The sequence below is a fragment of the Aquarana catesbeiana genome, linkage group LG03, assembly GCF_042186555.1.
Source record: "Aquarana catesbeiana isolate 2022-GZ linkage group LG03, ASM4218655v1, whole genome shotgun sequence".
Classification (NCBI taxonomy): domain Eukaryota; kingdom Metazoa; phylum Chordata; class Amphibia; order Anura; family Ranidae; genus Aquarana; species Aquarana catesbeiana.
This window is the reverse complement of record NC_133326.1, coordinates 724453253-724525061: the sequence shown is the minus strand read 5'-3', so window position 1 is coordinate 724525061 and position 71809 is coordinate 724453253. Positions and strand designations below refer to the sequence as shown.

Sequence of the window (71809 nt, the reverse complement as noted above, 5' to 3'; positions counted from 1 at the left end):
GGAAGATTTTCCCTCTATTACTTTTCTGAGGACAACCCAAATATAGGTATTTTCTTTTACTTTCAATGATACTGGTAAAGAGGACGAATAGAGGGGGTGGATCTCCCTAACAGGGGCATAGACAGCAATAAAAACCTGACAGGTGTTCTCATCCACCTCAATTCCACCCAAAACTTAAGAAAAGTTTTGCCTTTAGTTATACTTATAAGTCAGCAGAGAATAGGGAATGGCCTTTAAACTGAACACATGACAGACATTTTCCCTGAAGTGTCAGAAGAACTTGACAGACAGGGGGAAAAAGATCACTTTTGACATTTACAAACACAAACAGTATAATAAAGCACAGGCACCCAATATAAATTGGTGCTTAATATATATCTCACATGTGAAGGCCACACTCTTCATCTTCTCCTGTACACAGCTGATGAAAAGAGTTCAAAAATCGAACAGCTCTACAATGTGACTGGATGGAGGTTTTCTCTGGCAAAAATTTCCATATTTTTTGTTGTATATGGCCAAAGATATGCGAGTTCCCTCTGAATTAGTTCAGCAGTCTCCAGTGAATGGTACTGTTAACATCATATAAACACATTGTAGACAATTGTGTTCTTCCGACCCAGTGGTAGCAGTTTCTTAAAGACCCTTTGCTGTTCCAGCATGACTGTGTCCCTGTGTACAAAGCCAGCTCCATAAAGATATTGTTTAACCAGTTTGGTGTGGAGGAACTCCAGTGTCCCGCACAAAGCCCTGACCTCAACCCTACTGAACACCTTTGGGATGAATTCTGTCTAAACCACATTCACAAATTAGTCTTTTACGTTATAGATATTTCTTTTTTAGACCAATCAGTGACTTGAAGATGTGTCTCCTTCTATTTGTAGTAATGGAACAAGAAATAAAGAAGCCAGTTCCAAAGTTGAGCTCCTTTCATTTAGTAAATGGCGTTCAGCCTGTGATGTTTCGCTTGTGCGCCGATAAAAAGGACCTGAACAAAACCAAGACATGGCTACAAGAGTATATAAAATCTGCACAAACAGAGAAGGTGATCACTGAAGAACGTGTGGCTGAAATAGAAGAAACTGAGATGCAGAAAATATCTGACCTCCAGAAAAAGTTCCAGGTCTCAGTCACTTACAAACCACCTGAACCCTCAATCCGGATTGTGGGCCTCACCCAAGATGTCATGTTTGTGTCTGGGGGAATTGAAATGATTTTAAACCGCATCAAAGAAAATAAAAATAAAGAGCGGGCAGCTGAGCTCATTGGTAAGGTGGTAGAATGGAGATACGAACATGGAGACAATATGGTTCCCTTCAATAAGATGACAAACTTGGAGCTGGAGGAGGCAAAAAACGGAAACCAAACCCAAATCACCATCCAGAGCCAAGGAAACCCAATCACACTCAGTTTAGAAAAGAAAACCGCCACAGACAAGCAGGGAAACCAAATCCGGATCCAACGTGTCATCAAACATGGTAATGGAGCGCTTACTCTCGAAGGGGCCACAGGAAATAAACCAGTTCTCCCTTACCTGTTCAGAGGCTGTCAGGCCCAGATACCAGTTACAGAGCACACTGACAAAATGCAAGTTCAGTCTAGGAGGGGGGGGGGGGTTAAAGATCAATAGCAGTACTTGAACACATGTAGGTAGAAGGATGAGGGTGCAGGATACTCCAAAACACACACAGGTATTAGAAGACAGCCAGCTAGTTTGAGATTCTGTAAGAGCAGTCACAGACCTTGTAACAATCTCTGGCATCGAACCCTCAAAGCATAGGCACACTTGAAGCTCTAGGCAAAAAGGTCCTACTCACAACAATATCCAGACATAGCTCCCCATCCAGCTTCCCTGTAACACTCTTCACTGAAAGGGGCCCTTCTCGAGCCAAGCATCCTCCAGCACATTCTCCTTAATCCAGGCTCATTAAGGCCTGCCATTCTTATTGGCAGGGAGAAGAGCGAGTTGCAGGAAGGACTCCACCAGGACTCTCAATTACTGAAAAAACAGACTGATTTCTCCCGTCCTTAGGACTGGAGAACCAGCCTGTAAATTCCAAGAGATGTCAGACCAGCGCTGTCAATAGCAGGAACAGGACAGCAAGAGGAGGCTGGGGAACCCCACAATGGCAGAACACCAGGGCCCGGTGGCAAGACATCCTTTGCAACCCTGATATTTCTCCCACTGCTTTGGACCCTAATATTTTCTTGGTATGCTGATGACATATATCTCTTGTTTTCTGCCACCTGGAGGGCCCCAATACAGTAGGAAGGGAGCTCACTGCAGAACATGCGAAAGGGCCCGTTGTGGGATCGTAGTAAAGGGCTTCAGGATACATATACAGTGGAACCTCGGATTACGAGCATAATCCATTCCAGGAGTATGCTCGTAATCCAAAGTACTCGCACATCAAAGCGAGTTTTCCCATTGAAGTCAATGGAAATGAAAATAATTTGTTCCGCATTGACTTCAATGGGATGCAATACCGCATGCGGCCAGAGGCAGGGGGGCGCCGGAGAGCCTCGGAAATGGCCGAAAAGGCCCGAGGACACTTCGGCTGACCTCGGCAAACCTCAGAAAGCCTTTCTACCCGAGATTTGCCAAGGTCAGCTGTGCTGTACTCGGGCCTTTCCGTGCATTTCCGAACGGGACATTCGGCTCTGCTCCGGTGCACCCCACCTCAGGCCAAAAGCGGTACTGCACACCGCTTCACCACTTTGGCCTGAATCATGCTCGTTTTGCAAGACAACACTCGCAAACCGAGTTACGATCTTTAAAAATACAGTGCTCGTATTGTGAAACGCTCGTTAACCGCGTTAGTTGCAATCCGAGGTTTCACTATATATATATATATATATATATATATATATATATATATATAATTGCATTTTATAGTTGCCCCCCTACTTTTGTCCCTGTCCCCCCATGTGCCCCCCCTAAATATGAAAGCTGGAGACGCCACTGCTCTCATGGACAGATACAGTAAATATCCATAGCCCAGTGGCTGATCCACCTACTGTATTTCTGAAAGCTTCTTCCAGAGGCAGGCAGGAGTAATCAACCACCAGGCTCAGGGAGACCTGGCCAGACCTAGAAAATAAATTGCTGCTCAGCTGAGTACGGCAGAGCCAAAAACTAAATTTATCCAGCCTAGGGCAAATTGCTACACCAATATCACATATTCTTGATTTAGTGTAACAACACCCCGTAATTCTGTGTGAAAATACTTACCAGATTTTAAAGTTTGAGGATAAGAGAAGAAAAATTAAAATAAATATTTATAGATAAACTTCCTAACAATGTAAAATCAACCTGGAACAGGAACAGTTTCACAATGCTATCTTTTAGACGTGTGCAATTCGTCTTGTTCCGAATTTGTTTTTTAACGAATTTCGACAAATTAACGAAAACCTGTTTAGCAAATTTTTCCAAATATTCGTAAATTCGAATATTTGTAAATTCGAAAATTCAGAAATTCAAAATTCGAAAACCTAAAATAATAACTAACTAACATTAACTTAACTATTAATAACTAATAAATTATAGGTATTGGAAGTTCCCTTCAAATTTGGCTGTTAGCGAACGTAACGAATACAAATTTATCCGAAGTTATGAATTATCTGAAATAATGAATGCCGTACCTAAACGAATGGAAAGTAACAAATTAATAATAATAAATAACAATAATAATAATAATAAAAACGTTTTATTATTATTATCTATTATTAATTAATTCCTTTCCATTTGTTTAGATGCGGCATTCATTTTTACGTAACTTTGGATAAATTAGTATTGGTTACATTCACTAACAGACAAATTTGAAAGGAAATTCCAATACCTATAATTTAATAGTTAGTTATTATTAGTTAGTTAGTTAGGTATTCTTTCGAATTTTCGGATTTTCTTTCTTACATTCGGATTTTCGAATTTACGAATTTACCAATGTTCGAATTTACGAATTTACCAATTTTCAAATTTACAAACATACGAATTTACCAATTTTCAAATTTTCGAATTTACCAATTGTGATCATAACTAATGAACCGAAAAACAAAAAAAAAAACCCAAAAAAAGAATGAAACGGAAACAAATTTTTCGAAAGTGCACAGTCTACTATCTTTGAATGCCCCTGGAGCTCTGACCTTTCTAGTTCTGTATTCCAGACAACCTATAAATAGGCCAATATGTTTTTCCAGCTTTACTGCAGTAGACATCTTTTGTTCCCGGCTGGTTCCAAATAGTTCAGAGACCCAGGAATTGGATGGGGCTTTAGGAAAATCTTTTCTATCTGGAGCCACCATTAATATCTACCATGTAGATGCTTCAGCTTATACTGGACAATGGCATCCACTTCTCTTTGATTTTCCATGGAGTTCTTATTGCACATTTTATTTTTTTAGAAGAGGATTTTCTCCGGGTACCATTGCATTGGAAACCAATGGATAGTACTCTAGTGGTGGAGGTGGATGTCCCATGTGGAAGTTCTGAATATTCAGAGGTTGAGCAGAAATTCCAGAAAAGCTGCAAGAGCAAAATTCTGAAGGTAACTTCTCCAATAAAAGATTATCTGCTATGTCAGTCATATTTTCCAAAGATATCGAAAAATGTCAGGTGATTATAGGTGAGGATGGTGCTAGTTTGGTCTTTAATTCAGATCTGGACATCAGAAAACAAGTGAAAGTGTCTGAGACTAGTGTAATGTATGGTGTTGAGGACAAGTGTAATGAATGGTCTTGAGAACAATTGTAAGGAATGGTGTCGGGGAAAAGTGTAAGGAGCATTCTTGAGGAAAAAAGTGTGGAATGGTGTTGAGGACAAATCTTAGGAATGATGTAGATGACTAGTGTAAGGAATGGTGTGGGGGACAAGTGTAAGGAACATTCTTGAGGACACATGTGTGGAATGGTGTTGAGGACAAATCTTAGGAATGGTGTGGATGACTAGTGTAAGGAATAGTGTTGAGGACAACAGAACAAGACTAAGGAATGGTGTGAGGACAAATGTATAAATGTATGGAATGTGAGTGAGGTCTCACTGTTGAGGTACTACAGGCATACGGTAAGCCAGTGTCTAACACAGCTCACCAACCTACAACTGGCACCAACAGGTTTCTACAAAATATGATGCTTAGACTGACCGGCCTGTTGAATAACGTGTGACGTACTGTATGTTACTGTATATTGGCTGAGCTCAATACTATTTGAGTGGGATTACATATTTTATGGCTTTGTGTGACCTGTCCTCCCAGATTCTACGTGTACAGAACAGGAATCTCTGGCTGAACTACCAGATAAAGAAGCATCAAGTGGACACCAAGAATGGCTCCACGAACAACGAGATGACACTTTTCCATGGAACTGACTCCAACTCCATCCAGCGAATTAACCATAACGGATTCAACCGGAACTATGCAGGGAGAAATGGTGAGAGATTTCAGAGTAATATGCCCATGTATCATGCTGAAACCTCCTTCAGTACTTCTAGATACAGTTCAGGATAAGGTGCATCATAAGGTTGTGAGCATTTCAGATACATCTGAATGAATAAACCCCTGATATGTCACACTATACAGCAGACAAATGTTCAGGCTTCGAGAAAAGGATCCGCAGACAAGTAAGAGCATCTGCAGACAGGTGGAAGCATTGCCTTAGTCTCCCCTCCTCCTGTATATAGTAATTTTGTAGCAAGTCCCAAGGTGGAAAGCTGCAGTGGGGGTAGATCTGTGCCAGGCATTTGTGAACACAGCCAAGAACTCAACAGACACCAGGATTTACATGATTGGGTCATCTCTGAGTTGGCTTTTCAGTCTAGGAAGTAGATGTTAACTCTGCATGATGTCAGAACAAAGATGGTGCCATCCGTCTTGAGAAAAAAGCAGATGAATGCATTAAATACTGAGGTTATTGATGCTTTGCCTTCAGGAATGCCTTCATTCTTCGTGGCATAGATTCAACAAGGTGTTGGAAACATTCCTCAAAGATTTTGGTCCATAGTGACATGATAGCATCACGCAGTTACTGCAGATTTGTCGGCTGCACATCCATGATGCCAATCTCCTGTTCTTCCACATCCCAAAGGTGTTCTATTGGATGAGATCTGGTAACTGGGGAGGTCATTGTAGTACAGCGACCTCATTGTCCAGTGGTGAGATGATTGGAGCTTTGTGACATGGTCCATTATCCTGCTGGAAGGAGCCATCAGAAGATGGGGACACTGTAGTCATAAAGGGATGGACATGGTCAGCAACAATACTCGGGTAGGCCGAGGTGTTTAAACCATGATCAATTGGTACTAAGGGGCCCAAAGTGTGCCAAGAAAATATCCCCCCCCACACCATTACACCATCACCACCAGCCTGAACCGGTGATACAAGTCAGGATGAATCCATCCATTCAACAATTCATGTTGTTTACACCAAACTCTGACCCCACCATCTGAATGTCACAGCTGAAATTCAAACTCATCAGACTAGGAATTGTTTTTTTGGGAAAGGGAAAAAAATATAGTAGTGTGTGTGTGTATATATGCATATATATATATATTTATTTATTTTAATAATGCAACTGTATCTGACATCCTAACTATTATATAGATGGAACGGCAGAGGAGCACTGTGTTCAGAAGGTGGCAGTGTTCGTGTTCAGGCTGAAAGCTTTTTATTCTTATTGGTTTTCAGCCTGTATGTGATCATTATGTCACAGCTGAAATAGTGATCAGGTGATCAGGGAACATTCTGATTGGTTACCGATTATCACTGGGAAACCTGGTTGTCAGTGACAGCTAAGTTTGAGAGCCAGCAGACACACAAGGTGTAAGCAATGTTAACAAACAGATTTCCTGCTGAAAGTGTCTAGGCAGTTAAAGCTGAACTCCAATCTTGTACAGTTGTACCGGCTCCTCTCCTGCGCTTACTCTTATTTCACTGCACACTGTGAGCTTCTTACAATGTGCATTAGAAGCTGCAGCAAGTCAGGTAGAGACTGCCGTATTTCCTGGCTGGCCTCATCATTAGCTGTAATGTTGTTCATACCTCTGGGACCTCTCACCTGTTGTATCTGTTTCCAGGAACTCCTCCTTTAGGTGACATTAATGTACATTGTGTCTTTCTCTTTGCACAGCTGCAGTTTATGGAAAGGGAACTTACTTTGCAGTAAATGCAAGTTACTCCGCAAGCAACACCTATTCCAAGCCTGATGCATGCAGACAGAAGCACATGTACCTGGCTCGTGTTCTCACCGGAGTCTACAGCACTGGGGCGTCAGAAATGATGGCTCCTCCGGTCAAAAATCCAGGCAATCCCACCGACCTGTATGACAGCGTCACTGATAATGTAGCAAATCCTGCCATGTTTGTGATATTTAATGACATCCAGGCCTACCCAGAGTACCACATCATCTTCCAGCAATGATCTTCTGTCTACAAATCTCCGATACTTCCTGCTTTACAGAGTCCTAACTCCTCTAGAGTACTAGCCCATGGTCTGCTGTATCTCGAGTAAGCCCCACCACATTCACAGAGAAGAAGAAGAAACTGAACTATGACTTGTGGGAATGTAGTATTCAAGGAGATAGAGCCTGTACTACAGATTAGTTATGGGACTACCTATTTCAGCAATAAAGAAAGCTCTGAAGGGAGGAAAAAGAAGGGCTGTTCCTGGGCGAGGGGCAGTCACTGAGGGGACATGGCGGAGGACAGACCTGATGTAAGAGGTTGCTGTTGGGTAATTTTTCAGCAGTGCTGGGGACACGGAGAAGCAGGGTAGAAGACATTTCCTGTTGTACGGGGATGCCACTGTCGAGCCTGGTGTCACTGCCTGGTTGTGGAGAGGACGTCACTGCGATTGACAATGCTGAGCCCCAAACGGAGAGCAGAAGATAGGTCATCACCCTAGGATTTGGTCAGAGGCTGCTGACCATACCCTACCACACTCTACTTAAAGGAACAGTATTGCATACTGGGGACACCTTTCTGGCACCTATCTCTGGGTTCAAAGGGGCTTAAAGTGACTGTAAACCCTCACCTTGTAAAATATACGTATATATATATATATATATATATATATATATATATATATATGTATATATATATATATATATATATATATATATATTTTTTTTTTTTTTTTAATAGGTGATCAAACTCTCTCTGTTCCCAGCTGCATAAGAGCTGGGGGGGGGGAGAAACCGTAGCACACTGAGCTTTCCAGTGAATGGCTGTGCAGGGGGGCAAGTCAGGACAAGTCCAATCATTAGAGAAGAGCAGGCCGAGTTGCCAGAATAGCTAGAGAACCGACCACGCTGTGTTCTCCTGCCTAGTGTGGTCAGTTTTTAATAGGAAAGCAAAGGGACTGGCAGGAACACAAAAGAAGCAATGCAAAGAGAACAGGAAACTTCTTTATGCAAGTACATGGTACAGCAGACACATATCAGGAACAGGAAATGTTGGGTTTACATATTCTTTAATTCTGAGTGCTCCAATGCCATATTTGGGCCCCAACGTACTGGCCAGTAGGAAAGGGTTTCATAAAGACTGTTGGACCATTTTCATAGCATCACCCCCTATGCAGGGCCTTCCCCAGTATAGGGATTAGGGGTCATTTATTGGTCCCTTGTTTATTACCAGCTGTATATGTAAATATTGTATATGTATAAATTGTATTAATTTACAACTGTTTTATATACTTCCAGTGTTTATTGCCTATTTTCTATTTCTTTGGATATTGTAGTATTGTATATATTGTTGCAACGCATATTCCCTCTTTAGCCTGGGTGCGGCTTGGATCAAATAGTCGGTGAAACCAGGAGATTCTGCCAACTTTTAAATGCCCCTTGACCATGCATCACAAGCTTAAAAAGCTGGGGGGGGGGTCGTACGGATGCTGCTACCATGGCAAATTTTATTTGATGGGCAGCAGATCCTGCCAGACCTAGCCATTGAAGTCAACGGGATTGTGTTGCAAACACTTGGCTTGTGGTTAGATTACATGACAAAAGGTACCCAGATGTCATCCTAACCCTTTGTATTACTAAATGCTGCACCACCATCCTTTTTACCTCAACTAAACTTACCAAAAATACCATGACACAAAGGTTGGCGTAAATTGGCTGTTTCGGCCCATTTATGAATACAATAACAAATTATGTAACCAAATACTACAAAAAAAACATAAAATTCAAGGTTGCCGATCCTTGGAGGCACCAAGTATCAAATTATCCCCTTTGTATCTGCGTAACTACTTCCACGGTCCCAGCCGCATTGCACCGCATTGCAACCACATTCTGCAGATACCACCATTGTAATTACCATAGCTGGCATTCCACTGGGGACTCCATACCTTAGATGGGTCCCTAATAATATAATCACAGCAGTTTGTTTTAAAATGCCTCCAAAGACCGCAACCACCACAGCGCAAATGTAAAACCTCACACCTTTGTGTCCCACCAAAAAACGCAATGCCCTCTGTACCCCATCTTGTAATCCTAGGGACCACAGATCTGTGCCCACCGCATTAATATGGACCCCGTCACTGCGTAGATACCGCCACGTATTCAGCTCCAGTTCCCGATGCAGAATGACGAAATCGCCATTTTGCGCTATGAACTACCCAACCTCCTTGTTAACCTTAAATCTGGCCCTGTTCAATTTGTCCACAGACCTGGAAAAATGCCAAGACGTGCGATCTATAATGTCAGACCAAACCACCACAGTAAAGGAAAAGCCAACTGCAACTTGATGTCCCGAATGGGGGGTGACGGCTGGACCGGACCCCCAGATCATTGCCTCCAGTGTGCAAGACCAAAACATCCGGAGCCCTGTCCCATCATGAAACTCTATGTACCTCTGTGACCACCCTGCTCCACATCAATCCCGGGAACACCTATCAACCTGATGCTAGCCTCAGAGCTAGAGAAGCCCAGCTGACGGCAATTAGGCCTAACATCAGCCTTCTTGGCCCCCCAGTGAACGAAGGAGTGTCCCAAAACCCAAACGAGGCAAGCATGATCTGAAAAGAAATACATAAAAATATAACACATAACATGGAACATAGCCAAAAATACAGCAGCACACGTAAAAGGAATAACATAAAAGACGCCCCAGGAACCCGGTGGAGGTTAAAACTAATGAGGACGCACATAAAGTTTAAACCTGTCTCCTGATGCGTTTCACCACTGCGTTGTCCAATCCCCACTGGGCAGCCTCAGTGACCACCCCGATGCGGAAAGAATGAGAAGAGTAGATGCGTGCCTCCAGACCAGCAGCTGTGAGACAGCACCGAAGAACTGACACAAACTGAAAAGTGGACAAGGCCGAACCATCCAAATGAATTGGAAAGGAACCAGTTACCACAGGGCGAAACTTTAAGTACTCCACCACCGCGGAAACTGGGCAGATGGGCGAACCATGAATCTGAAGCAACCTAACAGGCACCCCCTACCCATATGATCCGTCTTAGATCGGTGAATAAACAGTACTACTGAAGAGCCATCTCAGCGGACAAGCCCCCCTGAGCAGCCTTGGACGTACTAACCAACTCACCCACCCTGATGGCTCCATAAAAAGCCAAAGCAAAGTCCCTCCGGAATAACAGAACTTCGAAACGAGAGGAACAAACTGCATTCACCTGCATGAACAAGGATTGTAGTATGTCAAAAGTGAATGGCCGGTAGCCGGCCGGCCTCTGGGCGCCCTTTCGATAATCTATCAAAGCCTGTTTCACCAAAAATTCCTTGGTAAAATCTGGGACGCCAGATTTAAACAGGAAGGCCAAACCGGCCAACTTACAGTTCATGGTGGAAATGGTCACGCCATCAGCGAAACACAAACAAACAAAATAAATCATGAGATGTCTGACCTCAGAACTGACCATGTCCACCCCCGCCAACTGCAAATGCTCCCCCCACTCCCGCCAGACCTTAGTGTAGGAAGACCACATCGACTCACTCAAGGAGCTTCAAATCAAACAGGAGATGATTCCAACGCAATCCACCACAGCTGAAGAGGACAAGAGGATCCATGTTGCTCTGCGCCCGGTGCCAACTCCCGGAACCTGTCCAACTGAAAGCGAGAGAGAGCGTCAGCCAACGTATTCTCCACCCCCGGAAGATGCACACCGTACAGAAACACATTTTGCTGAAGACAACACAAAACAAGATATTGTATAGGACATATTACAGAGGGGGAGGACCCTGACAGAGAGTTGATAACCTGAACCACCCCTAGGTTGTCACCATGGAGACAAACCTTTTTGTTACGAAACGACTCCCCTCAAAGTGTTATGGCGACCAATACCGTAAAAAGTTCTAGAATCACCAAATTCTTTAAGAAGCCCGCATCCCGCCATTCGGCGGGCCGGGGCTCCTCACTCCACCGACCTCCTAAGAATGCTCCATAGCCAGTGGAGCCGGCGGCATCCGTAAAAAGCTCAAGATCATAGTTGCTGACAGGCCTCTCCATCCAGAGTAACCGATTATTGAAAATTTCCAAAAATTCGTGCCACACCCGCAGGTCTGCCCTATGCTCTCTGTTTAACTGAACAAAATGCCTAGGCGAACGGACCCCAGCAGTGGCGGCCAATAGCCATTGACAGAAAACTGCCCATCGGCATTATACGGCATGCAAAATTAAGCTTGCAGAGGAGCGACTGTAACTCTCGGAGCTGGATTTTGTGTTTGCCAAACACCAAACGGACCTCCTCCTTAAGAGCAAGCAACTTGTCATCAGGCAGACGACACTCCATCACCTGGGAATCAATAACTATCCACAGGAACTTGATTAATGGCGTGGGGCCCTCTGTTTTGTCTGCAGGAATACCAAAAGGCTCAGCGAGGTGCTGAACTGTAGCCAGCAGAATACCATATAAATTTAAAGAGGGAGGGCCAATGCACAGAAAGTCATCCAAGTAATGAATCACTGAACTGACCCCCGCCACGTCCCGAACCACCCATTCGAGGAAAGAGCTAAAAGTCTTAAAATAAAAGCAAGAGATGGAGCAGCCCATAGGCAGGCAGCTATCCACATAAAAGGCACCCAACCATCTACAACCCAAAAGATGAAAACTGCGCAGGTGGACTGGCAACAGCCAAAAGGCAGACTCAATGTCGGTCTTAGCCATAAGGGCACCCTGACCGTAGTGCCGTACCCAAAAAACTGCAGCATCAAACAAAGTATAAGACACCGCACACACCTCAGGGTGCATAGCATCCGTAACTGACCCACCTTTTGGAAATGCAAGATGGTGGATCAAGCAAAACTTATTGGGCTCCTTCTTTGGAATGACACCCAAAAACGAGACCACCAGTTATCCAAGGGGCCCATTAACACCTCCTTAGAGAGTTTTTCGGAAACCACTTCAGAGTGTAAAAGAGCCGACCGCAAATTGTCAGCCATGGGAGGGATCTGAGAAAGGGAGCAAGGGATCAAGAAACCCTTTGAGAAACCCGCCTGCAACAACCGGGCTGCAGGCCGATCCAGATATCTACTTAGGAAAGGGGGCATCCTGTCCAACCTCACTGGGGTCTTGCCTTTTTCCAGCAGTATCGTCAGGACGGGCCCTGCCGGCCTTGAAACAGCGAGACGGGGGGGAACCCCCCGCAGTGAGAGCATTTGTATTTGTATCGGCAGCCGGTGACGAATCTACAAGAACCCTCATTAAACTGCCAACACTGGCCCTGCGGTTTTGCGGCCGGTTGTCCAGGGGCAGTTGGACTCCCAGCCCTTGCTGGAAAAAACGAAGTAGGGGCACGTGCAGAGGACATAAGTTTCATCCATAAACTGATGTCCTTATGATCCCAGCTTAACAAGGGCCGAATAGCCTTCCGTTGACAAAACTGTTCGTCATACCGCAGCCAAGCCACGCCCCAATAAACCCTCTGGGCCTCGCTAATGGAATCTAGATAACAAAAGAGGGGGGAAAAATTCTCAGGGGATTTTTCCCCGATAACGCTCGCAAAGATGGCAAAGGCCTGGAGCCAATTGCTAAACTTCAGCGGAATCAGACGATAACAACGCTTTTCCTCATCCTCCTTTTTGGATTCTTCCATTTTAATCCTATTCAATTTAAACTTCTCAAAAGGCAACAATGTGAAAATCTCCACATAGTCCCCCCTCCCCCGCCAAATTTTGTCCCGCACCTCATACTTGAGATACGAATCCAAAGGACCCTCAAAACAGACATACACCTCGCATTTGGCCAAATCGGACAAGCGAACCGTATCCGTGCTTTTACAGTACTAGCGTCCCTCAGCGAGTCTGCTGAGGAAGTTGGAGCCATCCCTGGAGCAGCCGTATCCCCCGACGTCAGTCCAGACACCTGCCCCCGGCCCAGGCATACAAACCGCCGGAACCTGGGTCACCGCCCGACCGGCCCCCAGCAAGGTCGAAACCCAAGCTGACACAGGTGCAGAGCTAGAACCCGAACCCGCATCAAAACGTTGCAGTCTGGAAAGGTAGGGATGCCTGAACTGACCCCGGGGCCCTAACCAGCCCTGACCAGCCCTAACCCCTGACACAGAAGATACAAAAAGCTGTAAAGAAGAGACAACATTAGATATGGACTTACCAGGCTGACCAGATCCCACAGCCGCCACCGTTGTCGACCTCAGAGGAGCGATCCTCAGAACAGGACAGCTCCCCCTCAGGACGCGAGGAATCCTGTAGATCATGTGGAATCCGAAGGACTGGCATAGTTGTGCAGCCCGCAGAAGGCCCAGACAGTTCACTGTCCCTCCTGCGCCTCTGCCCTGGAGAACTTGCTTGCCTGGCCATTGCTGTGTGGCTCCTCTTCACCCCCCCCCCCCGCGCTGGGCCCTGCTGCTTTGATCTGCTCCCGTGCTCTGCTGACACTGCGATCTGGGGGTCTCTGGCCGCTCTGACCGACTGGCTGTAACCCGCATGGCTAATCCTCCCACGGTGAGCTGCTGCTCCCATTTCCGACCACCACGTGGGAGGCGGCCGCAGGCTCCTGAGTCCTCCGCCGCGCAGGGACAACACAGGGCTATGTCCCCGACCTGCAGAGCTCTGCCTGCGATGGGGATTCCTCCCAACACGCCCACCGGAGCTAACCAGAGGAGGCTAAGCCAGCTGGGCTGGAGGGTCCTGGTCCGGGCTCCCAGAATGGCGCTGAGCTCAGGGGAAAGGTGAAGGGGTTAAGTGCTGTGGGGAGGGGGGGTGCTTTAGCGTCATGCCGGTGTGTCGGCCGGAGCCGTGGCAGAGGTTTCCAGCATGGGTGCTACCTGATTCTGCAGCCAGTCTGTCGCCATCAATTCCGCCATGGACTTGTGGACACCCAACCATGATACCTGTATGAGCTTGATGGACATCCCATTCCAAAACAAAATGATGGAGTACAGGTGTATCCAGTGAAAGGTGCTGATAATACTATGCCATACAAAGACAGTTTAGACAACTGTGCTCCTCCAACCTTGTGGTAACAGTTTGGTTAAGACCCTTTTCTGCTCCACCATGACTGTGTCCCCCTGTGTACAAAGCCAGCTCCATAAAGACATGGTGTGACCAGTTTGGTGTGGAGGAACTCGAGTGTCCTGCACAGAACCCTGACCTCAACCCTACTGAACACTTTCAGAATGGATAGGAATTCTGGCGGTGAGCTGGGTCTTTTCACAAATATCAGTACCTGATCTCACAAATGTTATTTTGGCTGGTTGGACACAAATCCCACAGGCACGCTCCAGAATTTTGTGGGAAGCTAACCCCTAAGAGTGGAGCCAGCTCCATAAAGATATAGTCTGACCAGGTTTATGTGGAAGAACTCGAGTGTCCTGCACAGAGCTCTGACTTCAACCCTACAGTAAATAACACTGACACAAGATTAATAAAATTGGCAGATTAATTTGCATTTATTAAACTGGATGCACGGTGATATACAGAATATATTATATATGTTCTCATTCATAGGATATCATAGCAGATATACACATAGACATACACAGCAGATTAGTATACAAGCCGCTCAGCCCCGGTATATGCGGAGGAGATGCAGATATACATTATAGCCGACAAATGGCGAATGCAGCAAGACAGAGTTTGAGGCTTCCTGAGATGCAGAGTTCTCCAGTCCGTGAGGTATGAAGTGTCAGCTCTATGCACCAGCCCAAGAGGTACCAGGGGTCAGCTCTGTGTACCAGCCTGGAGATATGAAGTGTCAGCTCTGTGTACCAGTCTGGGAGATGTGAAGTGTCAGCTCTGTGTACCAGTCTGGGAGATGTGAAGTGTCAGCTCTGTGTACCAGTCTGGGAGATATGAAGTGTCAGCTCTATGTACCAGCCTGGGAGGTATGATGTGTCAGCTCTGTGTACCAACCTGGAGGAATGAAGTGTTAGCTCTGTGTAGCAGCCTGGAAGGTGTGAAGTGTCAGCTCTGTGTAGCAGCCTGGAAGGTGTGAAGTGTCAGCTCTATGTACCAACCTGGAGGAATGAAGTGTTAGCTCTGTGTAGCAGCCTGGAAGGTGTGAAGTGTCAGCTCTATGTACCAGCCTGGGAGGTATGAAGTGTCAGCTCTGTGTACCAGCCTGGGAGGTATCAAGTGTCAGCTCTGTGTATCAACCTGGGTGGTATGAAGTGTCCGCTCTGTGTACCAACCCGGAGGACTGAAGTGTCAGTTCTGTGTACCAGTCTTGAAGGTATAAAGTGTCAGCTCTATGCACCAGCCCAAGAGGTACCAAGTGTCAGCTCTGTGTACCAACCTGAAGGTATGAAGTGTCAGATGTGTGTACCATCCTTGGAGGTATGAAGTGTCAGCTCTGTGTACCAGTCTGGGAGGTATGAAGTGTCAGCTCTGTGTACCAGTCTGGGAGGTATGAAGTGTCAGCTCTGTGTACCAGTCTAGGTGCCTGGTATGAAGTGTCAGCTCTGTGTGCCAGCCTTGAGGGTATGAAATGTCAGCTCTGTGTACCAGTCTGGAGGGTATGAAATGTCAGCTCTGTGTACCAGCCTTGGAGGTATGAAGTGTCAGCTCTGTGTACCAGTCTGGGTGGTATGAAGTGTCAGCTCTGTGTACCAGTCTGGAGGGTATGAAGTGTCAGCTCTGTGTGCCAGCCTTGAGGGTATGAAATGTCAGCTCTGTGTACCAATCTGGAGGGTATGAAGTGTCAGATCTGTGTGCCAGCCTGGAAGGTATGAAGTGTCCACTCTGTGTGCCAACCGGAGGACTGAAGTGTCAATTCTGTGTACCAGTCTTGGAGGTATGAAGTTTCAGCTCTATGCACCAGCCCAAGAGGTACCAGGGGTCAGCTCTGTGTACCAGCCTGGAGATATGAAGTGTCAGCTCTGTGTACCAGCCTGGAGGGTATGAAGTGTCAGCTCTGTGTACCAGTCTGGGAAGTATGAAGTGTCAGCTCTGTGTACCAGCCTGGAGGGTATGAAGTGTCAGATCTGTGTACCAGTCTGGGAGGTATGAAGTGTCAGCTCTGTTTACCAGTCTGGGTGGTATGAAGTGTCAGCTCTGTGTACTAGCCTGGGGAGTATGAAATGTCAGCTCTGTGTACTGGCCTGGAGGGTATGAAATGTCAGCTCTGTGTACTAGCCTGGAGGGTATGAAGTGTCAGCTCTGTGTACCAGTCTGGGAGGTATGAAGTGTCAGCTCTGTGTACCAGCCTGGAGGGTATGAAGTGTCAGATCTGTGTACCAGTCTGGGAGGTATGAAGTGTCAGCTCTGTTTACCAGTCTGGGTGGTATGAAATGTCAGCTCTGTGTACTAGCCTGGAGAGCATGAAATGTCAGCTCTGTGTACTAGCCTGGAGGGTATGAAGTGTCAGCTCTGTGTACCAGTCTGGGAGGTATGAAGTGTCAGCTCTGTGTACCAGCCTGGAGGGTATGAAGTGTCAGCTCTGTGTACCAGCCTGGAGGGTATGAAGTGTCAGCTCTGTGTACCAGCCTGGAGGGTATGAAGTGTCAGCTCTGTGTACCAGCCTGGAGGGTATGAAATGTCAGCTCTGTGTACCAGACTGGGAAATCTGAGTTATTAGCTCTGTGTACCAGCCCAGTAGATATGGGATGTAAGCCCTGTGTACCAACCCAGGAGATATGAAGTGTGAGCTCTGTGTACTAGCCTAGTTGGTATGAAGTGTCAGCTCTGTGTACCAGCCTGGAAGGAATAAAGTGTCAGCTCTTTGTACCAGTCCGGGAGGTATTAGGATATTATTGCAGTTGAAGATGCAGCACGTTTCCCCTTCCTGATATTAAAGTTTGTTTTGTATAAATTCCCAGAAGTACTCATAGTTATATTATAGAGATAAATGAGCCCCTCCCCCGTCCCCACCCCATATTTATATTGCTGTTAGTCCCGGAATATTCCTATAAGTTCTGTCCGGTTGCTTGTCCTTCATCGCGCACCCCGGACCCGCGTGCTGGGCTTCGCGCTCAGACGTCTCTTTGGCGACATTGTGATGACATCATGAAGAGATGGCTCTTTATAGAGAGCGACTGAAAGGTGAGGAGATCAGAGAGAGAATCCGAAAGAGGGAAGGAGAAGAGGAGGAAGGGAAACAAGAGGAAAGGAAAGAAGGGGAAGGGAAAGAAGGGGGAAGGGAAAGAAGGAAAAGGGAAAGAAGGGAAAGGGAAAGAAGGGGAAGGGAAAGAAGGGGAAGGGAAAGAAGGGGAAGGGAAAAAAGGGGAAGGGAATGAAGGGGAAGGGAAAGGAGGGGAAGGGAAAGAAGGAGAAGGGAAAGAAGGGGACGGTAAAGAAGAGAAAGGGAAAGAAGGGGAAAGGGAAAGAAGGGGAAAGGGAAAGAAGGGGAAGAGAAAGAAGGAGGAAGGCAAATAAAGGGATGGAAAAGAAGGAGAAGGGAAAGAAGGGTAAAGGGAAAGAAGAGGAAGGGAAAGAGGGGGAAGGGAAAGAAGGAAAAGGGAAAGAAGGGAAAGGGAAAGAAGGGGAAGGGAAAGAAGGGGAAGGGAATGAAGTGGAAGGGAAAGAAGGGGAAGGGAAAGAATGAGAAGGGAAAAAAGGGGAAGGGAATGAAGGGGAAGGGAATGAAGTGGAAGGGAAAGAAGGGGACGGTAAAGAAGAGAAAGGGAAAGAAGGGGAAAGGGAAAGAAGGGGAAAGGGAAAGAAGGGGAAGAGAAAGAAGGGGAAGAGAAAGAAGGAGGAAGGGAAATAAAGGGACGGGAAAGAAGGAGAAGGGAAAGAAGGGTAAAGGGAAAGAAGAGGAAGGGAAAGAAGGGGAAGGGAAAGAAGGGAAAGGGAGTGAAGGGAAAGGGAGTGAAGGGGATGGAAAAGAAGGGGAAGGGAAAGAAGTTGAAGGGAAAGAAGGGGAAGGGAATGAAGGGGAATGAAAAGAAGGGGAAGGGAAAGAAGGGGAAGGGAATGAAGCGGAAAGAATAGAAGGGGAAGGAAAAGAGGGGGGAGGGAAAGAAGGGAAAGGGAAAGAAGGGAAAGGGAAAGAAGTTGAAGGAAAAGAAGTGGAAGGGAAAAAAGGGAAAGGGAAAGAAGGGGAAGAGAAAGAAGCAGAAAGAATAGAAGGGGAAGGAAAAGAGGGGGAAGGGAAAGGGAAAGAAGGGGAAGGGAAAGAAGGGGAAAGGAATGAAGTGGAAGGGAAAGAAGGGAAAGGGAAAGAATGAGAAGGGAAAAAAAGGGGAAGGGAAAGGAGGGGAAGGGAAGAAGGAGAAGGGAAAGAAGGGGACGGTAAAGAAGAGAAAGGGAAAGAAAGGGAAAGGGAAAGAAGGGGAAAGGGAAAGAAGGGGAAGAGAAAGAAGGGGAAGAGAAAGAAGGGGAAGAGAAAGAAGGGGAAGGGAATGAAGGGGAATGAAAAGAAGGGGAAGGGAAAAAAGGGGAAGGGAATGAAGCGGAAAGAATAGAAGGGGAAGGAAAAGAGGGGGAAGGGAAAGAAGGCAAAGGGAAAGAAGTTGAAGGGAAAGAAGGGGAAGGGAAAGAAAGGAAAGGGAGTGAAGGGAAAGGGAGTGAAGGGAAAGGGAGTGAAGGGGATGGAAAAGAAGGGGAAGGGAAAGAAGTTGAAGGGAAAGAAGGGGAAGGGAATGAAGGGGAATGAAAAGAAGGGGAAGGGAAAGAAGGGGAAGGGAATGAAGCGGAAAGAATAGAAGGGGAAGGAAAAGAGGGGGAAGGGAAAGAAGGGAAAGGGAAAGAAGTTGAAGGGAAAGAAGGGGAAGGGAAAGAAGGGGAAGGGAAAGAAGTGGAAGGGGAAGAAGTGGAAGGGAAAAAGGGGGAAGGGAAAGAATGGGAAGGGAAAAAAGAGGAAGGAAATGAAGGGGAAGGGAAAGAAGTAGAAGGGAAAGAAAAGGAAAGGAAAGAAGGGGAAGGGAAAGAAGGGGAAGGATAAGAAGGGGAAGGGAAAGAAGAGGAAGGGGAAAAAAAGGAAGAGGAAAAAGAGAAAGGGAAAAAGAGGAAGGGAAAAAGAGGAAGGTAAAGAAGAGGAAGGGAAAGAAAGGAGACAGAAAAGAAAGGTAGGAAAATGGAAGGAAAAAGAAAGGAGAGAAAGGAAAAAAAGAAGGGGAGAAAGACAAAGGGAATAGAAAGAAAGGAACAAGAAGAAAGGAAAATAAGGTAAAGAAAGGAAAAAGAAAGAAGGGTAGGGGAAGGAAGTGGAAAGGGAAGGTTAAGAATATAATAAGAAGGGAAGTAAGGAAGGGAAGGAAAACAAAAAGAAAGTAAATATAGAGAAAGTAAGTAAAGGAAGATGGGAATAGCAAGTAAGGGAAAGGGAGGAATATAAAGAGAAGGAAAGTAAGGAAGGGAGGGAAAGCAAAGGGAAAGAACGTAATAGAAGGGAAGGGATATATAGCAAAAAGTAAGGGAAGGTAAATAAAGAGAAATTAAGGGACGAATATGAAGAGAAAGTAAGTAAGGGAAGTTGAGGAATATAAATTGAAAAGGAATAAGGGAAGGGGAGGAATATAAACATAAAGGAAATAACAGAAGGGGAGAAATTAAAAAAGGAAAATAAGGTGAAGGAGAGAATATAAAGAAAAAGAAAGTTAAGAGAAGGGAAGGAATGTGAAAAGAAAGGACACAAGGGAAGGGGAAAATTAAAGAAAAAGGAAATAAGGGAAGGGAGGGGAGAGAAGGAACATAAAGACAAAACAAGGGAAGGAAAAAAAGAGAAAATAAGTAAAGAAAGGAAAAAGAAACAAGGGTAAGGGAAGGAAGTGAAATGGCAGGAAGGAAAGGATAAAAATTGAAATAAGGAAAAGAAGGAATACAAAGAGAGAGGAATAAACAGAAGGTGATAAAAAAAAGAAAAGAAATAACGAAAGAGCCCCAGAAAAAATAAGGGAATAGATATAATATAATAAGAATGGAAGTAAGGAAGGGAAGGAAAACAAAAAGTAAATAAAGAGAGAGTAAGTAAGGGAAGAGGGGAATAGACAGAAAAAAGAAGTAAGGAAGGGAATGAAAACAGAGGAAGAAAGTAAGAGAGGGGGGTGAATATAAAAGAAAAGTAAAGTAAGGGAAGGAAAATAAAGAGACAATAGGGGAAGGGAAGAATATGAAAAAAAAATAAGGGAAGGGGTAAATTGGAAAGGGAAGGAGAGGAATTTAAAGAAAAGGGAAGTTAAAAGAAGGGGAGGAATATGAAAAGAAAGGACGCAAGGGAAGGGGAAAATTTAAAGAAAAAGAAAATAAGGGAATAGGAGGAGGAACATAAAGACAAAATAATGGACGGACATAAGGGAAGTAAGTAAAGGGGGTGTGGGGGGGGAGTAGGTAAGGGAAGAATATAAAGAGAAAGGAAGTAAGGGAAGTGGAGGAATACAAATTGAAGGAAAATAAGGGAAGGGGAGGAATAAAAAGAGAAGGGGAATAAGGGAAGGGGAGGAATATAAGAATTAAAAAAATAAAGGAAGGTTGGGAATATTATGATAAAGGAAGTAAGGAAGGGAAAGAAAACAAAAAGAAAGAAAGTAAGGGAAGGGAAGGAATAGAAAAGGAAAAGTAAGGGCATAAAAATAAAGTAATTAAGGAAAGGAAGAAATATAAAGATAAAGAAAATAAGGGAAGGTGAAATATAAAGAAACATTTTTAGTAAGGAAGGGAAGGAAAACAAATAGTAATAAAGTAAGAGAAGGTGAAGAATATGAAAAGGAAATAAGGGAAGGAGAGAAATAAAAAAAGGGAGATAAGGGAAGATGAGGAATATAATGAGAAAGTAATGGGAGGAGGATAAAGAGAATGAAAATAAAGAAAAAAGAAGTAAGGGAAGTTGAGGGATACAAAGAGAAAGAAAAATAAGGGAAGGAATGAAATATTATGAGAAAGGAAATAAGGAAAAAAAAGAAAACAAAGAGAAAGAAAGTAAGGGAAGGAAAAGAATAGGAAGATAAAGAGAATAAGTGAAGGGGAGTAATAATATAATAAAGTAAGACAAAAGAAGGAATATAAAGATAAAGGAAGTAAGGGAAGGGGGGAATTATAAAGAGAAAGTAAAAAGAAAGGAAAGGGTATTGGAAGAAAGATAAGCGGAGGAGAAAGAGCAGAACCATAGAAACAGAGATAGAAGGAAAAAGGGAAAGTTACAAGAAAAAACCATGAGCAGAACTTCCATCTTAACCACTTCTCCATCCCCCCGTGTAGCATCCATTTCTTACCCTCACTGAGTTTGGGCAGGAAATGGGCAGCGGGTCTGTGCCGCTTCACCCGGTTGCCCTCCATGGCTCGTCCATCTTTTCTCAGGCCCAAGTACCATCCGCGACCAGAGCTGCGCTGGCGGTAAAGCGTGGACGAGTAGGTGACAAAGTAATTGTCGAAGACACTCTCTTTGAAGCGGCACTCGGCTGTAAAATGAAGCTGCAGGAAAGAATGGGGGAGGAGGAAAGATCATTTGTGGTCAGATGTTAGGAGATAGTTTGAGTATTTCCAGAGAGTAAGCATTCAGCATCAGTATTATATGTTTTACATTAAAGCTAAACTTCAAGTCATTAAAAAAAATTGTTAGGTTTATGTTATGTTATTTTTAATTTGTGTCTCTGCCCCACCCATAATGGTGATATTTCCTGCAGTAGTTTGTGTCTCTGCCCCTCCCACAATGGGGAGATTTCCCTCCAGTCGTGTGTGTCTCTGCTCCTCCCACAATGGGGAGATTTCCCTGTAATAGTTTGTGTCTCTGCCCCTCCCACAATGGTGATATCTCCACACAGTAGTTTGTGTCTTTGCCTCTTCTAGAAGGCCATCCTGTGGGACTCCACTGGGGAAGGGTGAAACTATTATTAAGCTCGTAATGGCCAAAAAAGTTGGGAAGAACTGAATATTCTGATTGGGAGCTCTCACTACTGGTGTCTCCACTATATAAATCTGAGATATCAATGCCATGTAGAACAGTAGGAAATGAGGCAGGCTCTCTGGTGGCTCATAGCATTCATTATGGGAAAATAGAATGGTTTGAGCAAATTGTAGGATACATGTTTGATGGGTCCTACTGAAGAAGTTCTGTCTTTCTTTGCAGTACCCAATAAGTGTTTAACTTATGTATTCCAACCTGCGCTAAGCACAAAAAGAAAGTAGCTGCTTGAATCAGACCCTTTGTACCCCAGACTCATGGTGCCTGCTTCATTTTCTGTCCAAGAGATGGTTTGACTCTGGCATCCTGGAGCTTCAGAGTCTACTCTTTAGGGTATTGCTGTTAGCTTGCAGAATACAATTTAGGGCATTGCTAATTAATAACAGCCTGTAGACAGGTGCAGTATGGACTCCCCTCTATAGGTGATGCTAGGTTTGAGCGAAAATAAAGAAGGGGAAGAAAGTTGTGAGGAACGTAGTTCCTCTATGACTTCCTGCAGTCATCGGGAAAGGAGTTGTCCCATTGGATGCTGATGCCCTGTGTGACCTCCATGGCCTTCTTGGGTGAGGGTAGTGCTAATTTAAGACACTAGCTCCCTGATTTATCATGAATTCTGTGAGTGGTTAGTGTAGGGACAGGTTACCCATCTGTTAGGGACAGCATATAGCATTGGGGAGTGGTTCCAGAGGAGAATGGACAGAGGAAGCCTCTCAATTGGGTTAGATCTGGCCAGGCCACATTCCCGGTCCTCATTGCAGAAGCCATCAGCATAATTTCAAGCCAAAGTACCACTGCTACATGTTCTGTAAGTGGCTCTGGACGGCTGTGCTCTCCCGCCGTTCCTAGTTGTACCTGGTTGGAACTTTCTGCAATATACAGTTCATGTAACTCAGCCTCTGTGTGGTTTCTGCTGCCGTCACACCACGATGCACTCTACTCACAAGCATCTTGGGAACCCCTAAGCAGTATCTCAAGAAACCTTGAAGGCTCTGAGATCTTGGTTCCCATGAGAATATGAAGGGCGGGGAAATCCATCAGAGGCTTCACACTCAGAAGATGCTCACCGATCCATAGAGGCAACCCTCAGAATTCATGGCGATGTACTGGCCACAGGCCGAGCTCTGGATGGCCACCACCCGAAGACCCACAGGGATAACATTGAATAGAGCTAAGAAAACAGAAGAAAAGGAAGGTTATGGAAAGAGTAATAGACACATGAAACAAACGTATTGAAAATTAACACAAAATTACAAATTCAGCATTTTTGCAGTGCTCCTGGTCACCTTCTTCCCTTAAAACTGACACCTTATTAAAAATAATTTGGTGTCCAGTGGCAGGGTATTCCCAGTCCTGCTCATAACAGGGTCTATTCTTCATTGGGGCCCAGGATACACCTTTACAAGGATAATCTGATCACTGGCATCCTCTGCTCTTCTCCACTATACTTACATTCTGATCTTGGCTTCCTTGCATTCCTTCATAATGTCATGTATTATTCTTATACAGGGTTTATATAGTGCCAACAGTTTACACAGCGCTTTACAACTTGTGTTGATGGAGAAAATAAAAGTACAGTTGTTAGGTGGGGGGCAGATAGGTTTCTCTGAAAAGATGAGTTTTCAGGGATCGTCTGAAAGTGGACGAAGTAGGAGAAAGTCAGACAGATTGGGGTAGAGTATTTCAGTGGATGGGAGAGGCTCTGGAGAAGTCCTGGAGGCGAGCATCGAATGAGGTGACAAGGGAGATCAGGAGGTCTTGGGAGGAGCGAAGAGAACAATTTGGTTGATATTTTGAGACCAGGTTAGTGATGTAGCTGGGGGCCAGGTTGTGGATGGCTTTGTAAGTCATTGTTAGTATCTTGAATTTAATTTGTTGGTTGAGTGGCAGCCAATGGAGGGATTGGCAGAGGGGTGTAGCAGACGCCGTGTGGTTTGTGAGGTGGATGAGTCTAGCAGCAGCATTCATTTTAGACTGAAGAGGGGATAGCCTATTTAGTGGTAAGCCAATGAGGAGGGAGTTGCAGTAGTCGAGGCGAGAGATGACCAGGGAGTGGATTGGAAGCTTTGTGGTGAAATTGGTTAGGATATAAATATCTACATACCTATATATCTATATACATATCTTAGAGATGTTGTGGAGGTTGAGGCGGTAAGCTTTGGATAGCGATTGGATGTGGGGCCAAAAGGATAGTTCAGAGACCAGGATTACACCTAGGACCTTGGCGTGGGGGGACGGGTTGTTAGTTGAGCCTTTGATTTTTTTTTTTAAAGTTATCTTTATTATAATTTTAAGGTGAGAACAAAACAATACAGAGCCTATTGGGCATACCCAGGCTCGTTCACTACAACTACAAAACTAGATATAAGATGAGAAAAAAAAAAAAAAAACACACATAAACTACCTAAACCACTGTACGCTCGACCACCTGTGTAGAATATTCAAAGCAATTCTCCAATTCCACATATATCCTACAAAGCTTACTTTAGATTCTTGTGAAATAAAGTGTACATTATAGATACATAATTGCATTCCCCCCTCCCCTGACTATTGATCGAGCATCCCAGGGGTGTTATGAGATCGGAGATGCCACTTGGGTCATTCACGGTACTTAGTAGAACGTTACTAATCGTCCATCCAGTCTGCATTAGTGGACAGGGAATCCGTCCAAATATCCCATATTTTGTGGAATTTTTTGGCACATCCACGTGACAGGTAGGTAGCCTTGTATAGTGGTAGAGCCGCATTCACTAACCTCTTCCAAAAATGTAATGAGGGTGCGGATGAGGCCTTCCATCTGAGTACTATCTGAGCCATTGATTTTGACAGAGAAGTGGCGTATGGGGGAGGAAATATCATGAGCTTGGTTTTTGGACAGGTTGAGTTTGAGGAAGTGATGTGACATCCAGGCTGATATGTCTGTTAGTAAGTTGGTGATGCGTGAGGAGACAGATGGAGAAAGCCGGGGGTGGGGGGGGGGTGGAGAGCTAGATTTGGGTATCATCAGCTTAGAGATGATATTGAAAGCCATGGGAGGCAATCAACATACCCAGGGAGGTGGTGTAGATTGAGAAAAGGAGAGGTCCAAGAACAGAACCTTGGGGGACCCCAATGGAGAAAGGAAGAGGAGAGGAGAAAGTAGAGTTGTAAGTGACACTGAAGGAGCGGTGGGATAGGTAGGATGAGAACCAGCGAAGAGTACAGTTATGGAGATCAAAGGAGTGGAGTTTTTTAAGGAGGAGGGGGTGGTCCACTGTGTCAAAGGCAGCAGAGGTCCAGGAGAAGTAGTACAGAATAGTGTCCATTGGTTTTAGCCGTTAGTAGGTCATTTGTGAGTTTAGGAAGAGCAGTTTCCATGGAGTGTTAAGGGCGAAATCCGGACTGAAGGGGATCAGTTAGTACAGTTAGTTTCCACCAATAAACCTCCACCCTGCCCCTGTTGTTCTATTCAGGAGGCTGTCAAATATTTTAAATGACAGGATGTTGCTTTAAGTGGGCACAGAAGCTGCCACATGGAACCTCAACCACCCTGCTAGATCTGGAACAAGAACAAACCTATAGACTTTAGCATACCTGATCATCACACCTGCTGTATATGACCTTGCTGAACATTATGTTTCAAAAGAGCATTAATATGAAGTTGCCCTCACCGTGCAGCTAGAACAGATACCACTCTTCTAAATCCCATTCCAAAATCCATGGCCATTTATTTGGAGTTGCTCTCTTTTGCAGCTATAAGAGCCTCTTCTCTTACGGAAAGACTTTCCACAATGCTTTGTAATGTGTCTGTGGGAATTTATGAGGTAAAGTATTAAAGATGGCTGAGAAGACCTGGCTCACAATTGGCGTTCCAATTCATCCCAAAGTTGTTCAGTAGGGTTGAGGTCAGGGCTCTGTGCAGGACACTCAAGTTCCTCCAAACTCATCAAACCATGTGGAGGTGGCTCCACTCATCTGGGAAGAATTTTTTACAAGATTTTGGATGTGTGGGAATTTTTGCCCATTTGTGAGGTCAGGTACTGATGATGTTGGACCCAGCTCACCATTGGAGTTCCAATTCATCCTAAAGGTGTTTAGTAGGGTTGAGGTCAGAGCTCTGTGCAGGACACTTGAGTTCCTCCACACCAAACTGGTTAAACCATTTCTTTATGGATCTAGCTCCACTCTTATGGGTTAGCTTCCCACAAAATTTTGGAGTGTGTCTGTGGGAATTTATGTCCAATCAGCCAAAAGAACATTTGTGAGGTCAGGTACTGATGTTGGGTGAGAAGACCTGGCTCACCATTGGGGGTTCCAATTCATCCTAAAGGTGATCAATATGGTTGAGGTCAGGGCTCTGTGAAGGACACTTAAGTTTCTCCACACAAAACCCATTAAAAGCATGTTTTTATGAAGCTGGCTCCACTTTTCTGGGAAGGCTTCCAACAAAATTATGGAGTGTGCCTGTAAGAATTTGTGTCCAATCAGCCAAATTAAAACTTGTGAGGTGATATGGGATGAGAAGACCTGGCTCACAATCGGCATTCCAATTCATCAGTGCTCAGTAGGGATGAGGTCAGGGCTCTGTGCAGGACAGTCGAGTTCATCCACACCAAACTGGTCAAACCATGTCTTTATGGAGCTGGCTTTGTACACAGGGGAACAGCATTGGTGGAACAGAAAAGGGTCTTCACCAAACTGTTACCACAAGGTTGGAAGAGCTCAATTGTCCACAATGTCTTTGTATGATGTACAAGTTGTAGAATCAGGGCCAATCCTAGGGTCACAGGTGCCTGGGTGCAGAAATATTGGGCGTGGTCATCTTCTAACCCCTCCCCTTTACACATGTTTCTATGACAACGAGTCCCGTTATAAGTCGATGATTGCCGCCACTACTAGTAAAAAAAAACATCCCATAGTTTGCAGACGCTATAACATTTGTGCAAACCAATCAATATTTGCTTATTGGGACTTGTTGTCCTCCACTTGCTGGGAGTGGGGGTAGGTGACAAATCCTCAGCTCTGAGGGGCTCATGTTGGGACTTGTTCTCCACTAGTTAGGGGGGTGGGGGTGTCATGTCCTCAGCTCTGAGGGGTTCATGCTGGGACCTGCAGTTCTTCACTTTTGGGAGGGTCACATCCCCCAAAAGTGACAGGCTACAAGTCCCAGCATGAACCCCTCAGAGCTGAGGACATGACAACCCACCCCCCTAACTAGTGGAGAACAAGTCCCAACATGAGCCCCTCAGAGCTGAGGACATGACAACCCACCCCCCTAACTAGTGGAGAACAAGTCCCAACATGAGCCTCTGATATTTAAGAATGTGATCCCCCCCAAAAGTGAGGACTACAAGTCCCAGCATGAACCCCTAAGATCTAAGGATGTGACCCCTTAGATCTCCCTGGTTCATGCTGTGACCTGTAGTCTTTCACTAGTTGGGGGGCTAGGGGGATCACCTCTTCAGCTCTGAGGGGTTCATGCTAGCACATTGGAACCTGTAGTTATTCACTAGTTGGGGGGGGGGGGGGGGCAGAGTGTGATACATCCTCATCTCTGAGGGGTTCATGTTGGGACCTGTAGTCGTTCACTTTTGGGGGGGTCCCAGCATGAACAGTGCCTCCTCATTAGTACCAGCTTCAGTACCACCTATCAGTGCCCATCAGTGTAGCCTATCAGTGCTCATCAGTGCCACCTATCAGTGCCTCAGCTTCAGTACCACCTATCAGTGCCCATCATTGCCGCCTATCAGTGCCTCAGCTTCAGTACCACCTATCAGTGCCCATCAGTGTAGCCTATCAGTGCTCATCAGTGCCACCTATCAGTGCCTCAGCTTCAGTACCACCTATCAGTGCTCATCAGTGCCACCTATCAGTGCCTCAGCTTCAGTACCACCTATCAGTGCCCATCATTGCTGCCTATCAGTGCCTCTTCATTAGTACCAGATTCAGTACCACCTATCAGTGCCCATCAGTGCCGCCTATCAGTGCCTCTTCATTAGTACCAGATTCAGTACCACCTATCAGTGCCCATAAGTGCTGCCTATCAGTGCATCCTCATTAGTACCAGCTTCAGTACGACCTATCAGTGCCCATCAGTGTAGCCTATCAGTGCCTTCTCATCAGTGCTGCATATCAGTGCCTCCTCATTAGTACCAGCTTCAGTACCACCTATCAGTGCCCATCAGTGTAGCCTATCAGTGCCTTCTCATCAGTGCCTCATTAGTACCAGCTTCAGTACCACCTATCAGTGCCCATCAGTGCCGCCTATCAGTGCCTCCTCATTAGTACCAGATTCAGTACCACCTATCAGTGCCCATAAGTGCTGCCTATAAGTGCATCCTCATTAGTGCCAGCTTCAGTACCACCTATCAGTGCCCATCAGTGTAGCCTATCAGTGCCTTCTCATCAGTGCCGCCTATCAGTGCCTCCTCATTAGTACCAGCTTCAGTACAATCTATCAGTGCCTATCAGTGTAGCCTATCAGTGCCTTCTCATCAGTGCCGCCTATCAGTGCCTCCTCATTAGTACCAGCTTCAGTACCACCTATCAGTGCCCATCAGTGCCGCCTCTCAGTGCCTCCTCATTAGTACCTGCTTTAGTACTACCTATCAGTGCCCATCAGTGCGGCCTATCAGTGCACTGCCCATCAGTGCAGCCTCATCAGCGCACATCAGTGAAGGAGAAAAATTACATATTTGCAAAATTTTATTACAGAAACTAAGAAAAACTTTCTTGTTTTCAATCTTTTTAATTTTTTTTTTTTTGAAAAAAAATAAAAAAACCCAGTGGTGATTAAATACCACCAAAAGAAAGCTCTATCTGTCTAAAAAAAAATGATACAAATGTCATATGGGTGCAGTGTTGCATGACCGCGCAATTGTCATTCAAAGTGTGAGAGCGCTGAAAACTGAAAATTGTCCTGGGCAGGAAGGGGGTGAAAGTGCCCGGTACTGAAGTGGTTAAGAGAGTCATAGTCCAGAAAAGAGTTGGAAACAGTGTGGAGTACACCTTGCACAAAATACACACCTTGGGATGCCGCATGTAGACAATGTGTAGAGATAAAACTCAATGAGAAAGCCGGGGTTCTTACTACCAGGGTGCAGACAAAGGACAATAGGACCAGACATTATACGAGAACTGCATAGCATTCAGTACAAGCGGAGAAGAAAAAGAAGAAGGCCTCAATAAACTTCTTGGGTGGCACAGATAGAAAAGTGCAAATTCGATCTGTACACAAGAAGCTTGGGGCATTCTCTCGGACCAACTGATTAATTGGTGCCGGTGAGCTGCATAATAACATCCAAATAGATTGGGGACTTAGAGACTCCCTGGAGAGACTTGGGCTTGAAGGACACTGCAACCTATTCTAGGACTCCCCTGATGCCTAATAAACTTGTACATCCATCATTGCAACGACTGTAGATCAGAAGAGGGAACTCTGACTGACTGGTAGGCATATAACAATTTCGGCAGTATATTAATTGCAATAGAGATCGTCCAAACCCAAGCAATAGCATAGGAGTCCCATTTTAAGAACTGGACCTCAGCAAACAAAAGAGGGAAGTTACGTGCATATAAAACACTATATGAAGTCCCCAGAAACTATATAGAGTCTCCTTGACACTTAAAGGGGAAATTGGATTTGAGTTGATGAAGTAAAGGGCCCACCAGATGTAGCGGTAAAGCCTTCAACTTGTCTTCATTTACCTTGGTATGGGCAACTTTAGACTTTGGAAGTGTCAGAAACAGGGGCACCACTCACAGCCCCAACCCTAAATGTTCCTAAAGCTTCTCATATGGGAGTTGTAATAAGTGCTGGGCTGCAGTTTATCTGCCTACCTGAAGGTGGCACTGTGCCACATCTTCAAGCTGGCAGGAAACCACTGGGGATTCATTTGTCCCCTATTATGGGCTCCAGACAGCCCATAATAGGGGACCCTGAGGTGTCTAGCATCTTCTATTTGATATTACAATCCTGTAATGTTTGGGCAGCCATCTTGACACAGAAGTGCCTAAATAGTGGTTTCTGCTTCATTCAGCACAGCTGCAGTGTTGGATTAGGTCCGGGATAGAATCCTGCATGTTAGAGAGAGAGTAGGAGCAGCGATAAGGAGAGGCACCTGATGAAGAGGGAAAGAGGAATTTCCCCCTTACAGAGTATCTTTTCTGCCAGATTCTTGGAATGGTCTCCCACCATTAGCCAGACAAACTGCAGGGACTTTAAAGATCTCAGGATGGCCTGGTAGTCTGGATACTTCCTCCCAGGGAAGTGTTCCTCCTCCAAGGGAAGTGCTCCTCCTCCAAGGGAAGTGCTCCAAGGGAAGTGCTCCTCCTCCAAAGGAAGTGCTCCTCCTCCAAGAGAAGTGCTCCAAGGGAAGTGCTCCTCCTCCAAAGGAAGTGCTCCTCCAAGGAAAGTGCTCCTTCTCCAATGGAAGTGCTCCTCCTCCAAGGGAAGTGCTCCTCCTCCAAGGGAAGTGCTCCAAGGGAAGTTCTCCTCCTCCAAGGGAAGTGCTCCTCCAAGGAAAGTGCTCCTTCTCCAATGGAAGTGCTCCTCCTCCAGGGGAAGTGCTCCTCCTCCAAGGGAAGTTCTGCTCCAAGGAAAGTGCTCATTCTCCAATGGAAGTGCTCCTCTTCCAAGGGAAGTGTTCCTCCAAGGGAAGTGCTCCTCCTCCAAGGGAAGTGCTCCTCCAAGACAAGTGCTCCTTCTCCAATGGAAGTGCTTCTCATCCAAGGGAAGTGCTCCTCCAAGGGAAGTGCTCCTCCTCCAAGGGAAGTGCTCCTCCTCCAAGGGAAGTGCTCCTCCAAGACAAGTGCTCCTTCTCCAATGGAAGTGCTTCTCATCCAAGGGAAGTGCTCCTCCAAGGGAAGTGCTCCTCCTCCAAGGGAAGTGCTCCTCCAAGACAAGTGCTCCTTCTCCAAGGGAAGTGCTCCTCCAAGGGAAGTGCTCCTTCTCCAAGGGAAGTGCTCCTCCAAGGGAAGTGCTCCTTCTCCAAGGGAAGTGCTCCTCCAAGGGAATTGCTCCTCCAAGGGAATTGCTCCTCCAAGGGAAATGCTCCTTCTCCAAGGAAAGAGCTCCTCAGACATTCTGTAAGCTCATATTATATTGCAACAATATCATTTTTCAGAAAAGCTTCACCTTTTATCATTACAAAGCTGTTCTTGACCTCCAATCAGTGACTTTTCCTAGGCTGAGATGATGTCATTAGTCTGCTGCAGCCAGGTGGAAACTTTTCCTTAGTCTCCCCTCCCCCAGTGATCAGACTGTACATTGTAACCTTGTAGAAGGAGGAGGAAGCATTTCCTCAGGCTCCACTCCCCCAGTGATCAGACTGCACATTGTAACTTTGTAGAAAGGTGACAGAGGCCGCCCCAGGGGCTGATCTGCGTCAGACATTTGTGGTCCCTAATACGCGATAGTGCTCTAATTAACGCAGCTCCTGCCAGTGATGGCGATGTATCTGGCTTTGCTGTCTAAGGTCACAAGCTCACTTTATATGTACACCACCACCACTGCTTTTCTTCTATAAGTGCTCTCCGGTGACGGCTCCAATTTGTCTTCCAGTATCAGAAGCTCTTCACTTATCCTGCTAATAACTTGGCTCTGTGCATCTCCCGGCAGTCATGACCTTCCACCAGCACAAAGACTTAACGTTCCAACCACGGGTGAGACGAGGGATCTATGCTGATCTATAACCAAACCCAGATCTACAAAAGAGGTCACTCCGCCTGAAAGTGATATTCCTCTTATAGGTGGACCCGGGTGGGATAAGGCAGACCACGGCTTCTTAAAATATCATAGGCCAGGGGATCTTCCTGCCGATTGCGCCTGCTACTATGTGGAGGGGTTGCTCTTCCGCATGCTCACCTGGAGCGGTGATTCCTTCTATTGTCCTCAGTCATAGCAGCCTTTTACTCGAGCAGTCATTAGTCCTTCAGGTTCTTGTGGTCTTCACAGTCCCAGCTGTGATCATTCCATGCCAGTCCGAACTGTGCTTCACCATCTCAATACTTTTACACCCTTCCTGCCCCAGACCAATTTTCAGCTTTCAGCGCTGTCACACTTTGAATGGCAATTGCGCGGCCATACAACACTGTACACATATGACCTTTTACAAATTTTTTCACAAATGTAGAGCGTTCTTCTGGTGGTATTTATTCACCACTGAGGTTCTTATTTTTTGCTAAATAAATGAAAAAGTCCGATCATTTTGAAAAAAAAAAAGTTTTTCTTAGTTAGGGCCCTTTCACACTGGGGCGGTTTGCAGGCGCTATTGCGCCAATAATAAATAGCGCCTGCAAACCGACCCTAAAGTGCCGCTGCTTTGTCTCCAGTGTGAAAGCCCCGGGGGCTTTCACACTGGAGCGGTGCGCTGGCAGGACGGGAAAAAAAGTCCTGCCAGCAGCATCTTCGAAGCGGTGAAGGAGCGGTGTATACACCGCTCCTTCACCGCTCCTGCCCATTGAAATCAATGGGACAGCGCGGCTATACCGCCGGCAAAGCGCCTCTGCAGTGGTTTTTAACCCTTTCTCGGCCACTAGCGGGGGGGTAAAACCGCCCCCCGCTAGCGCCCGATTACCGACGGTAAAGCGCCGCTAACAATATCGGCGCTTTACCGACGCGGCCACCACCCCAGTGTAAAAGGGGCCTTAGGCCGAAAGAATTTTTCTTACCTAAGAATTTTCGTTCGTATTTCGCACCATTAGTGGGCTGCAGCAACAGCTGATTTTTGTGCGTCAATCAAATTTGAGTGATCGGACACGTTGGAAATTTTAAGGGTGTTGTGGCAGGGGGCGTGTCCTATGCCTACATACATTTGTTAGTAGGTGTCCCTCATTTTCATCTCAAAATGTTGAGAGGTATGGAATAGGGGGTGTCAGCGGCGACCATAGATAGAATAATGCAATGCATCAATCTATGGTGATAGAGCGGTGCCAGGAGAGAGGCGGCAGCGCTCCTGTGCCCTTTATGAACACACCGCCACTGTTATAACCACTTGCTGCCCGTCCACAATGTACTTTGGGCAAGCGGCGGCTGTAGGCAAAGTGAAGTACCCATTCCTTTAATGCCTACTTTCGGGTTTAGGGCACGCGCTCCCCCCCGCCCCGGATCTTGCTGTGATTGTACACAGCGGGAGCCTGTCAGCAAGTCCCAGCCAATGATTCACGGCTGGGACCTGCTGATCAGCTGTGTCCAATCACAGCCCATAGCCCTGTGTTGGTAAATCATACAGAGCTCTGTACAGAGGAAGCGATCTGTCAGTTTCTTATCCCTGCAAAGCAAAGATGAGAAACTAATGCCGTGTACACACGACCAGACTTTTCGTCGGACTCAACCCTGAAGGACTTTTTCAATGGAGTTCCAACGAAATGGACTTGCCTACACACGATCACACCAAAGTCCGACTGACAGTGACAGTGTATATTATTAGCACTGATCACTGTATTAGTGTCACTGGCAGCGGCGGCATGTCCATTAGGGGTGCACGAGCACCGCCCCCCCCCCCATCCATGCATCCGGCCCCCTAATCTACATGCAGGGCACCGACGCATGGATTCCAATGGGCGGGGGGTGTTTTTTTGAAGCACATGATTACAGCCAGAGGCTCTAATAGGCTTCAAAAAAGGGTGGGCTCGGGGCGCAGAGCACTGCACCCTGAGCCCACCCAGTTGTGTGACTAAAGCGAATGCATATTTACTATCGCCACACTGATCCTCCTCCTGGCCAATCAGGAAGTGGGACTTGAGACCCGTCACCCGATTGGCTGAAAGGACATCGATCCTATTGGACGCCTAGGAGGAGGAGGGAGGAGCCACATGGTGGAAGCCGCTGTGATTCAGAAGAGGAGGAGAGGGTACAGGAGCCGCTGCCCGCCACCCGTAGCAGCGGGCCTTTTGCCCGCTGCCTGAAGGAGCCTGCCCAGTTGTTTGCTCCCCCCCCCCCCCAAAAAATAAAACACCAACCGCCACTGGTCACTGGTGATGTCAGTGGCAGTTAGCCAGTTCCCCCCCAGCGAAAGTTAGTTCAAGATTGCCCGCCACAGTATCACAGTCCGTTATAAGTTGCTGATCGCCACCATTAGTAGTATAAAAAATAAAAAAATGAATCACTTGCCTACCGGACACTTTCACCCCCTTCCTGCCCAGACCAATTTTCAGCTTTCAGCGCTGTCACACTTTGAATGACAATTGTGCGGGCATGCAACACTGTACCCAAATTCATTTTTTTTCCACACAAATAGAGCTTTCTTTTGGTGGTATTCAATCACCGTTGGGGATTATATTCTTTGCTTAAAAAAAAAAAAAAAAAGAAAGAAAAAAAACCCCCGAAAATTTTGCCAAAAAAAACCCCAACTGTTTTATAGTTTGTTATAAAATGTTGAAAACAGGTAATTTTTCTCCTTCATTGATGTGCTCCAATGGGGCTGCATAGATGGGTACTGATAGACACTGATGGGCACTGATAGACTGCACTAATTAGCACTGATAAGGTGGCACTGATGGGCACTAATAGATGGCACTGTTGCAGCATAACATGACCGTGCAATCACCAGTTAAAGTAGCGTAGTGCAGAATAGCAAACAATGGCCTGGTCATGAAGGGGGTAAAATCTTCCGGAGCTGAGGTGAATATTGAGCATGCACAACCGGCCTACTCACACAACCTGCAGGCCTCCAGGAAGACCCAGACACAGGATTGTTTATCAGAAGTCAAATCAATCACTACAGGATTGAAGATTCTGTCCTGTCACAGAAAAAACAAATATCAGATCCCCGGCCGGTCGTCCCGTGTATGGCGGTCCTCCGGCAGCAGCTGCACATTCCGGATGGTGCTGCATGTCTCCGACAAGGACACAGGTCTGGCCATTGGCCAAAACTGCAACTCTTTGGAGACGCCAATTCAAATCCTTGGCTTTGGCTTCTTGGGACTGGCAATAAATCACTTTCCTGAGTGCGCCCCAGGCACAGAATCCACCGATGTCATTCTGGCCCCATAAAGCCTCGCCAGAATCAATAAAGCGAAACAAAATCATCTTGTTCTTGCTCTCGTGACCCCCCCCCCCCGTCCTTCAGTAGTAGCCTTGGTTCCTCTGCCATTACTCTCGGTGACCCCCCCACCCCTCAGCAGTGGACTTGGAGGTTCTGCTGTAGTTTTTGGTGACCCCCCATCCCTCAGCGGTAGACTTGGAGGCTCCGCCATCACTCTTGGTGACCCCCCATCCCCCAGCAGTCGACTCAGAGGCTCTTCCATCACTCTTGGTGACCCCCCATCCCCCAGCAGTAGACTTGGAGGCTCTAACATCGCTTTTGGTGACCCCCTCATCCCTCAGCAGTAGACTTGGAGGCTCTGCCATCGCTCTTGATGACCCCCAGTCCCTCAGCAGTCAACTCAGAGGCGCTAACATCGCTTTCGGTGACCCCCTCCACCCCTCAGCAGTAGACTTAGAGGCTCTGCTGTTGCTTTTGGTGACCCCACCTTTACCTCAGCAGTAGACTTGGGGGCTCTAACATCGCTCTCGGTAACCCCCCCATCCCTCAGCAGTACACTTGGAATCTCTGCTGTCGCTCTCGGTGACCACTCCCTGTCCCTCAGCAGTAGACTTGGTGGCTCTGCTGTTACTCTTATGCCGCGTACACACGACCGGACTTTACGGCATACTTTGTCCTGCGGACTTTTCGAAGGACTTTCCGACGGACTTTCCGAATAAACGGACTTGCCTACACACGATCAACCAAAGTCCGACAGATTCGTAAGTGATGACGTAAGACCGGACTAAAACAAGGAAGTTCATAGCCAGTAGCCAATAGCTGCCCTAGCGTCGGTTTTTGTCCGTCGAACTAGCATACAGACGAGCGGACTTTTCGACCGGACTCGAGTCTGTCAAAAAGATTTAAAACATGTTTAATTTCTAGGTCCTTCAAACTTTTGGGGAAAAAAAGTCAGCTGGAGCCCACACATGATCGAATTGTCCGATGGACTCCGGTTCGCCTGGACCAAGTATGCCGTAAAGTCCGGTCATGTGTACGCGGCATTAGTGACCCTACCGTCCCTCAGTATTAGGCTTGGAGGCTCGGTTATTGCTCTCAGTAACCCCCCATCCCTCAGCAGTAGACTTTGAGGCTGTGCTAACGCTCTCGGTGACCCCCTGTCCCTCTGCAATAGATTTGGAGGCTCTGCTATCACTCTCGATTACCCCACCCCCACCCCCATCCCTCAGCAGAATACTTGGCGGCTCTGCCATCGCTCTCAGTGACCCCCCCGTCCTCTGTCCCTCAGCAGTAGACTCGGAGGCTCTGTCATCGCTCTCAGTGACCCCCCCGTCCTCTGTCCCTCAGCAGTAGACTTGGCGGCTCTGCCGTCACTCTCAGTGACCCTACTGTTCCTCAGCAGTAGACTTAGAGGCTGTGCTAACGCTCTCAGTGACCCCATGTCCCTCAGCAGTAAACTTGGAGGCTCTGCCATCACTCTCGATGACCCCCCCCGTCCCTCAGCAGTAGACTTGGAGGCTGTGCTAATGCTCTCAGTGACCTCCTGTCCCTCAGCAGTAGACTTGAAGGTTCTGCCATCGCTCTCGGTGACCCCCGTCCCTCGGCAGTAGACTTGGCGGCTCTGCCGCTGCTCTCAGTGACCCTACCATCCCTCAGCATTAGACTTGGAGGCTTGGTCGTTGCTCTCGGTAACACCCCCCAATCCCTCAGCAGTAGACTTGGCGGCTCTGCTATTGTTCTCGGTAACCCTGTCCCTCAGCAGTAGATTTGGAGGCTCTACCATCATTCTCACTTCTCAGTGACACCCTCATCCCTCAGCAGTAGACTTGGAGGCTCAGCCATTGCTCTAGGTTACCCCATCCATCCCTCAGCAGTAGACTTGGAAGCTCTGCGGTCGCTCTCTGTGACTCCCCCCCATCCCTCAGCAGCAGTGTTGCCAACCGCCCATAAAGTTATAGGCAGCCCATAAATTTCAACCCATTTTCGGGCTGCCTGTAAATGTCCATTACAGGCACCAGTGCCCGTAAAAAATATGGCTGAAGGCCATCAGTGAAACTACAAATGCGCCATTCCAAAGCCTGCCGTGCTCAGGCAAGCTTGTACATGCTCGGCCATTTTCAGCATGTGCAGTGAGTCAGTGGCGTAATAGCGCCGCATGGCACCATTTTTGAATGGACGGCAGTCAGCACTCGATCTTGGCTCCTTGGCAGCACATCAGCGGGCACGAGACCGGACCCTGGCCCATACCATGGCTGGAGGAGCCTATGGGGAATCTCACCACCACCACGGCACTACTGTACCCCTGCACCATCCATGATCCACGGCTGCTGGAGACTCCCACCACCGGACCCCAGCAACATCCATCCATCCATGGCTTGGCTGCTATCTATGTGATGTCCACAGGATTCCCCCTTACAGTCCAAGGGTGAACTTTGCAGGCCCTGATGTAAAGGCGAACTCTGATGTAAAGGGCAATGCTGTAGACCCTGATGTAAGTGGGATCTCTGATGTAAAGGGGAATGCAGTGAACTCTGATATACGGAGGCCTCTAGTCACCAGAGCCCCTCTTACATCAGAGTTCCTCCTTAGATCATGATCTGCAGCATTTCCCTTTAAATCAGAGTTCCCTTACACTGTAAGGGGGTATCCTGCTGACTCTGATATAAGGGGGGACTCTGTACTGGCTGGGTTATATTAACCTGACATTGTAAATGGGGAAATATGTTTTTTGACTTTTGTTTAACTTAAACACATTGCTAATAGTACCAGCTACATGTTTACAGCTTAAATATTGATATTTGTACTGTTTAGCACTAACAGCAGCCGTTTTAGGCACTTTTTTTTTGCAGTATCAATAAAAAGTGTGCGTTTGTCAGTAAATTTCATGATTTTTGCCAGTAACAAATGGGTGCTGTTTGTAAATTTTGGCATCCTGTCAGCAAATTTCACTTCAGGGGTTGGCAACACTGCTCAGCAGTAGTCTTGGAGGCTCTGCCATCGCTCTCAGTGACCCCCCGTCCCTCAGCAGTAGACATGGAGGCTCTGCCTTTGCTCTTCATAACAGGCTCTGCCGTCGCTCTCTGCATTTTGGAGAAGAGAGGGTTATCCCTCATCGGAGAGAAACTGGGACAGGAATGGTCATTAAGAGGTGCACGTGAACCTCGTTATACTGTGCGGAGACAGAGATGGAGAGAGCAGAGAGGGATCGTTGACAATCTAGGCCACACTCAGGCACAAAGCTGTCACTGGCCCTGAGAAGGTCTATGGCCTCCACACACTTTCACTGAGGTCATTTATTGGATGCAAAGCACAGGAAGGTTAAAGTGTCACTCCACCCAACACATGGGATTCCAGGGATTGGTAGATGCAAAGGGCTACCAGCTCACTGGCACAGTTAGGTCTCCCAATTCTCATCTGTCCTATAGGAGTGACGAATGTCTAGACCTACGGCAGGGAAGGGCCACAGCACCTACCTGATCCATATCTTGTGTAAATGGGCCCCTTAAATTCCATAGGGCCCCTGTGCAGTTACACAGTCCATCCTAGCTAGATAAAGCTGAGATAAAAATTCAGTCTCTTCTATCCCACAGGGACTCTGATGGTGGGTTCTCAGGTCACACCTGCTGTGCCCATTATGAGGGGTTCCCACTATCCCTGTGCTGAGTTCCCAGGTCTGTACACCTGCTGTTCCCATTATGAGGGGTTCCCACCATCCCTGTGCTGAGTTCCCAGGTCTATACACCTGCTGTTCCCATTATGAGGGGTTCCCACCATCCCTGTGCTGAGTTCCCAGGTCTGTACACCTGCTGTTCCCATTATGAGGGGTTCCCACCATCCCTGTGCTGAGTTCCCAGGTCTGTACACCTGCTGTGCCCATTATGAGGGGTTCCCACCATCCCTATGCTGAGTTCCCAGGTCTGTACACCTGCTGTGCCCATTATAAGGGGTTCCCACCATCCCTGTGGTGAGTTCCCGGATCTGTACACCTGCTGTGCCCATTATGAGGGGTTCCCATCATCCCTTTGCTGAGTTCCTGGGTCTGTACACCTGCTGTGCACATTATGAGTGGTCAGCTACTCATCTTTGCTTCCAGGGCTGAGGACTGTCCATGTCCTTTCCTGGTTGCATCAGTCACCATTAACTGATTAAGTAGAAGAGTGTCCAACGAGAACACAAATAATGTGAAAAATGTATTGCAGCAAAGTAAGAACTTCAAGGACCCTTTGAATTTCAGTTCTTCCAATCATGGAGGCTCGGCATCACATGTGGGTGTTGCCTGGGGGTGGTCTACATGCTAATGAACCCGGTCTAGGAACGCCCACTTCACTAAACTTTCATAACTCCTCCCAGGAGCCAGCCCACTGCTTGCATCAGGACTGAGGGCTCTTGGGAGGAGTACTGAGGCGGGGTGCTGGGATGTTTTCAGGAAGCCATGTACAGCACCCCGCTGTCCCCTCCCACCAGTCATGATCTGCCTTCATAGCATAGAGAAGCACAGAGACACAGTGATAACATCACTGGGTCTAAAAAAAAAAAAAGGTACAACAAAAAAGCAAGGATGAATGACAGCAAACCTCACAGTATAGCTACAAAAAGGTATATGATGAAAATAGAACAGTTTTATTTAAAGTTCTCATTGATGATGGGGGAGGAAGAAACCAGGGAAGGCACAAAGTTTCTGTCTGCATGCTTTGCAACAACCTCTGCAGACTGACTATTTAAGATATCCCACCTCTGATAGGATGGGTGGGGGGGACTTCCTTCTTTCTCCAAGATCAGTAGTTGCCTAGTTTTCAGCACAAGAACAACAGAAAGCGCTTGCAGAGAGCTCAGCCCCTGCTGGCTGCAAGTGGTAGATATGAACATCTAGATGCAGAACACTCAACACTAACACCACAAAGTAAAAGATGCAAAAACAATAGAAATCCCTTTTAGAAAGACTTTCTGAAAGCCTGGAAAGTGCTCTAGGCACCTGACCGTTGTCAGGACTTGGAAATCCTCCTGCATATGAGAAATCTGAGTCAGACATTTCTTTTGGCAGCCACGGCGCACCAGAGATCTCCCAACGTCCATCTCTATGGAGTTTGCCGTTGGCCGTCCTCAGTTTTTTTTTTTTTCTCGCCAAGTACCGTAAAATGAGGTTTCTATTCTGGCTGGGGCAGCACATCAAGAGCGCCTGGCTCGCCATTTTTAGGGTGTGATCTTCTGTGACTCAGCGATCGGGTTTATTCATTTTCACACATATCGGGCAAAATGGGGACATCCCCATAGAGCAGTGATGGCGAACCTAGGCACCCGAGATGTTTTGGAACTGCATTTCCCATGATGCTCATGCACTCTGCAGTGTAGTTGAGCATCACGAGAAATGTAGTTCCAAAACATCTGGGGTGCCAAGGTTCGCCATCACTGCCATAGAGCATGGGTGCTCAACCTGTGGCCCTTCAGCTGTTGTGAAACTACAAGTCCCATGAAGCATTGCACGGCTGACAGTTACAAGCATGACTTCCGAGGGCAGAGGCATGATGGGACTTGTAGTTCCACAACAGCTGGAGGGCCACAGGTTGAGCACCCGTCCCATAGAGCAACAATACCATCATTTCACTTTCTTTCTTTGAGAGTATTGGGGTTGTTCCTGTATACCTTCGTGGGATGTTGCCAGCACCTATAGCAGTAGAGGGACTCCCACGACCAGCTGGATAAGTAAACAAGGCGGTCACCTTAGCGGATGACGCGGGATCACCCGAGGTGCCGAGTCTAAGCACTACCCGTAGTTTACCAGAGCTCCTGATGGTGGAGATGGATTTTATTAGGTGTCAGTGCCAGGTCACAATCCTCTGGATTAGGAGGTGAGCAAGCTGGAGTCCAGTAGCAGATATATGTAGGGATCAAGTAGAAGAATAGTCGAGAAACATACCAACGGTCAGTAACGAGCGGTAGCGAAGATATGGACAGCAGCAGAAGTGACATAAGTAAGATATCGGCTGGAGGGAGCACAATAATCTGGCAAACAGGAAGTGCATAGACATAGTTTAAATAGGAAGTTCATGGGATGAGCAAAGAGATCAAAGTTCAAGAGAAACAAGACAAAAGCTAAAGTTCTTTAAAGCGGTAGTAAACCACTAGAGATGGGCTGAACACCCCCAGGTTTGCACCAGAACTCTTGAACACCGCAAAAGTTCGGACCCGAAACACGAACCCCATAGAAGTCTATAGGACCCAAATTTGAAAAATAAAAAGTCCCCATTTTGAAGGCTTATATGCGAGTTATTGGCCATAAAAAGGGTATGGGAGCCTGGGTACTGCCCTGGGGGACATGTACCAATACAAAGAAAACTTTTAAAAAATATAGTTCTTAAATGAGCAGTGATTTTAATGATGCTTAAAGTGATACAATAAAAATGAACAAGTCCTTTAAATCTAGTGCCTGGGGGGTCCCCTTAGTCTGCCTGTAAAGTGGCACATCTGTACCATGTATAGAACCTGCTGCAGCAAAATTGACATTTAAAAAGAAAGGAAATGATTTTTGTGAAAAAAATATTTTCCCTGCAAGTTTTCTTTATTTTATAAACAGCGGCTTGAGGAGCCAGTCTGTATGATGAGGCCACAATTTTGTGCACTCGGAACAAGATTAGAGATTCTTTGGATAGATTCTGGTGTCTCTTTGTCAGACTTTGGATGGAAATAAAGTTTTGCACCACAGTGAACAAGCCTTATGTGAAGAAGCCAAATTATAGTACACTCGGGACAAGATTAACAATATTTTTTTTTAAGATAAAGTCTGGTGTCTCTTTCAGAGACATTGGATAGAAGTAACAGGTGTGGAAAAATTGGGCTTTAGGTGTTGGTGGTGCCTTCACCCTGTAACCTTTTAGAGGTACTCTTGATGAAAGCAAGAATTGACCTTGCTGTAAAAAAATTAAATTTGATGCCCCGGTCAAACAGTTGCGGACAAATTGGTCTTTGGGTGTTGGTGGTGCCTTCACCCCGTAACCTTCTAGAGGTACTCTTGATGAAAGCAAGAATTGACCTTGCTGTAAAAAAAATTATTTGATTCCCCCGGTCAAACAGTTGTGGAAAAAAATAGATTTTTAATACAGCTTACACGTAAAATCTTCTTCTTTTCTTGAAGTACATCACGGGACACAGAGCACCATAGTAATGACTATCTGGGTTATACGCTACCTTCAGGTAATTGGACACTGGCAACTGGTGACAACACACCTAATACACAGAGAGTGTACCCGGCTGCTAGAGGCCCCACACAGTACAACAATTCAGAGGGGGAAACATTTAGGTATCCCAGATGGAGTACTCACCAGTCCACGCTACAGGACCTGTTACTAACAGGTCCAATCTTCCCCCATCACGGTGGGTTGTGCCTCTGTGGACCTTCAAGGACAGAGTCCCCTTTATTTGGGGTCCACACCCTTGGACCCAGTAAAGCACCCTTTTGGTTACCTTGGGCAAGTAATAGACCTGAAATACCACTACACGGGTCCAACGCCATATAGGACACATTACAGGCAAAACTTCGCTCTTGCACCAAGGCATCGATCCGTTTTTAACGCCCTCACTGGGACATCATTGAAGTATTGAAGAGCTTCAACAGCCATGACCATCACCTTCAAGACACTGGCGAAAAAACTGAGCTACTTCCCATGTGGGAGGGGTTATATGGGAGGAACTTTCTTACTATTGGTTGCCAGTGTCCAATCACCAGAAGGTAGCGTATAACCCAGATACTATGGTGCTCTGTGTCCCCTGATGTACGATAAAGAAATTGGTCTTTGGGTGTTGGTGGTGCCTTCACCCCATAACCATCTAGAGGTAATCTTGATGAAAGCAAGAATTGGCCTTGCTGTAAAAAAATTTAAATTTGATGTACCTGTCAAACAGGTGTGGAAAAACTGGTCATTGGGTGTTAATTGTGGCCACAAAACCTTTACAAAAAAAATATAGTTGCCCCTTAGAGTATAAGGGAACTCTGCAAGTTCAGATGTAAGGGGAAATTCTGCGGATTCAGATGCAAAGGGGAAACTCTGCGGATTCAGATGTCAGGGAAACTCTGTGGATTCAGATGTAAAGGGGGAACTCTGTGAACTTTGATGTAAGGGGGGACTCTTGTGATTAAATCCATATAATTAGAAATGTTATTTAATCACAAAATATATGTATGTACATATAAAATATAAATATTGTATATATTTTGAAAAAATGTGAACTCTGGGGACTTTAATTTAAGGGGGAATACTGAGAACTACGATGTGAGGAGGGAACTTTGATATAAGAAGGAACGCTGCAGACTCCGGTGTAAAGAGGAACTGTGATATAAGGGGTCTCTGTACCCAGTGCCCCCACTTACATCAGAGTTACCAGCATTCCCCTTTAAACAGGGTTCCTAGAGCACCCCTTACATCAGAGTCTGCAGAGCCCCCCTTACCCCAGAGTCTGCAGAGCCCCCCTTACATTATAGTTTGTAGAGCCCCCCTTACATCAGAGTCTGTAGAGCACCCCTTACATCAGAGTCTGCAGAGTTCTCCTTTACATCAAAGTGTGCAGAGCTCCCACTACATCAGAGTCTGCAGAGTCCCCTTACAACAGAGTATGCAAAATATCCACTTACAATGTAAGGGGGATCTCTGCGGCCTCTGATTTAAGCAGGGCTCTGCAAACTTGTATGTAAGGGGTGCTCTGGGAACCCTGATTAAAGGGGAATACTGGGAACTCTGATGTAAGTGGGGGCTCTGGTTACCAGAGACTAGAGTTCCCCTTTACACCAGAATCTGCAGTCTTCCTTCAAAGTTCCCTCCTCACATCAGAGTTCTCAGTGTAAAAAGAGGGAACCTGATTCAATGGGGGTCTCTGATGTAAGGGGGCACACTGTGGACTATGGTGTAAAGGGGAACTGTGCTATAAGGGGGTCTCTGGTACACAACAGGAAGTGAGGATAAAACCCTACCAACACCATGTGGAGGCTCTCTCTTTTTTATTCCATATTCTGAATATTGCCCTCCTGATTGAGATGCTTGCATACACCTTGGAGCAAGACGATAAACGAGATAACCGGACGGAGGTCTAAGCTCCCCTTTCCAGCAGGAATATCCCATCGCTCTGGACCAGATCTGCACCGTCATCCATTATATGGCGGTTTAAGCGCTTTTGACTCACCGCTCATGGCCTGTGAGTCCACCATTGCTGGTAAGAGTTACCTCATCCTTTTCTATTGTTGGGATTACCACTGTGAAGGAAACCATTTGAATATCATCTTGCCATTCAGAGCTGTTTGAGAAGCATATGAGAGATCTGTGCATACTAATATCTGCATTTTTATGAACGCTCCTTGATGTTAGCTACATGGACTTTTTGGTTTTGCACTCACTGATTGGTGCTTATAATTTATATATATTTTTCATTTATGTTTACACACTCTTGCACTTTAATATGTAAGTCTTGTTGCTGTATACATATGCAATTGTACACCCAATTTTTTGTTCACACCATCTATGTATATGTGAGCGATTTTGCTATATTAAGGGTTACACGTTTATTTTGATTTAGTTCTTTAGCTATTTTATTAACATCACTATACCCTTATATCTATATTTGAGGTCACCTATTGCACTTGTTACTAGATTTGTGCGACTTGAGTCCTTGGCCCAGTCGCATTTTTTTGCAGACTGGTATATATTTCATTATATTTAATTTTGGGTTTTGAATTTTAGAGTGTCACTTCAGGTTGCTTTCTGTCACACATGTTTTAGTTATTTAATTATTTTCATACTTTTAGCGCCACACTTTTATTTCATCTGGTACACAGTGCCCCCGCTTGCAACAGAGTTACCGGCATTCTCCTTTAACCAGGGTTCCTAGAGTACCCCTTAAATCAGAGTCTGCAGAGCCCCCCTTACATCAGAGTCTGCAGAGCCCCCCTTACATCAGAGTCTGCAGAGCCCCCCTTACATCAGAGTCTGCAGAGCCCCCCTTACATCAGAGTCTGCAGAGTCCCCCTTACATCAGAATCTGCATAGTCCCCCTTACATTAGAGTCTGCAGAGTCCCCCTTACATTAGAGTCTGCAGAGCCACCCTTACATCAGAGTTCATAGAACGCCCCTTACATCAGAGTCCGCTGGGTTCTTCCTACATCAGAGTCCGCAGAGCGCCCACTACATCAGTCCCCTTATATCAGAGTATGCAGAATATCCACTTACAATGTAAGGGGGATCGCTGTGGACGCCGATTTAAGGGGGGCTTTGCAGACTCTTGTGTAAATGGTGCTCTGGGAACCCTGATTAAAGGGGAATGGTGGGAACTCTGATGTAAGTGTGGGCTCTGGTTACCAAAGACCACTTTATATCAGATATATCAGAGTACCCCTTTACACCAGAGTCTGCAGTGTTCCTTCTTACAGTAAAGTTCCCTCCTCATATCAGAGTTCTCAGTGTGAAAAAAGGGATATCTTATTAAATGTGGGTCTCTGATGTAAGGGGACATGCTGTGGACTCTGGGGTAAAGGAGAAATCTGATGTAGGGGGGAGACTATACTCACAGTGAATGGATGGTGAGCTCACTCTGGCATCAGTAATTGGCACCTTTCCTCATCTGGCTGCTGGGCTTCAAACTTCCCACCCACACATCCTCTTCCCTGAGGCACAGCATTGCTGGAGCAGACACAGGAGAAGAGGGTGGGATGAGGAGAAGTTGATAGAGCTTTTTCTCTCATCTCCCTTTTGTGAGGGGGGAGGGACTGTCAATGCTGGCTCTGCTCAGCTCAGAGCCCTGAAGCCAGCAATCCCGCTGGGGAGCCACAGTCCAGGCTCTTGGGACCCCCCACCACAGTGATGGAACTCCAGGGCCTGGTCGCAAGTGTGACCTTTGCAACCCTGGTGGTTCCACCACTGTGTTGTTTACTGGCAGTTAAAGCAGCAGTTTTTCTGTTAATTGAGTAGGTCCTCCTTTTGCTGCTAAAACAGCCCTGACGCATCAAAACATGAATGCCGCTAGACAGTGGCGTCTCCAGCTTTCATATTTAGGGGGGGCACATGGGGGGACAGGGACAAAAGTAGGGGGGCAACTATAAAATGCAAACCGGGCCCTGGTATTCTGCCACTGTGGGGTTCCCCAGCCTCCTCTTGCTGTCCTGCCCCTGCTATTGACAGCGCTGGTCTGGCATCTCTTGGAATTTACAGGCTGGTTCTCTTGTCCTAAGGACGGGAGAAATCAGTCTGTTTTTTCAGTAACTGAGAGTCCTGGCGAAGTCCTTCCTGCAACTCGCTCTTCTCCCTGTCAATGAGGATGCAGGGGAAGGAGCAGATCGGGCGGCCGTCATTGTGTGAGTGCTCGCATTATGCAGTGTCAGCGAGCAGAGGGAGGGGGGAAGAATCACTCGCAGGAGCGGACTGCGGGGGCTCTCCCTCTTAGACATTGCCTTTTTGTAAAAAAAAAAAAAAAAACAATTTTTTTTTTAATTGGGGGGGGGGGGGCACATGGTGGGGCACAGCATAATGTTGGGGGGTCAGGGCCCCCTCTGGCCCCCCCTAGGGACGCCATTGCCGCTAGACCTCTGAAAGTACACCGTGGTAGATCCTTTAAGTCTTTAAGTCATGTAAGTTGTGAGTATGTAAGTGGAGGTGAGGCCTCCATGGATCGGATTTGTTTTTCCAGCACGTTCCACAGATGTTAAGATCTGGAAAATTTGGAGGCAAAGTCAACATCTTGAACTCATTGATGTGTACCTCAAACCATTCTTGGACCATTTGTTGCAGTGTGGCAGTGTGCATTATCCTACTGAAAGAGACCACTCCCATCAAGAAAGACCGTTTCCATGAAGAGGTGTACTTCGTCACCAACAATGTTTAGCTAGGTGGTACGTATCCAGTAACATCCACATGAATGTCAGTAGCCAAGGTTTCCCGGGCAGAACATTGCCCAAAGCACCACACTGCCTTCGCCAGTTTGCCTTCTTCCCATACTGTCTCCTGGTGCACACGCACCCAACCATCCACATTAAGTAAAAGAAAATGTAATTTATCAGACCAGGTCACCTTCTTCCATTGCTCCATGCCCCAGTTCTGATACTCATGTGCTAATTGTAGGTGCTTTTGGCTGTGGACACGGGTCAGCATGGGCACCCTGACTCATCTGCGGCTACACAGCCCCATACAAAACAAACTGCAATGTACTGTGTGTTCTGACACCTTTCTATCTATCTATTTCTACTTTTTCAGCAATGTGAGCACCAGTAGCACTTCAATTGGATCAGACTACACAGGCCAGGCTTCCCTCTCCACCTCCATCAATGAGCCTTCCCACCCCACCTCTATCAATGAGCCCCCCACCTCCATCAATGAGCCTTCCCTCCACACCTCCACCAATAAGCCTTCCCTCCCCACCTCCATCAATGAGCCTTTCCTCCCTTCATCTCCATCAATGTGCATTCCCTCACCACCTCGATCAATGAGCCTTTCCTCCCCACCTCCATCAATGAGCATTCCCTCCCCACCTCCAACAATGAGCCTTTTCTCCCCACTTCCATCAATGAGCCTTTCCTTCCAGCCTTCATCAATGAGCCTTCTTTTTCCACCTCCATCAGTGCTGCCTTTCCCACCTCTATCAGTGAGCCTTTCCTCCCCACCTCCATCAATGAGCCTTCTCTCCCCCTCCATCAATGAGCTTTCCCGCCGCACCTCCATCAGTGCTTCCCTCCCCACCTCTATCAGTGAGCATTTCCTCTCCACCTCCATCAATGAACCTTTCCTCCCCACCTCCATCAATGAGCCTTCCCTCCCCTCCTCCATCAATAAGCCTCACCCCTATCATTGAGCCTTCCCTCCCCACCTCCATCAATGAGCCCCCCCACCTCTATCAATGAGCCTTTCCTAACCACCTTCATCAATGAGCCTTCCCTCCACAGCTCCATTAATAAGCCTTCCCTCTCCACCTCCACCAATGAGCCTTCCCTCCCACCCTCATTAATAAGCTATCCTTCCCCACCTTCATCAATGAGCCTACCCTCCCACCTCCAACAATGAGCCATCCTTCCCCACCTCCATCATTGAGCCCCACCCCCCACCCCCATTAATGAGCCTTCCCTCCCCACCTCCATCAATGAGCCATTCTTCCCCACCTCCATCATTGAGCCTGCCCTCCACCTCCATCAATGAGCCTTCCCTCCTCACCTCCATCAATGAGCCTTCCCTCCCACCCTCATCAATAAGCTATCCTTCCCCACCTCCATCAATGAGCCTACCCTCCCACCTCCATCAATGAGCCATTCTTCCCCACCTCCATCATTAAGCCTGCCCCCCACCTCCATCAATGAGCCTTCCCTCCCCACCTCCATCAATGAGCCTTCCCTCCCTACCTCCATCAAGGAGCCTTGGCCACCCATGACCCTGTCACCGGTGGGATGGTTCTCCTTCCTTGGACCACTTTTGGTCATTCCTGACCTCTGCAGACTGAGAACATCCCACATTAGCTGGAGTTTTGGAGCTGCTCTGACCCAGTCATCTAGACATTACAATTTGGCTCTTGTCAAAGCCTCAAACCCTTACATATGTCCAATGTTTTCTGCTTTCAACACATCAACTTCAGGAACAACATGTTCACTTGCTACCTGATTCCACCCACTTTCAGATGTCATTGTAACAAGACAAGGCATTTTGCATCTTTAATGTTTCACATTTAGTATTAATAAAATCACTGCTCCCTCTGAAACAGTTCCTGTTGATGGTGCCAGGTCAGCAGGTGTCCATGAAGTCTATGGAGGTATTTAAACACATAGAGCAGAATCTGAAACAAAATTTAAGCCGCCTGCATTCTAGGAAAATCTACTTGCTGGAAACAAATCATGTTGACTAAAGAAATGTTACTTTGTCTACTCACTATAAGGGCTGAGTTCCTCTGCAGTCCCTGATATGGTCCCATCGGGAAGGAATTGAAGGTAATATCCCACTCGACTGAGCAAACGGGTCACAATCCCTCTCAACTGCGGTTCTGCAAAAGAAGAGTCAAAAATTTCATGTGAAATAGAAAAAAAAATCAACTTGAGTCCCCCCCACCTCCTCCTCCTCCTCTAATCACACTGCTGTTCTATCTTCTCTGTGCCCCTGACCTCTTTTCTTTCATCTTATTGTCTCCAGGGACAAACTATTCAATCCATTATACCGACAGCTCAACTAGAGCAGGGACTAACACAATGTTCAATGACACAGCTTAGCGAGGCGGTCATTACAGAGAGATATCAACGAGCGTGCTATCGAGGTCAGAGCGCTGTGCAAGGGGTCATTACAGGAATATACAGGGCAGGATGGAGGTGAGGTGACAGCGCTGAGTGAGGGGTCAGTACAGGAATAGTAGATATGCAGGATGGGATGGAGGTTAGAGATGGGCCAAACACCCCCCCTGTTTGGTTCGCACCAGAGCTCCCAAACAGAGAAAAAGTTCTGATCCGAACAGCGAACCCTATTAAAGTCTATGTGACCCGAACTTGAAAAATCAAAGGTTCACATTTTGAAGGCTGATATGCAAGTAATTGGCCTTAAAAAGGGTATGGGGGCCTGGCTACTGCCGTGGGGGACATGTATCAGTGCAAACATTTTTTTTTTTAAAGATAGTTTTTACAGTAACGGTAATGATGCTTGAGGTACAATAAAAATGAAAAATTCCTTTAAATATAGTGCCTGGGGGGGTCTCCTTAGCCTGCCTGTAAAGTGGCGCATCTGTAGCATGTATATAACCTGCTGCAGCAAAACTGACATTTCTAAAGGAAATAAAACTGCATGAAATGGCATTTCAATTGCCAGAAATAGATACATGTTAAATAAGAAAATGGTGTGTGCCCCCCCTCCCCCCGTCCAAAATGTAAAAAAAAAAAAAAAAATGGTGTGGGGTCCCCCCAAAATCCATACCTGACCCTTATCCGAGCATGTAGCCCAACAGGCCAGGCTGCATTCTTGGATAAGGGTCTGGCATGGTTTTTGGGGGGCACCCCGCACCATTTTTGTTCCCCTTTATAATTGCCGGCAATGTTTTTTTTTTATTCAGCTGTCAGCGGGGAAGCCCATTGACAACTGATGACTCATTGGTTGTCAAAGACGGCATGGCCATCTTCCTGGCCTGTTCCTTAACAACCAGCTTTTCACTGTGCTGTAATTGGGCAAAGCTTTGCCCAATCAGAGCTCAGAATGCACTGTGCAGCACGCAGTGCAGTGCAGGGCGAACACCCTTGAACGCCCTGCAAATTCGGTTGTTCGCTGAACGGGCGAACAGGCAATGACGTTCCACTACCATTTGCCCAACTCTAATGGAGATGTAGTGACAGCGCTGTGTGAGGGATCAGTACAGGAATATAGATATACAGGATGGGATGGAGGTGTAGTGACAGCGCTGTTTGGGGGTCAGTACAGGAACAGTAGATATAGTAGATTCCAAAGGATCTTGGACCCCTTCTCTTCTCTATCTACATCTTCTCCCTTGGTCACTTGATAACCTCCCACTGACTTCCAAAAATATTTCTATGCCGATGACACCCAAACCTATCTCTCTACTCCTCACCTCACTCCAACAGACTCCTCTTGCATTACTAACTTACTAACAGACATACCACCATGGATGTCACACCACTTCCTTAAACTAAATCTCTGTAAAACCAAGCTGGTAATATTCCCCCCCACCCATGCCCCCTCCATGACTTTTCCATCAAGGTCAATAATACAACCATCAATCCCTCCCCTCACGCCAGGGTACTAGGTGTAATCCTAGATTCTGACCTGTCCTTTCTGTACCCGATACTCATTCACATAGGGGGGTTAGGATCTGGGGGCGCCCTTATTGAACTTCCAGATTCCGAAAAGCCCCCCGCCCTCAGACCCCCACAACCACCGGCCACGGTTGTGAGAATGATGCCCTTGTCCCCATCAAGGCTCGCTCATCACCCCCTTTCCTGACCTGCCCGGCTGCATGCCTGAATAAGGGTCTGGTATGGATTTTGTGGAGGAACTCATGGCTTTTTTTATTCTGGCGTGGGGTTCCCCTCCAAATCCATACCAGCCCCTGGTGGGTGGACCCCACGCCATTTTTTTTTCTTTCTTTTTTTAATTGGGCGCTGGAAATTGTAACCTTGAGTAATTTTTTGCTGCAGCATAATATTATGCATGCTACAGATGCTCCACTTTACAGGCACATTAAGGGATAAGGATCTGGTATGGATTTTGGGGGGGACCCCACACCATTTTTTAAAAAAAATTTGGACTGGGGGGGTTTAACATGTATCTATTTCTGGCAATTTAAATGTAATTTCATGCAGTTTTCCTTTCTTTAGAAATGTCAGTTTTCATGCAGCAGGTTCTATATATGCTACAGATGTGCCACTTTACAGGCAGACTAAGGGGACCCCCCCATGCACTATATTTAAAGGAATTTTTCATTTCTTCATGCCTTGTTGCATCTTAAGCACAATTAAAATCACTGTCTCTAAAAAAAACAATTGTTAAACTTTTCTTTGTATTGATACATGTCCCCCAGGGCAGTACCCAGACCCTTATACCCCTTTTATGGCCAATTACTTGATATAAGCCTTCAAAATGGGCACTTTTGATTTTTCCTGTTCATCTCCCATAGACTTCATTGGGGTTTGCCGTTCGGGTTAGAACATTTCCCCTGTTCGGGAGTTCTGCTGCGAGCTGAACAGGGGAGTGTTCATCCTATGTTTAGCTGTCCCCCGTGACAACCACGGTGGGTGATCACGCCCTTGGATTACTTAATGTCCAGCGGTCTGCATAAAGCTGGAAAAAGTGACTGTATACTGCAATGTCTGCTGTTGTCCTTGGTGATCGGGTACCAGCGGGTACCTGCAGGTGGGGGTCTATCAGTTGTCCAACCATGGCTGATGATAAGACTGTCCTAACCCTGCTAAAAACAATGTGGCATGTGTTACAGACTTTGCCGTTGCTCATGGCAACCACAGTGGACACTTACAACCATCTGCTCCCAGTTGCTCGGGCACAGGTAGTGCCGAGCGGCATGTCCTGACAAGTATCAGCGTGTACATAACAATTACCAGTGTACTGTCTATGCCTGCAAGTTCCAGTTCACTCAAAAAGGGATTACTGCAGAGTGTGCAGGAACAAGCCTACTTATCAGAGCTGCGGGCGCCAGCCAGTCTGGAAGCTTGGGGGTGGAGCCATGCCCCGGAGAAGACCCAGCGTGCTTGTAGAGAGAGAGAAACTAGAAAGATGGTGGACGGTGCACCTGTGTACCCACTGCTAATCTGGTTGCCTGACATGCATGAGATGACACTGGTGGTCACCGGTGTTCAGCTAAAGCATCAAAGGGGATTCGTCCTCGGGCTGATCGAGGGGACGGAGAGTCTGTGTCTATGTCCTGGCTGCAGGAGACCAACCACAGTGGTCAGTGCCTGGATTCAGTACGGGTACTGCGACGAGCCGCTTACCAAGCTGACACCATGAAAGCAGGAGCCACTCACCTACAGCACGGAACAGCAACGGAAGTCCCGGAAGGCAGTAGTGGGCCTAGAAGTGACTACCAAAGGCCGGGTTGAGTCTGAGGCTGGTGACTCCCCTGCGAAGACAAGTGACATCGGTGGAAGGAAGCTGGAAATCTGCCTCGACCTGCAGCCTGGTCAGGGAGCTGGTACCTGTAAGTACTGACCAGCAGGAGCCAGACGCTGTCCCTGAAAGGCTGGCAGCACCCATACACCCTGTTAACCCCACCTGGAAGTAGCCTGTGCAGGAAGACAGCTTAGTCTTCAGGTGAGCCAGTTGGAAGTGGCAGTGGTGGGGCCATAGATTGGAGGTCGCTCAGACTGCAGGCGGATTTTGGGCCGTTAATTGAAGAGTATGCAGAATGGTCATCCCATAGCAGCTCAGAGGAGGAGTGGGGAAACTGCCAGGAAAATGTAGAGGTGCTGTCTGAGGTAACGGGTGTGCCAGACTCAGCTGAAGGGACCGAAGGATCCATGCAGACCCCAGTCTGTGTGAAGTGGAAGTTCCAGAACAGACCATCCACAACCCAGACCAGAGCTGCTGAGTACAGGCAATGGGTAGTGAAGTCGCCTATGGCCTATGTTCTCCCTGGGAAAGGCAAGCGTCAGGAACTGCCAAGGTTTTCAAGATTGCAGCGAGAGGTGCAGCGGAGAATAGCTCTGAAATAGGGTCTGGACTACCCCTATGTCCCCCAGACATCATGGACATCATTGAGGACTCCCGAGTACAATGGGAGGATGACATGGTGTGGGACTATATGCATATCCCCAAACCCTTACAGGGATCACATAATGAATAGTGTTGGGGGAACGATTCAGGCCGAGCAGAAGTTCAACCAAGACATCGCCTGTTCACCCGTTAGGTGAACACCCGAACTTGTGGGGCATTTGGTGGGATGTTCACCTACCGAGCGCCTCACAATGCACTACGCACTGCACAATGCATTCTAAGCCCTGATTGGGCAAAGCTTTGGCCATTCAGGGCAGAGTGAAAACTGGGTGTTAAGGTGTGAGGCCGGGAAGCCAGCCGCGGCGTCCTTAACAACCGATGAGTTATCAGCTGTCAATGGGATTCCTCGCTGACAGCTGAATGAAAAAAGAAATATGTCCGGCAATATAAAAAAGTGAAAAAGAGAAATGGTGTGGAGGTCCCCCCCAATCCATACTAGGCCCTTTTCCGAGCATGCTGCCTAGCATGCCAGGAAAGGGGAAAACAAGCGAGCCTACTGCTGCAACAAAACTGACATGTACCCTTTTCTCATTCACATGGGGGGACCTGGGGCCCCCTTGCATGGTCTGGTGATCTGGTGCATGCTGGGTCAGTGACGTCACATGTGGAGAAGGTGCTTTGGGGTGGGAAGGTACCTTGCACTTTGTCCTGCCCCAATGTTGAGGGCATGTGGCCTGGTATGGTTCAGGAGGGGGTTAGGCACTCGCTCGCCCCCCTTTCCTGACCTGCCGGGCTGCATGCTTGGATAAGGATCTGGTATGAATTTTGGGGGGGCCTTTTTTTTTTCATTTTGCCGTGAGGTTCCCCTTAAAATTCATACCAGACCCTAATGGTCTGGTATGAATTGGGGGGGCCACTCCATTTTTTTCACATTTTTCTATTGCCAGCAATGGTGTTGTATTGCCCGCAATTTAATTTTTTTCTTTTTTTTAGTTTTTTTTTCTTTAGAAATGGCAGTTTTGCTACAGCAGGTTCTATACACGGTACAGATGTGCCACTTTACAGGCAGACTAAGGAAACCCTCCAGGCACTATATTTAAAGGAATTTTCATTTTTATTGTTTCACTTTAGGCATCATTAAAATCAATGTTCCTTTAAAAACGATCTTTTTTAATAGTTTTTATTGCATTGATACATGTGGGCAGTACCCGGGCCCCCATACCCTTTTTATGGCCAATAACTTGCATATAAGCCTTCAAAATGGGGACTTTAGATTTTTCAAGTTCAGGTTCCATAGACTTCAATGGGGTTTGGAGTTCAGGCCTTATGTTCGAGAGTTCTGGTGCAAACCGAACAGGGGGATGTTTGGTCCATCATTATTAATGAAGAGGCTTGGATCTGGTTCCAGGACATTCGTCAGGAGTCGGCTGGGAAGAGCCATTTATAGGGACAGGGTGGTGATTTTCATGGCTGGACAGCCCATCAGTAGCCACACTGTGGCAGTCAGAGAGGCTGACTGCAACCTTAAAAGACTGCCCAATCCTCAATACTACTTGTGAAAGGACTGAAGGGAGTAGTTCAGCCCACAAGTTACAGAAATGGATGGCAAGGAGGGGATTGCTGCCTCTGTTTCTTTCCCAACAGGCCTAACACCCTGACCTGTTTTCCAGATGGGATAATCAGTTCCTGTTGAAGAACCTTGGGTGAGACCTAGTATCCTGCTAATACTTCGCTAAATTTTGAGGGGCTCCTCCTACCAAAGAATATTTGAAAAAAAAAATTGTTTGTTTCTGCCAGCAGGCTTATAACCCCTCCTGACAGAATGGACCTTGCTTTGTGCACTGGTCCAAATCATTTGGTGGAGGGGTGATTATGGTGTGGGGGTTGTTTTTTATGGGTTGGGACCCTTAGTTCCAGTGAAGGGAACTCTTAAGGCGTCCGCATACCAAGACATTTTGGACAATTTCAAGCTCCCAACTTTGTGGGAACAGTTTGGGGATGGCCCCTTCCTGTTCCAACATCACCAGTGCACAGAGCAAGGTCCATAAAGACATGCATGAGTGAATTTGGGGTGGAGGAACTTGACTGGCCTGCACAGAGTCCTGACCTCGACCCAACAGAACACCTTTGGGATGAATTAGAGCGGAGACTGTGAGCCAGGCCTTCTCGTCCAACATCAGTGCCTGACCTCACAAATGCTCTTCTGGAAGAATGGTCAAACATTCCCATAGACACACTCATAAACCTTGTGGACAGCCTTCCCAGAAGAGTTGAAGCCAACTCAATATTGAACCCTACGGACTAAGACTGTAATGCCATTAAAGTTAATGTGTGTATAAAAGCAGGCGTCTCAATACTTTTTGTAATATAGTGTATGTGGGATGTATATATGGTTCTTTGACAAAATGTGTATATTTTTGATACTACTAATTTATTTGTACAAAGCCCCTTCCAAGTTGTTTCCCTTCTTCCCTCCCTTCTTTTTTTTAAGGGATGCCCTATATTTCTCCTGGGCTCAGGAGTTGTTTTTTACCCCAGCCGGTGGGGACACAACTGCTTTTTAGGGGGGAGGGGGGGTGAGTGTAGCACCCACTATTGTGTGCACTAGTAGTAGTGAAGGTTTGTTAGTGTAGGTAAATTTAGTTTAGCTCAGGACTAAGCCTGAGCTGAGAATCTTGGACAGGGTTCAGTGAGTCAGGACTGGATGACTCATTCTGAAAGCTCCCCTGGTGCCTCCCCCTGGTCTAGAAGGTTGTAGAATCTTCTAGAGCTAGTGGGCGGAGGATAGGAGGAGCTGTCTTGAATATTTGTGAGGCCTCGGCCAATCTCCAGAAATGGGATGGCAGGGGGCAGAGCTTACCTCATAAATAGTCATGGGCTATGCCACCAGGGGCAGTCGGGTGCAAGATGGAGATATAGTGCAGAGGAGGCTGTCGGTGGCTCGCAAGGGGGCCCCCTAGTCGGGGGGGGCCTTGGGCCAGGGCTTGGGTGCTGGAAGGATCCTGCCACAACACACGGAGGGAGCCCTTCCTGGAGGCACAGGAGTAAGTGTGAGGACAGTGTGAGTAGATCAGCACTATTGGGGACTTACAAGGGGGGAGACTGCCACACGTAGCCAGTTCTCCCTGAAGACAGCAGGGGGCCAAGTCTTCATCCCTTCCCTGGGAGATCTCCTGTAGAGTCAGCTGGTTGGGCTGGTGAGAGAGTCAGTGAGGTGGACTGGTAAGGAGTCAGTCTGGAGGAATGTTGTGGAGAAGTTAGACTGAGGGGCTATTGAAAGGGGCAGCTGCAGCCAGGTGGGTTGGCAGTGCCTGAGGTGGTGCTGGGATCAGTAGCCACAGGAGGAGGAATACAAACTGATCACTGTATATTGCTACACAACAGGGGCTGCAAGTTCCTGCCTGCAAAGGGCTGCAAGTTCCTGCCTAAAGGGCTATTGCTTAAATCTGACTGAGCCTGTCTGATAAACCAACAGTGATTCAGCTGGGACCAGCATGCAAGTGTGTGCAGGCGGAAAGTGAGGAGACTATATAGGAAGATGTCCCTAAAGTTGTTGTTGAAGTTCTGTTAAAGCGGAGTTCCGACGATTTTTTTTTTTTAAGTCAGCAGCTACAAATACTGCAGCTGCTGACTTTTAAAATAAGGACACTTAGCTGTCCAGGGTTGCCCGCGATGTCGGCACCCAAAGCCGATCTCTCCCTCGGCTCTCGGGTGCTGCCGCCACCATCCTCATTAAGGGAATCAGGAAGTGGTTCCCTGCTGCGCATGCGTGACTCACTGGTCCCTGCTGTGTTCTGGGACCCGTGTGTATCCCAGAAGACAGCCGGGGGGGGGGGGAAGTGGCGTACATACCCGTGGGTGGCTTGGGTATCTGCCCGGAAGTGGGAGCAAAATACCTGTATTAGACATGTATATGCTCCCCCCTCCCCCCTGAAAGGTGCCAAATGTGACACCGGAGGGGGGGAGGAACCGGAAAATCGGAAGTTCCATTTTTAGGTGGAACTTCGCTTTAAGTCAAGTGGGCATCCCATAACCACCCATCCCTATCCAAGTTATTAACCCTCAATAAATAACAAAAACAAACTCATGGACTGTTCTCTGACTCTGGAGTGCCTGAGAAAATTTGGTGTGCCTGGCTGTGCAGGATGGGGGATTCCAGTTCATCTGCGGCCCCTAAGGGGGTGCGCTACATTTGGGGGCTCTTCCGGGATCTTGCCCACAATAACCTGCACTGCTGTTGCTCCTAGCATCTGCGGCCACTAAGGGGGTCTGCTACACAGGAAAGGATGCATGTCTAGTGACAGCGCTGTGTGAGGGGTCAGTACAGAAATATACAGGACAGGATGGAGGTGACAGCGCTGTGTGAGGGGTCAGTACAGGAATATACAGGACAGGATGGAGGTGACAGCGCTGTGTGAGGGGTCAGTACAGGAACATACAGGACAGGATGGAGGTGACAGCGCTGTGTGAGGGGTTAGTACAGGAACATACAGGACAGGATGGAGGTGACAGCGCTGTGTGAGGGGTCAGTACAGGAACATACAGGACAGGATGGAGGTGACAGCGCTGTGTGAGGGGTTAGTACAGGAACATAGAGGATAGGATGGAGATGACAGCGCTGTGTGAGGGGTCAGTACAGGAACATACAGGATAGGATTGAGATGACAGCGCTATGTGAGGGGTCAGTACAGGAATATACAGGACAGGATGGAGGTGAGGTGACAGCGCTATGTGGGGGGTCATGACAGTTGATACAGAGGACGGTATCTCACCGGGGTCCTTGTCCATCGCTCCTTTCTGACTGCAGAGTCGGACTTTGGAGACCAGGATAAGGAGCTGTTTCTGGCAGAGGGATTTGGTTCCTCGGGGGCAGACTTTCCTCTGGGGGGGTGCGGGGCGGGATCCTCCGGAATCTCGGGTTTCTCTCTTCTGCCGGATCAATTTACTGGCAAGTGCAGCCATCACTGTGTCCAATCCTCCCGGTGTGCAGCGTGTCAGCTGTCATGGGTCCCCATGTCTCCACATCCCTCAGTGGGTCCTGGAAGGTGTTCCTCTGTCCAGTTCAGGTCTCCCAGTCCCGGTGTTGGGGTATCCAGTTCAGGTCTCCCAGTCCCGGTGTTGGGGTATCCGGTTCAGGTCTCCCGATCCCGGTGTTGGGGTGTCTGGTTCAGGTCTCCCGATGCCGGTGTTGGGGTGTCCTAGTTCAGGTCTCCCGGTCAAGGTGTTGGGGTGTCTGGTTCAGGTCTCCCGGTGTCGGGGTGTCCGGTTCAGGTCTCCCGGTCTTGGTGTTGGGATGTCCTAGTTCAGGTCTCCTGGTCACGGTGTTGGGGTGTCTGGTTCAGGTCTCCCGGTGTTGGGGTGTTCGGTTCAGGTCTCCGGGTCTTGGTGTTGGGGTGTCCGGTTCAGGTCTCCTGGTCTTGGTGTTGGGGTGTCTGGTGTGCAGTCACTGCTGCCCATCGTTGATGTGCCGACACAAAGTATCGGAATTCCTCATCTTCTCCTTTATAACTGTTGGTGCTTTATAAATCCCGTATATAAATCCTGTATAAAAATCCTATATATAAATCCTGTATATAAATCCTCTATAATAATAACCGGCTTCAATCTCTCCGGACTCCGCTTTGTCTCCCAGAGAATGCTCTCCAAAGCTCTTCTCTTCGCGTGTCTAATGTGTCCCAGTCTTCTCCTTCCAGCGTCCCGCTCCCCCTCCCTCCTCCACCAGCCCCCCTCCCTCCCCCCTCCACACTCCGCCACCACCGGCAGCCCAGACTCATCAATCTGCCTCTCCATTCACTCCTCGCCGTTATTGACTGACCTCAAGTAGCAGTGCCACCCGAGTACTCCCTACACATCCGTACTGACCCCTCGCACAGCGCTGTCACCTCACCTCCATCCTGTCCCGTACTGTGTATCTACACTCACCGGCCACTTTATTAGGTACACCTGTTCAATTGCTTGGTAACACAAATTGCTAATCAGCCAATCACATGGCAGCAACTCAATGCAATCAGGCATCTAGACGTGGTGAAGATGACTTGCTGACATTCAAACGGAGCATTAGAATGGGGAAGAAGGGGGGGGGTTTAAGTGACTTTGAACGTGGCATGGTTGTTGGTCCCAGACATGCTGGTCTGAGTATTTCTGGGATTTAGACTCACACACCCTGTCTTGGGTTTACAGAGACTGGTGGGAGAATGGTGGGAAAAAAGAGAAAATATCCAGTGAACGGCAGTTGTGTGGAGGAAAATGCCTTGTAGATGTCAGAGGTCAGAGGAGAATGGGTAGACTGGTTCCAGATGATAGAAAGGCAACAGTAACTCAAATAACCACTCGTTACACCCAAGGTATGTAGGATCTCTGAAAAACCAACACATCCAACCTTGAAGCAGATGGGCTACCGCAGCAGAAGACCACACCGGGTGCCACTTCTGTCAGCTAAGAATAGGAAACTGAGGCTACAATTCGCACTGGCTCGCCAAAATTTGGCAACAGGAGATTGGAAGAGCAATGCGTGGTCTGATGAGTCTCGATTTCAGCTGCGACACAGATGGTGGGGTCAGAATTTGACGCAAACAACATGAAAGGATGTGAAATTCCCTTCCATGGGTGGTGGTCTCAGCGGGGAGCATCGATAGTTTAAAAAAAACAATTAAATAAGCACCTGAATGACCATAACCTACAGGGATATACAATGTAATACTGACATATAATCACACACATAGGTTGGACTTGATGGACTTGTGTCTTTTTTCAACCTCACCTACTATGTAACTATGAAAGCATGGATCCATCCTGCCTTGTATCTCCGGTTCAGGCTGGGGGTGGGGGTGTAATGGGGTGGGAGATATTTTCTTGGCACACTTTGGGCCCCTTAGTACCAATTGAGTGTTGTTTAAACACCACGGCCTACCTGAGTATTGTTGCTGACCATATCCATCCCTTTATGACTACAGTTTCCCCATCTTCTGATGGTTCCTTCCAGCAGGATAATTCACCATGTCACAAAGCTCCAATCATCTCACCACTGGACAATAAGGTCACTGTCCTCCAATGGTCTCCACACTCACCACATCTCATGCAATAGAGCACCTTTGTGGTGGAACGGGAGAAAGGCATCATAATAATCATATGGACCATAATCTCTGAGGAACGTTTTCAACACCGTGTTAAACCTATGCCACGAAGAATGAGGGCAAAAGGGAGTCCAACCTCATACTAGCAAGGTGTACCTAATAAAGTGGCCAGAGAGTGTATATTCCTGTACTGACCCCTCCATCCTGTCCTGTATATCTACTGTTTTTCTACTGATCCTCTAAGGTTAGATACAGAAGTAGATATACAACATATATTTCACAATTCAGTGGTCAGTAGAATGTGGAAAATGTTCACAATTTAGAATTAGAATACATTATATTGGGTCTGGCTGGATATTGGGAAGAGTTAACACCTCACTGCCAATGAATCTCTGACAAGACCCTGCAGGCTCATGTCTGCAGATAAGGATGGACAACTATCACAAGCCATCCAATTAATTCTCTGAACCTTGTGACGGCAAAATCAGCGGGTGGTAGAGGTCATCCCACGCTGGAGGCACCAGACCGTTTTCAGTCGTTTGTCATTTTTGTAGATCAGCGGGAATATGTTTCATCTCTCATAAAATCCCCAATATTCTTTGTGAGGAGATACGAGTTATTTCTTCGGATAGTCCTCCCCCTCTTCCACCTACTAAATCACTGACTGTCCAGGAGATTGCCAATCATTTCCAAAAAAAGACTGAAGCAGTTTGTAATGAGACCTTCACTGTCCAGATATCTCCCCTACCTAACAGACCATGTATACCACCACATGCAGTACATTTCTCTTTGGACAATGTAACCACGGAGGGCGTGGTTAAACTTTTTTCTGATGCCCACCTTACCACCCGCCCCCTGGACCCCATTCACTTACAATTAGCATAATCATCCTCTGGCTCTATTTTACACTCATTAACCCACGTCTTCAAATCTCTCCCTCTCTACTGGCAGCTTCCCCAACACTCTAAAACATAAACTGCCCCCCCCCCCCTTATTCTTGGAAATACCTTGTTAAAACCCATTGGTGCGGGCAACCTATGACCCAGCTCCTGGCTCCGGTGTACTCCCAGAACACCTAGTCTTCAACCGCTACCACCTTGCTGATAACAACCTTGCTGACCCCTTATAGTCTGGCTTTTGCCTGCAACACTCCAAAGAAAATTCCCTGCAGAAACGCTCTAAGGACTTACTATCTGCTAAAACCAATGGCCACTTTTCCATACTCATACTCTAATGCCACGTACACACGATCAGACTTTCTGCCAACAAAACTGTGGATTTTTGTTTGTTGTTGGCTCAAACTTGTCTTGCATACACGGTCACACAAATGTTGGCCAACAATTACGAACGTGGGAATGCAGTGATGTACAAGACATATGACGAGCCAAGAAAAAGGAAGTTCAATAGCCAGTGCAGCTCCTTCTGCTTGATTCCGAGCATGCGTGAACTTTGTACACACGATCGGACTTTCTGACAACAAAGTTTTGTTGGCGGAAAATTTGAGAACTTGCTATCAAACATTTGTTGGTGAAAAGTCAGACCGCAAATGTTCAATGGAGCATACACACGGTCGGACTTTCCGACAAGCTCACATCCAACATTTCCCGTCGGAAAGTCCAACCGTGTGTACGCGGCATTAGACCTTTCTTCTGCCAGTTCTTCTGATACAGTTGGCCACCTGCTTTTCCTAAAACCACTCCACTTCCTTGGCTTCCAAGACTCTGCTCTTTGTTGGGTCCATTTCTACTCATCGTAGTGCACCTTTAGTGTCACCTACAACTCTACCTCCTCCTCTTTTCTTTCCGTAGTGGTCCCCCAAGGCTCTGTCCTTGGATCCCTACTATTCTTTACCTACACTTCCTCCCTGGGTCAGCCTTCCAAGGCTTCCAATACCATCTCAATGTTGTGGAGACCCAAATGTACCTTTCTACCCTCAGCTTACCTCTTCAGTCTCCTCACCCATCACTTATTTACTACGGAATATATCAGTCTAGATGTCTAACCTTTGCATCAAACTCAAATCTTTCCAAAACCAAGCTCATAAATATTTCCTCCTACAGGTTCTTGTTTCCTTGACTTTCCAATAAGATCAATGGCACAACTATCAGTTCCTCCCCTCATGCCAGTGTGTAGGAGTAGTCATTGACTCTGACCTCTTCTTAAGGCTCTACAGCCAATCACTGTGCAAATCCTGACACCTTAACCTCCTGAACTTCTCTTAACCAATGACACCAAAACCTCTAATTTACTCCCTTATTATCTCTAGCCTCAAATATGTCAATTCCCTCCTCATTGAAATATCTACACAGAGTATCTCCTCCTTGTGCCAGGCTCATCTACCTTACTGACCACTTAGTGTTCTCCACCCCTCTCTGCCAATCCCTCCACTGGCCTCCCCTCAGTATTCTCCACCCCTCTCTGCCAATCCCACCACTGGCCTCCGCTCACCTACAATAACAAATACAAATCAAAATACTAACAAGAACCTACAAATCCATCCACAACTCTGCCCCCAGTTACATCCCCAACCTCTTCACAAATTATCACCCAAACCCATGCTCACTTCCAAAACTTTTCCAGAGCTTTTCCCATTCTGTGGAACTCCCCACACCTATCTGTCCAGCTATTTCTTACCCTGTCCAGCCTTAGGTGTCAGGGCCTGGAACTGAATTCATCATCTCTGCTGTGTATGGGAGTAACTCTGGTCACTGAGAAACCTTTTTGCTTGGAAAACCTTGCCTTGTGTCTTGTTTCTCTTGAACCTTGAACCCTTTGCTCCTCTCATGAACTTCACATTTAAGCCATGCCTTTGGACTTCCTGTTTGCCAGATTGTTGTGCTCTTCTCCAGCCAATATCTCGCTCTTGTCCCTCCTGCTGCCATCCGTATCTCCACTACCACTCATTATTGACCTTTGGCTTGTTCCTTGGCTATGCTTCTGCTTGATCCCAACCTGCAACCATTTGTTACCGACCTTTGGCTTGTTTACTGACTTGTTTACTGACTATACTTCTGCTTGATCCCAACCTGCTATATCTGCTACTGGCCCCCAGCTTGCTCACTTCCTGGTGGGGCAATCCAGAGGACTACGATCTGGTACTAACAAGCAGCAAAATACATCTCCACCATCAGGAGCTCTGGTGAACACCGGTTAGTGCTTAGACCCCACACTTTGGCTGAGCCTGCGTCATCCAACAGGGTGACCTGTTTGTTCACTTATCCTGCTGCTCAGTGGGAGCCTCTCTACTGCTATAGCTACTGGGCTCTGAGTCTGACCACTGACTGTATATCAGGTGATCTTTGGGAAACCCATTTTTTCAAGAAAGACTATTCCATATCCACCTGCATCTTGTCCTGTATTATCTACTATAACTGTACTGACCCTTCATAAAGCTCTTTCCACACTCCCCCACCCTTTCCTGTATCCTTCTACTTTTTTCAACATAAATAATAGCAGATGTTCTGCATCGCTCTCTGCATCCACACTGCAACGTTTTTCAATTGACACATTTATTAAAAGTGTATTTTTTTTTAGATGGGCCGGGGTCCAGCTTGGCAGGATGGACAGGGAGAAGCAAGGAGAGGAGGGAGTGCCAGGAATCTGTCAGTTTGCTGTGCCAGCTTCTTTGTCTATGCGGAGCAAAGTGTGTGTCGGGGTAAGGTGAGGGATGGTAGGGTGGCTCGGGGGGGGGGGGGGGGGGGTTGGTTCGGGTGGGAGGGTGAGGATCCAGAGGTCAGGAAGGCAGCAGAATTTACTATACGCTGCTGTGTCTGATCTGCGTTTGTATTATATATTTAATCGGTTATGGCTGTGGAATAGTATTGGTATGGGGATTAATGCACATCCTTTATCTTAATATATGTCACCTAACTAGCCGTGTCCTTCGTGTAGAGCTGAGGAGTATGTTGGCTCTATCAATATCAAATAAGCTGTGATATTCATTGCCACATGAATGGTCACTCCATTTCAAACTTGTGTCTGGTGGATGGTGGAGATCTAACCCCCCCCCCACCCCCGGCATATACATCTATTTCTCATGGACTTTATTGCTGAGGTGTCTGCACTGAAATCCCGGGTCTGAACACCTGCTGTGCCCATTATGAGGGGTCCCCACCATCCCTGTGCTGTGTTCCTCGGTATGTACACCTGCTGTCCCCATTATAAAGGGGTGCCCATCACCCCTATGCTGAGTTTCCAGGTCTGTACACCTGCTGTCCCCATTATAAAGGGTTCCCCCATCACTATGCTGGGTTCTCAGGTCTGTACACCCACTGTGCCACTTATGAGGGAGTTTCACCATCCCTGTGCTGAGTTCCCAGGTCTGTATACCTGCTGTGTTCATTATGAGGGATCCCCACCATCCCTGTGCTGGTTTCCTAGGTTTGCACACCCGCTGTGTCCATTATGAGGGGTTCCCACCATCCCTGTGCTGAGTTCCTGGGTCTGTACACCTGCTGTGCCCATTATGAGGGGTTCTCACCATCTCTGCGCTGAGTTCCCAGGTCTGCACACCCACTGTGCTCACTATGAGGGGGTTTCACAATCCCTGTGCTGAGTTCCTGGGTCTGTATAGCTGCTGTGCTCATTATGAGGGATCCCCACCATGCCTGTGCTCAGTTTCCCGGGTCTGTACACCTGCTGTGCCCATTTTGAGGGGTTAATTTTGTTTATTGAAAAATCTTACAAACAACAACTTATATACAATAAAACCATAATAAATAAATACAACATATTTACAAAATAATTGAATATGACTATACAAAACAAAACAAGAACATAATAAATGGTGCAAACCACATTGCGCACAACACAATCCCTACGAGAGAGCCAGACTAAGGAACATCACTGTTACCATGCATGTAGCCTTTTATCAACAATATATTTGATCTGAAAATCTAGGGGAGTGAAACAAGAATACAAAGAAAAGTCGCACACCCCGAGATCAACAGGCAGCAGCCACAGAGTCCTGATATTCCTCCACACCCTTATCCAGGCCTCCTGCTGCCACCTGCCTTTCTCAAGACTCTGAATCTTCCCAACTTCACCCAGAATGTCCTGGATCACCACTTTGACAGGGAGGATTTTACTCCGTAAGGATACCTGACACCACGCACTCCATGTGAAATAACAGACTACTAGACTAACTAAAAAAAGTGTTTCCAAATCATAATCCCGACGAGTCTGGAATGCCCCATACACCCACTCTGCATAACTCATATGGGGGAGGAAGGGTATACTCAGAGCCCTCCCCACCCTCTTGTACACCTCTATATTAAAAGGGCACCAGAAGTAGAAAGTGATCCATGGACTCCACCACTCCTCCACACTCCACTCTCGGGCAGCCCCGATCACTCATGGAAAGAAACTTCAAATTGCCCTTTACATATCGTTTTCCATGAAAGGCAAGCAAAGCCTGATCCCTAAACTTCATTGAGATTCTCTCCAAATTAATCAATCGCAAACCCACCCCCAAAACCAGGCTCAGGCAATCCCTCAAGGTCAGTGGCTCGCAAAAAGCAAAGCTCATGATCTGCTTCTCAAGAAGTTTCCTTGGAAGAGATCTGTTGTTACTTGCCACTGCATTTTCAAATACAGGGCAACATAAGCCAGGAGCTTATCATGCTTGACCCTAAGGCTTTTCACTGGCCCACCATTTTCCCAGTCTCGCAGAAAGGGCCTAAACCAGGACTGGAAAATACCAACCCACCCAGGCGGTCTCTCTGCCAACATGTTACCAAGATTGTACTTCACAAACATCAGAAAGAAAAAGACTACAGGGTTGATCATCCCTAGACCACCCTCCTGCCTAGGAAGGTAAGTCACATTCCTTTTGACAAGGTTTATTCTGTTCCCCCATAACAGCTGGAAGAAACAACTATAGACCCTGGTATAAAGAGAAACTGGCAAAATGCAAACAAAACTGACATATAGAATAATCGAAATCAGGAAAGTCTTGATCAGATCAACCTTTTCCCTCAAGGAAAGCCGCCAACCTTTCCAGCTTGCCACCTTGGCATCGGCATTCTCAAGCCTGTTCACCCAATTTGCATGGCCATAGTCACCTGGGCCAAATTCAATGCCTAGACCACCTCCTGCACCTCCTCAGTCCCAGAGACAAAAACAGAAACGTCATCAACATAGTACACAACTTTAAAAGGAGGCTCACCAGCAAAGCCCAAAGGTATCCCACACAATGGTCCACTCTCTAGCCTCCTAATGAAGGGGTCGATTGCAAACATATATAGCAGAGGACTCAATGGACACCCCTGACGCACACCCGAGCCGACCTCGAAGGGCTGCCCGACCCAACCATTAACCAGAGGAAAGCTTTCAGCCCCTTTGTACAAAATCTTGAGCCAATAAATGAAACCCCCTCTTGCAAACAGCCATTATAAACCTCTGCAAGGTAGGGAGCCAGGATCGTCTTTAAACATTTATAAAATTCGGCTGTCAAACCATCTGGTCCTGGCGTTTTCTTGATGGCCAGTTTATCAATAGCCTGGATTACCTCATCTGCAGTGATTTCATCTGTCAAATTCATCAAAGGAACATTACTTTCCAGACCTGGTGTAGAGTCCAAAAAACCCAACATCCTTGTCCGATCAAGGTTCCTTCCTCCTAGGAGATCGGCATAGTATGACCTGACAACCTCCAGGATCCCTGACCTAGACTTCGTCAGAGAGCCCATACTGTCCTTCAGGACATTGACTGTCTTAACTGCTATGCTCTGTTTACAGTTCTGGTAAGGGTCAGGGGAATGGTAGTTCCCGTAATCCCTCTCCTGAACCAAAGAGGCGTGCTGGTCATATTGATGTCTCCTAAGGAGGAGCTTCATCTCAGAGATTGCCCCAGAATCTCGAAACAAGGCGGTCAAGTTTCCTCCGCAAATGCTGGTAGGTGATATACTTATCTTGCTGCTTCCTTCTTCCTATGGCCTTGAAAAGCCCAACAGTCCGCTGTTTTACAAGCTCCCACCATTCTGACTTGCTGTTGCAAAAGTCTAGGATCGTTACCTGTGCTTGAAAAAAATCCTCAAAGGATTGTCTTACTCTCTTGTCTTCCAGAAGGGCCGAATTCAGTCTGCAGATACCCTTCCCCCTAGGTGGCATGTCTGAGGCATTCAGAGTCACAGATAGAATACAGTGATCGGAAAACTCCACAGGTGCCGAAAAAGCAGAGTCTCCCTTTAAAAAAACCTATCTATCCTACTCTGACTACCACCTCGCTGAAAAGTGAACCCCGTGCTGTCTGGGCAGCGTTTAATGTACACATCTACCAGACCTGCTTCACTAACTATCGCATTGAGAAAAATGGTGTCATAGCCCAGCTTATCTCTGAAACCTCTCCTGTCTTTAGACCTTGTAATGGTGTTGAAATCACCTCCAAAGATAACCTGCTGGGCCGTAAAATGAAAAGGCTTAATCTTTGTAAAGAGGTATTTCCTGTCCCACTTTGTCTGGGGACCATAGATGTTAATTAGACGCAAGTCCTGCCCCTTCACAGAGACGTCTAAGACCATGCATCTCCCTATCTCTACCTCAATTACCCACCGGCACGTTACCATACCAGAAAAAAGGACCGCAACCCCGCTGTAAGGCTCAGCTGCAAGAGACCAAATGAGGGACCAGGTCTCCACTCCTTCTTTGCCAGATGTATATCGGGCAGACTACTCAGATGGGTCTCTTGCAAAAACAAAATATCAGCATCAAACTCGCTGAGCAAAAATAAGGCCATATGACAAGCACTTACTGATCTTAAGCTGGCAACATTAATGGTTGCCACTTTTAACAGAGTGGGAACTGCCATTAGGGTAATTGAGGCAGCCATTTCTAAGCCTGACTACTCCCTCTCCCTGGAGAACCAGCGCACTTCGGTGCACACTGGCACTCATCATCCATAGAGGACACTGAACTGAACGAGTCCCATTCATCGTCATCATCATCTGACAGGACCCCAAACTTATTTTCTAAAGGTGTCAGGTCACCTGGGACCAGGTGACAGATGCACTCTGTTAGAATCAGAAGTGCACCACTAAGGTAGTTGACCCTAGGACTGACTGCTGTGGATTGAACCCTGGAAGGTTCAGGAAGCAGGTCTACAGGATAACTAACATGGATCCCAGTGGGAGCTAGAGCATAGATTCCCCAGGGCGCGGAGTCTAAGAGCCAGCGGGTGTTCACCAGAGCCTCTAGTGGTGAGGATGGACTGCGCTGCAGTCTGGCTCCAGGTTGCGGCCCCCAGGGTCTCACAGCTCATGCTCACCATAGACTACAGGAGAAGAGGAAGGAGGCAGCAGGCTGGAATGACAGGGAAGTAAGGGGTAAGCCAAAGGTCAGGGCGACTAGCAGACAAGGATAAACATAACACGCCAAAGGTCAGGGTAACAAGCAGACAGGGAGAGTCGAGAACAGACCAAAGTCGGTAACAGGAATCAGACGTAGGAAACACAGCAAGTACACACGGAGGCTAACACACAATGGTTGATCAGCACTGCTGGCTTGCAGTGCACAGGGTAATATAGGGTTCCCTGATAGGGCCTGGGATGGAGCCATGCTTAGAGGAGAGGTTATAAAACCAGTCAGGTGAGAGGCAGCTGGTCTTTAGAGATGAACACATGGAGACAGGTAAGCTGACAGAGAAAACTCTATTGCATAACCATGACAAAAGGCAAAACTTTAGGATGTAAGGTAACTCAACCCCTTTTTTTCCTTCTTTTGCCCCTCCTCCTCCTATCCTCCAACCACTCCATCCACTCCATCCACCACTTCATATCATCCTTAGACAAACCAGAATCAACAGCCTCCCCACACCTATCCTCCCCTTCACCCCCCCCCCTCTCTCCCCTCCCCATCTACCACCAGGCCAGCCTCTCCACAATTTTCCCCACTCCTCTGCACCTCACAATCCGCAATAAAAACCCTGCAGCATCGCGGGAGGGGGACTGGCACTGCACTTGATGCACCTGCCTCAGCGCCTCCTGCTGCCTCTGCAATTTTAGAAGACACAGACACATAAGGATTGGACACATTCTCTGCAACTGATACCTTATCTACAGACTGGGAAGACACTGACACACTAGGTAAACGCACAGACTGGGAAGACACAGACATACTGGGTATTGGCACAGACTGGGGCACCACAGACTGGGGAGACAGACACATTAGGTATTGGCACAGACTCAGATGGACTTAGAGTCACTCCAGCTGCTGAGCTCTGAGCATCCTCCATGTCCAGGCGGAAGAACTCTCTCATGAGCTCAGGCTTGTTGCGCATTGCCTCAGGACACTGACTGTAAGGATGTCCCACCACATTGCACAGATTGCATCTTATGATGTTACAATCTTTTGCCAAATGTCTTGTACCCTGACACAGAGAGCACTTTGTCACCGGGCAGGAGGATGCAAGATGTCCTTTATCTCCACACTTATTGCAGAGCTTTGATGGCCCAGGTAGAAGATGGTCAGCCTGTCCCTCCCCAGGAAAGCTGAGGATGGCAGATGCTGGACAACATTGTCAACAACCTTTAATTTTAGCTGCACAGACCACCCCCCTGCCCATATTCCCCAATCGTCCAAAATCTTTTTTGGGGGCTTAGGACGTATCCATAACTCCTCAACCAAACAGATAAATCCCCTTGTGGTATGGACTTATTGCGGACAAGAATTGTCCCCATTTTAATGAGGGGTTGGCGTGAAACAAGCTTGGGTATGAGCCCTTTCCAGTCCGGCAGGCCCCTACACACGTGCTCATATTTCTCCCAAAATATGTCCAAAGACTCCCGACGGATAAAGGACAAATCATATTCATAGGAACCTACCAGACTGATCAGGGCGAAGATATCTGTGGGCCTAAACCTCATCTGCAGAATCATATACTGCCCTCCTATGTGGGGGAATCCCACTGACAGATGAAAGAACTGAGCCTGAAAGTATCAATCTCAGGTATTGGAGCATTTGCATGAGTACTGATACTCGTGAAAATGTGTTGGCACTGATACTGATACTGGTATTTGTGCAATCCTAGTTCTCGCCATGCCTGTGCTCCTGGGTTTGTACACCTGCTGTGCCCATTATGAGGGGTTCCCACCATCCCTGTGCTGAGTTCCCAGGTCTTTACACCAGCTGTGCCCATTATGAGGGGTTCCCACCATCCCTGTGCCGAGTTTCTGGGTCTGTATACCTGCTGTGCCCATTATAAGGGTTTCCCACCATCCCTGTGTTGAGTTCCCAGGTCTGTACACATGCTGTGCCCATTATGGGGGGTTCCCACCATCCCTGTGCTGAGTTCCTTTGTCTGTACACCAGCAGTTTCCTTTATGAGGGATTCCCATTTTGCAAATCGGAGACATAAATGTGAGTCTGGGTTTGAACCACATAGAATTAAGTTTCATACAATTTCCATAATTTGTGATATTATGTATCTACATTAATAACAAGTGCCTACTAAATTGTATGAGGAGAGTATAGATCAGGTAACAAACAAGCCTAGGTAATAATGTCCATTAGATGGTTTGGTTACTGATCTCCTAAGGAGAATTCACATAGGATCAATATCATTCTTCTATTAGTGGGATTCCTATTTTTTCTTCTTTGGTACATAGGATCAATATCATGTGTGAGGTCTATCAAACTCTGATTTCATTCTGTGCAATAATATGTTGGTTGTTGGATTGTGAACCCTTTATTTTACTGTCTATTTTGTAACATCTTTTTCTAAAAATATATAAAAAAAAAATCTATAAATATTTTCTTGCAACTTTTTATTCTCTCATTATAACAATATTTAAAACATTTAAAGTTGATCTTCTTTACGCTACAAAAAAAATAAATAAATAAAGATTTCTTGCTTCTTTGAAGAAAGCCTCCTTGTTATTAGGATACTGAGTGTATTTATCCAGGAATCACAGGAGTAACCAGATTGGTATTCTGCAAAAAGTGGAAGTCCGGGCTCTAATTAACTAACCTATAGGCTGGGTTCACACTATTGCGATTTGGGTGTGGTTTCTCCACATCCAATTCGCAATAGCAGGAGATTTTGACCGTCTCTGTATGGAGCTGGTTCACACATCTCTGGTGTGAATTTGCACAGGGGTCCTGGGCGCCTTTTGGTCCGTTTCTTGTCCAAATACAAATTCGGGCTGAAATCGGACCCGAAACGGTGAACGGGGATGCACTGGACCCCCCCGATGTGAGCCGCATGCGAAGGTAGAGTCAACCCAGCCTAAAACTGCTCCCATCCTTATCTAATTCTTGTACCAACTACCCTGTAGAAGGAAGATGCTTATGCTCACTGTGACACACTCAGCCAGGACAGGGGCTTTTGGAGATGACTAGGGGCAAGCCTTTTACCCACTGACTATGGG

At 47.0% G+C, this 71809-nt stretch overlaps 2 protein-coding genes across 3 annotated transcripts in view; one reads left to right on the top strand and one right to left on the bottom strand.

Moving 5' to 3' along the window:
• The window catches only part of LOC141133736 (protein mono-ADP-ribosyltransferase PARP14-like), a 40412-nt gene extending 31728 nt beyond the window's left edge, over positions 1-8684 (top strand). The window contains exons 10-13 of one of the 2 annotated variants that reach the window (XM_073623262.1): positions 882-1475; positions 4399-4541; positions 5247-5421; positions 7117-8684. In XM_073623262.1, the coding sequence (XP_073479363.1) occupies positions 882-1475; positions 4399-4541; positions 5247-5421; positions 7117-7406 (1202 nt within the window). In that variant the 3' untranslated portion in view covers positions 7407-8684. The remainder of the gene's footprint in view (positions 1-881; positions 1476-4398; positions 4542-5246; positions 5422-7116) is intronic. The other variant, XM_073623263.1, reaches the window with a different exon arrangement.
• Positions 8685-17291: 8607 nt separating this feature from the next.
• On the bottom strand, positions 17292-59072 carry FGF11 (fibroblast growth factor 11). The gene is made up of 5 exons (XM_073623261.1): positions 58147-59072; positions 49086-49196; positions 23306-23409; positions 21553-21751; positions 17292-17436 (listed from the first exon to the last, which is right to left on the bottom strand). The coding sequence occupies exons 1-5, from the start codon at positions 58334-58336 to the stop codon at positions 17336-17338; spliced, it is 705 nt and encodes a 234-aa protein (XP_073479362.1). The 5' UTR covers positions 58337-59072; the 3' UTR covers positions 17292-17335.
• Positions 59073-71809: the final 12737 nt, after the last annotated feature.

Bases quoted from the DNA above. Each gene is read 5' to 3' on its own strand.
- FGF11 (XM_073623261.1), bottom strand. From the start codon at position 58,336: ATGGCTGCACTTGCCAGTAAATTGATCCGGCAGAAGAGAGAAACCCGA. The intron at 49,197-58,146 runs GTGAGATACCGT...CTTCTTTTGCAG, and splicing joins AGCGATGGACAAGGACCCCG to AACCGCAGTTGAGAGGGATT. The intron at 21,752-23,305 runs GTGAGCATCTTC...TCTTTCCTGCAG, and splicing joins AGGGTTGCCTCTATGGATCG to CTTCATTTTACAGCCGAGTG.